Genomic DNA, 53,155 nt, shown 5'->3' with positions numbered 1-53,155 from the left:
TTGTTGATCATTGCAAGCACTACCATCTGACCAGAGGTAATGGTAGGTGTCCCCTAAGTGATATGGGTCATTTGTAGGGTGCCCATGCCTCTTTGTTTGTGGTTTGATCGTTCACAAGTTCCAAAAGTCAAGAAAACACAACTTTTCTGCATCTGGGCACTTTACGCGGCCCGCATGAGAGTTCCATGCCATTTTAACGCGGGTCGCCTAAAGTTCAAAAATCAGACGCGAAATAGAGGAGGCTCGCGGCCCGCCTCAACTTATGTTGAAACCTTACGCGGGTCGCCTAAGGTTATATTTTCTGAATTTTTAAATCTTTTTGTAATTATTACAGAATCTGGCCATTAATAACGAAATCTTTCGTAATGATTCGCCTGACCTTTCGGTTTTGAAGGGGTAACTTTGCGGTTTGGCCCTCGGTTATTTACCGATAGGGGCCTCGTGTTCATTACCCGCATTATTAAGTCCCCGGTTTATTTATTAATTATATTGGAAAGCCTTAACTTTCGCTGTTGACGCTTTTAACCCTTCTTCTACGAATTCGATCGTAACTTTCTCGTTTCATATCGAAACTCCGCGAAATTCATATATATTATTTTAGTGAGGGTATAATACCGTTACAAAGTCTTTGGAACGTTAAAGGGTCACTCAGAGGTATTATTAAACATGTTGACACAGTTAACCCCTGTAGTTTGTAATCTCTCACTTTCTTCCGCGTTTTATTTTTGTACGATCTATAATTTATTCGTTTGAAGGTTTAAGCATTATTTAGGGATACTATACAGTATATTTACCCTTGTTGACATTTATAACCCTCGAATTTATATATACTTTCAAGGTTTGTCAAAATTAGTCCTTTATTTATTATAGATGCCACGTGTAATCAAATGACACGTGTTAACACATCATTGGACACAAAATTTCGAAGTGTTACAGTTTCACTCCAAAATATTTGAAAACAGTAAAAGAGGGGACTATGTACTCACTTGATATCGATTAGAAATCTTGAAATAACAACCAAATAACGCTTGAAGGATCACGGAATCAATCGACACCTAATATAGGTAACTACGTTAATAAACCGGACCTAAATCGGAAGATCAGAAAGAATGAGGTTTCGTAAGCCAAATGAGTATTGGAACTCATATGACATGGTTTAACCAAGCCTACATTCTAAACCGGAACCTATCCTAAGTGCTTACGACCCGTTATGACCCGTTTAGGTAGCTTACGCTACTTTAACGCGTCATTTGCGTAAAAGCGCAAACGAGTAGCTTAACTAGTCCTATGACAAGTATTATATGCCCTAACATGTTTAATAATCAGTTTATGTGACAAAATTTAAGTTACATATGCTTAAAATGAAATTATGCGCAAAAGGGCATTTTGGTCATTTTCCTAAGGCATATAAACTACCTATCATACAACTAAGTAAACTAAGCGACCATAAGATATAACCTCGGAAGGTTATTCCCTATGCAACTATGGTCACAAAATATGTTTGGTCGGATCCTAATGATCGACCAAACGGGTCGGGTTCGAAAGTCTAAGCGGTTGTCAAGACCGCTTATCTTACGACCCTATACAAGCACTAGACTAAAAGTGACGAGTTAAACATAACATGTTTAACTAAGTTAGAAAACAAGTTTGATATCAAAACAAAGGGTTTTGATACTCGAAAATAGTTTCGTTGCAAAATATACATAAATACGTATTTTGACCGAAACTTTGACTCGTCACTATGCCTAATCAACGTGGTAATCAGTAGGCATAGTAACAAGGGACTATAACCATCGTGATTACGCTCACGTCGCAAAGTTCAAACAAACTTTGTGTTGACCAAAGACTGGTCAAAGCAGAAAGTCAAACAGTGTTTGACTTTCATGCTTGAAATGCATAAAAACCATGAAAGAAACTTACAAAAGGTCCAAGCTTTGAAGATTTGAACTCAAAATACTCAGGTATGAAGCTTCACAAGTGAGAGCTTCGACTTAGAGCAAAATTGAGAACAAATGAGCAAGTTGGAGAATGAAATTAGGTGGGTTTATATAGATTTTCAAGAACCGTTAGGATCGTTCCTCGTAATTTGAGCTTTGATCCTAGCCATCCAAGTGTTACCCACTGTTTTGAATACCATGGGAGCTCTAAAACAAGTTCATTGTATTGAAAAAGTTGCATAAAAGACCCTGAAATTCAAGCTGGTTGCTGAAAATGGAGTTTCTGTCAAAAGTAGGCCATCGCGTGCCGCCACGCCACCACCCTTATGCTGTGGCGCGACGCCACCACCTCCCAGATACAGAAACTTTCAAAAATTGGCAAACATGGTCCCTGTAGCATATTCAAGCCATTTTCGAAGCGTTTAAACCCCGTTAACCCATTTTCAAGGCTCAATAATGAATTTTAAGTATAGGGGACATGAAATATGCTTGAAAATATCTCGGATGTCTGTTCGTTTGGTCGCACGGCCTCGTTGTTCGGTTAATTACGACGAAACACGAACGGACGCGAAAAACGATCCAAATTACACGACGAATGGAATTTTAGCATGCCAATCACTAAGATAAAATATTCTAATGATTACAAAATTTTTTTGATGTCCAGATATGTTCAGAACGTAAGATATGCGCGTAAATGCAAACTTATGCACTTTTTGACGCTTTTAGTCCCTATTGATCAAATAAGCATATTTTCGCATAACGAACCCCTCAAAGCCTATTTCTAAGCTATGTAAAGGATATTTAGGGTATATTTAGCTTATGATAAAGTTCCGGAATGTTTGTTACTATACGAATCGGCAGACTTTCGCAGTTTGACACAAATAGTCCCTGCGATCGAATAAACTTGATTTCGGCACACCAAGCCCTCCAAAACTTATTTCTAAGTTATGTAAAGGTTATTTAAGGTATGTTAAGCCTATGTTGCTATTCCGGAGTGTTTGTTGCGTTAAACTGATTAAGTTTACGCATCAGTTCGCGTATAACTTTCCAGAAAGCGATTTAGAGCTCGAAATCGAACGAGAATTGATATGTGCAAAGGTCACATGTATTTGTACAAATTACAAGATTGAAACACAAGATTTCATTGGATTTGTACTTGTATGATGGTCGTAGAGGCACAGATGTCACATGGAGGAAAAGGAGGAGAGAACAGGAGTGAGTTATATGATAGAGACACATCACAGTACAAACGCTCTGCAAACATTAATGGAGCCCTCTTCTAATAACCCATATTTGAACTTTAAACTTCAAATGAAAAGGTTAATTTAATTTATGTATTTGTATTTTATATAACTGAGATAATTTTTTAAAAAATGAAAGTGATATTTATGATGAAGTAATGAAAGCTGAGTTGGCATAGCTCATTGCCCGTCACATAAGCTTTTGCGCCGTCAACGCTAAGTCTCCTTTAATAGTAAGTAAAGATACATACGGGTGGAGCCACGCTTTTTTTCTCTCAAAGGGGGTATAACTAGTAGAAAAATGAGAATGCATTTAAAATAAGCATTTTTTATTGTATTTATATGAGTGGAATAACTACAGTTAAGAAAATGTAGTTAACTAGCAACTTAGGCTATAGCCTAATGCTCAAGAGGAATTATCTCTTGTGGGGAGGTCGTGGTTCAATCCTTAGGAGGTATAAGTACTTAAGGGGAAAAAATTAGACGTTCAAAAAAAAAAAAAGAAATGCATTTAACTAGAATTTTATTAAATAAAGTATTAATGTGTCTTAAGTTTTGAGATAAATTACAATGGAGTCCTCCTCAAATGAACTTAGATTACCTTGTTGTTCATCCAATATGCATTATATATATATATATATATATATATATTGTATTTATATGAGTGCAATAACTATTGTTAAGAAAATGTATTTAATTAGAATTTTATTAAATAAAGTATTAATGTGTCGTTTTGAGATAAATTACAATGGTGTCCTCCTCAAATAAACTTAAATTAGCTTGTTGTTCATCCAATATGCATTATATATGTATATATAGGATTAGGATCAAGGGAAAACCCCTATGAGTTGTGAGAACATAGAGAACTTGGTCTTCCAATGCGAGTTTCGACCCAATTTTTTTTACACCCCTAGTTTAAGACGTTCCAAAGTCGACAGTAAAAAAAATTCGAAGTGTGTTTTTCAGCCCATTACAACAGCTGTATAAAACTGATGACATAGGCATGACATCACTTTTTTTACACAATTTACGATTGTTGTAAATTAAAAAATAACTTTTTTTGGGAAAGTTGATTTTTTAGGATTTTTGGTAAAAAAAAATTGAAAAAACCTTTCGTAAGACCGAGTTCTCTAATTTCTCACAACTCGTATGAGTTTTCATTATGCATTATAAATATAGATATAGAGAGAAAACTAGTTAAAATCAGAAAACCAAAAAACTAATTAAAAAAGTCTAAAAACCATACCAATTTTTTTTGAATTTATTTTAATAAAAATCGCTAATTTTTATGTATAAAAAACTTTTTTTCAAAAAGAAAAAATGTTGTACTGTAATGCGCAACTGTCGTGCTTATCTTTATATACGTTTTTGTGTAAATATGTTCAAATAACTTGCCTTTCATATACAAAGACACCACTTTTCCTTGACCTTCAAATATACCGTCATAACACAGTTTTTTATCGTCACGTAGAATGTCTCATCGCAATTTTCTTATCTCTATATATGTTTCAAACCCACCGGGAAGAGCATGTGGTAACCTACTGTTTAATATAGACAAAATGGATTTTAACAATCACACCATTTCTCAGTTGGCCAATAATTACAATCCCAACTGAGAATATTCTTACAATCGGTCCCTACTTTCAAACTATTATCTTATAATTGATTGTCGTTAACAAAATTAAGCTAGTTAATTTTTTGCTGACATGAACATAAGAGTTGGATGATATTGTTGACGTGGACATATGAATTGGACGATGATGCTGGAAATAAATAATTAAAAAAAGCAAAATACACACACACACACACTTTCTTTCTTTCTCTCTCTCTCCTATAACAACCAACCAGCAACAACCACCACCCACCCCCTCGATCTACGCTTTTCCAATCTCCTCACCATCACCACCCAAGCACCTGCTAAGATTCTGCCACAACCATTATCTCCGAAGTCCCAACCACCGTGACCACCAATTTGTTTCTATTAAGGAACCTTAACCGCTGCTCAACAACAAAAAAACCCCACATCAAAACCCTAACGTGTGTCTTCGTCGCTCAAGCTCTAGCCACTGCCGTTTACCATCGCTAGTACTCCCATCATTGTCCCCGATTATGTTGGAGTCGCTGAAACAAAGAGCTAACTAAAGGCCATTACTTTTTTCCTCCCTTTCTTAATTGTCGGTTTCTCTCTCCTCGTTTACTTTATTCTGTATGTGAGTGTGCGTGGTGGTGGAGATGGCGGTGACGCTGGTGGTGGTGAGTCAAGGTTTTTGGTTTTAGGGGAGATATGAAATGTCACACCCCAACCGATGGCAGAAAAATTGGAGTGAGACGAACACGATTGTTCAAAGAAAACATAACACTGTGATTGTGAAAATAATTTAACAATTCAATTTTATACCATCGTTAAAAGCTACATCGTCTTAAAAGGGAAAGTACAACATATTGGGAAATAACATAACATCATCAATTTCCTGCAATCATATATATACAATATTCGTCAACATAAAAAGGTTGGTGAGTATATAAGTTTGCTTTACATAGCATAGGTATAGAAAAATCTCAAATCCATATGGCAAATGTATACTAAGTTATATGAATCATATTAGCTTGCATGAACTATAAATCAAACCAAAGTGTCCACTAGCGTAATCTTATCATCGCAATGAAAAAGACCGTAAAGAATGATTACTTAGCAATGACCCACAATGGGTGGTTTGCTACTCCTATAGTGCTATACATGTTAAGGGAGACTTGCAAAGTTAATGATAGAGAACATGCATACGAGTGTCCTAGTATGTAAAAACAAGTAATATAAAAATAACATGTTTAAGGATTAAGTGATTGATTGTATAAGACTGATTGTATGTGTGATTGTGTATTTGTATCGATACATGTTGCAACCCAAATAGTGTTTTAATGTGTCAAGTATACTCACAATTTATGTATGCTTTCCACAAAGGTGAGTTGAATGATTTTGGAGGATAAAGCACCGAAGTTATCCTAAAAGGATGCATAAAGGTGTGTAACTTCTTAGGAGTCGATGATAAGAATGCATTTTGGGATTTTAAATACGAAAATACATAAAATATATCTTGTTTAAATACCCATTTTGACACATTTTTGTTAGTGTTCTTCATGAATGTTATACTCACTAGAAGTCCAAAATGAGGAAGCTAAAACTAAGATATGTTCCACCTTACCACAACATTCAACCATTATTTTGGTTGGTATCATTGTTTGGTTTTGGATTAGATAGTATACTTATATGTATATAGTTATATTTTGTGTCTAAGTCATAGATTGTCAAGTATGGTCATGCATGGGTTGGATGAATTCATTAACCCTATAATTCACCAATGCATAAATCATAACTTGGATGATTCGGATAGTCATGAATACAAGTATGTAAAGCATAATTAAATCATCTAATTCACCTAAACAACCAAGTGACTTGACTAGACGAGTGCATTCCAAAAATAGATAGTGTTTGGAGACTTGGTGTAGTATTCCTCACTTTGTTACTTGGAAGTTGTTTGGTGACTTAGAAGGTGAGCTAAAACATCTATTATTTCTGGAACAATCATCAATTCAACCTATCTAAACAATCGGATTTGTGGCAACTTGAAGATGTTCAAGAAATGAAGTAGGATGAACAGGGTTTTGAAAAGTTTGAGAAAAAACAGAATTTAAATTCAACTTTGGGCCTCAAAATGGTGATGTTCCAACTTATTTTACCATTGTAAACTTGTGGAAACACTCCTAGAGGTTATCCAAATAAGCTGAAGGCAAGAACAAGAAGAAATGGTGAAGAAGCAGGTCCAAAACTCACTGTTTCGCACTTCTGTATAATCTGCCAACACTTGGAAGTTTTGATGATTTGGGAGGATTTGAGAGTGACTAGAGAGTGTGGAAAAAGTTTAGGTGGTATTAGGGATGAGTTTTAAATGCAAGTAGTTGGGTGTTAGAGTGGAGGGAAAGGGTGTTTTGAACTCAAAAGCGCGAGCTGGTGGAAATTCTGCCCACAGACCTCCTTGCGGACCTTAAGGCTTTTGCCTTGCGGTCCGTAAGGCATCCTAGAAAATAATATATTTCATTTTTAGCCCTTTTGCTTGTCTATTTTGTCATTTTACGCTACAAGTTTATATGTTAAACATATTTTAGGATTTTTAAGAGGCATTCAAGCATGTTAGGTATGATGTATGTATGATCAAATTCCGAAGGATTATAAACTCAAGTATGGCTTGATTTTTCCTATAAAAATGTGTATTCGGTGATTGTTTGCGTATTGTGTATGCATGAATAAACAAGTATGATATAAAATGTACTCTCCATTATTATCAAGTCTCGGAATTACATTGATTGAAATCGACCTTCAAATCACAATAAATTAGATAAGAATACGGAAATACAAAACGTTGCATGAAGAGTGTGTACATCTATACATATAATAAAAGAAACCATTTTCGGGACACTTGTCATCATATTAGGCCATGTCTTATAGATAATTATTATTTAGTTTAACTAATCTCTTTTAATTATTTATAGATAACCATCCTATTAAATTATTTAATTTAATCTCTTATAGATAGTTATTATTTTTTAATTTTAATTTAATCTCTTCTAGAAAAAAATTCATAATTATTTATTAACGAAACATAATTTTTAATAAATTATCTAACCATAAATTTTAAAATTCGTTTGATGAAAAGGGAACACACTCAAATATCTTATTTATTTATTATGAGGATTTTAATTATTGTCTATTAGTTTATTTTAAGAAATTTATACATAGTTAGGTTCAATATTTGTTTTGTCATATTATTATTATTAAATTAAATATATAACTTGATTGTTCGTACTTAGGTCCTTAATCTGTTTGTCATATTATTATTATAACTAAATATATAACTTGATTGTTATTACTAACCACCTCTAGTGTTCGTTTATTTTTTAAAAATTAGAGATTAAATTCAAAATTTTGATAAATCATAGGGATCATCCATATACTTTACTCAACATATTATTTTCATAATTTATTACTATCTAACTTTAAATATATATATATATATATATATATATATATATATATATATATATATATATATATATATAACAAAATGTTGCAATACGTCGCTAAAATCAAGCTAAAAATCTAATAATTATGTAAATATTTTTTGGATTCAAATTATTTTCGGTAATGTGCGAATTATAATTGTAACTTTTTATTTCTCATTAAATATAATGTAATACGTAAATACAATAATAAGTATTATTATTATTTTTTTATTTTTATTTTTTTTACCAATCATAATGCCAATGTCATTCCACACGAAAAAGGACAATTACAAAGCAATGGCAGGTAGTCGGGCAACAAGTTGCGCCGCCACCCCCTTTTGAATAGAAAAACCAATTCTACTAAATACAAAGTTTGAAAGCTTTAGCGACGAAGAATTACTATTAACGACTTTTTGAACCCGATTCAAAAGTCGCACAACGTTAGGAGCGAGACCCCCAAAGGTATCAAACGCAAACGGGACAAACACATGTTGATTCTCCAGGCAGGCTTTCTCATGTTTTGCCACTTTGCTTGCCTCTGCCTTGAGCACCGCTTGCCCTACGACAAAGCCCTTGTCCTTGAGCCCGACAAGGGGAGAGACTCTAGTTAGATCTACACAAGCGTGTTTCCCCCTTCCCATCCAAACACAAGGATGTCCGCCGGGCGTAAAGTGGACCTCCCCTCTAAGGGGTCAGTCAGGAAATTTATTTACTGGAGCCTCCTTTTTGGCAGAGATCCCGGCCCGCTTAAGAACATCACATAACACATCTCTCACCCAATCATGCCGATATTTAAACCCCGGTAGCTCTTTACAGTGGATCGCGTGCTCGCCGAAAGAATCCAAACACCTTTGCGTCATACCGGACATGGCTCGTCAACTGGGAACATACATCATCTTTATATTAACTTATTTATGTCAATTTGGTATATAAACGTCTCCATCTTTGGTTTGCATTTACAAGAAATATTTATTATATAGTTTAGATTGTTCAACCCGGGTAACACACGGGGAACTAACCTAGTACGTATATATACGCACACATAATAGATAATTTAGTTATTATTATTATTATTATCTTATTTCTACTATAAAAAATATAAGTAAAATAAAGTGATAAAAAGTTTCATCTCATCATCACTAAAAACTAACTAGGTTAAAATATTCTAATGCTGAAAATATTTTCAGTTAAAAAAAATAAGTTTATTAAAAATCCAATATATATAATGAGGGGAATCATCCTAATTAAAAGTGCATTCGAGCCATGAAAAAGGAGGTAGCAATACAAATACAACCAAAACTGGCGTTCTCTCTTACATCACACCAACCCTAATTTCATACAACTATCTTCCCCCCTTTTCCTCCTCTCTCTCTCTCTCTCTAAAAAAACCCACCATTTTCACTACCCCTTTCTCTCTCTCTCTACAATCACCCTTACATGAACCCTAACCCCACAATCCAATCAACCTCATGGGAAAATACACAAGAAAGTCAAAATTAACCGGCGACGTTGTCGCCGTTATGGACATCTCACACTCCACTCTCGGCGTCCGTACACGCGCCACAACCCTAGCGTTACAGAAGCTTCAAGCTCTTAAAACCCCCGCCGCCACACCGCCGCCCGAGCTCCGTTGTGAGCTGTCGTATCTCCAGCTTCGTAGCCGCAAGCTGGAAAAGCCGCCGTTGCCGCAATCGACTTGCTGCTCGCAACGAAACCCTAACCCTAGCTCCGGTTGTTTGAAACTGGAAAAGTTGGAATTTCGGGCTTGTGGTTCGGGTTCTCATGAATTCGGGTCGGGTCATGGAGATGTTAGTGTTCAGGATTGTGATTTGGGTGCTGAAGAAGCTTCGTTTGGAGAAAATAATCTTGATTCTGAAGCAAAAGAGAGGTATTTTATCTTTTTTTGTTTAATTTGCGTTGTTAATTTAATATTTTTTGAGTAGAAATGCTCCTTTTGTTACTTAATTGTGTTTTTTAGTTGTTTTTTTTATTGTGTTCGGGGAAAAGGGGGTTAATTTCACTTTGACTATAACCTAATTTGCATAAAATGTTTTATGTTATCAATCATTTTGTTTTTTTAACTAGATGAAATGATGGAATATGCGTATTTTGATGTTAGATTCTTTTGCTTTATTTTATAATAATTCATAAAGGGCATTTTTTTAAATGTTTTTTTGATATTGGTTGATTGTGCTCTTTGGAGGGGGGCTTTCTTGTTCTCTTGTGTAAAAGTGATTTCATTTCTTTTTCATTGCATCATCATGTGGGGTCTCATCTTAAATGGAGTTATTAACTTTCAAAATTGGTCATTTTCTGTTGCTTCCAGACCATCAGATTACAAAAAGATAAAAACATTTCTTTTTTGAACACATTTGTTGTTTTTGTATTTACATGGTTATGCATATTGGATAAATCCTTGCAAAATGTAAGTTTTATCTTCATACTTTTCATGAAAAATGGTTATTTGCAACACAAAAACATGTTATAGTTTGAAAAGCTAGTAGCTTTATGCTGCATCTCATAACTTCTATATTTTCTTTATTTTCTTACATGCTTGTTCATTATGATTTTTGTGCCAAATAATTCATCTTTGGATAAATTACTTTTTGAGTCCCTCTGTTTAGTGGTTTTAACCACTTGAGTCCAAAATCAAAAAGTTTAACGCCCTGAGTCCCTAATCGCTCATTTTATAACGTTTTGAGTCCAATTTTGTTCATTTTATAACGTTTTGAGTCCAATTTTGTTAAAAAAAATTGGACTAAAAAGGTTAAAAGTTGGACTCAAAAAGTTATAAGAAAAGCGTATAGGGACTCAGGGCGTTACACATTTTGATTTTGGACTCAAATGGTTAAAACCACTAAAACACAAGGACTCAAAAAGTAATTTACTCTTATTTTATTAACCTGTTTGCATGGTGGGATGCTTCAGTTTTTAATGAGTTACTTTTTATTTTAGCTAACTGGCAAAACAATTTGTTAGAGCATCTACAATGCCATGGACAAAACCTTACAGTGCATTTGTCCATACATATAACTGAATCTCATTTTTTTTATAATAAAGATTACGTTTTGCTAGTAGAGGGGCCCGCCGGTGTACGTCGGTGTGTTTCTTTCACACAGGCAAAAGTCCATTCTTTTGTCCATGGAAGACCAGCTGCGACGCAACCTTTCATTGAGAAACTCCATGTCTGTCCTTTAATATTCATTCGCGGTGCAATGAGTTTGTTACTGTGGTTCATACCTTTGCTAGATTTCACTAAAACATGTGTCAGTGTGCTTGTTCAAAGTTCAAACAGTTGTTATAACTTAGGTTAAATGACTTTTCCTTTGCCGAAAGTCGAAACAATGTTTTTCGTTTTGTAAAGGATCATTGTGTTGCTGTCCATACTGAGTGACTAAATAAGCAGAATCTAAAACTCGTACATTTTTTGTCGACATGATAGATAGAGTATTGTACCTTTCAAGAAAAGTCACAGTGATTTGATTTCAACAGCAAAAAACGACATTGACCATAAACGCATCCAGTTGTTGTGTCGGATATTTTACCTATTTTTCTTTCTTACCACCACTTATGAGACACGGGTCGTGAGATGTTGCTATTGTTGAAACCAACATTGTTAATACTACTATACTAGCCACATGGTCTCATTTATTATCAATTGGCATCTTTATCATAACAAGACAACTTCTTTAAATAGGTAAATTGTTACGAGTCGAAATCTTGTAGCCTCTCTAGTTTTGAATATGGTGGTGAATTTTGTTACAACAAAGAAAAAAAAAAAAAAAACCAAATCTGTTTTTGTTTCCATCACATATTGACCATTGCCATTTTCTAGTATAGATTTCAATCAACAGTTTGAATATGAATAGCATGCATGGCAGAGGAAGAAAGGGGTCCCACTAGAGTTGTTTTTACCTTATGTCAGTGAACATTTCACAAACAATTGAGCAGAAAAATATGAAAAAGTTTCACTTCCACTATCATTAGTTTATAAAGTAAATCTTTTTTTTAGTATGGTATTGTTTGTTTTTATCCTGCTAACTGTATATACCACCCATTGATGCATCATGCATCTTTTTAGTGGGGCCCAGGTTTAGATAATTCGTTAACTTCACAATTTTTCTTTGTACCAAATGAAAGAATCTTGTTTCAAACATGGTGTAATAATTCATTTTTTTATTTTAATTATATCATTTGTAAGATGTTTCTTGTTTTGCTAACTTTTGTTATGTTTATCATTTAATTATAAAGGAGCACCAGGGAAAGCACACCTTGTAGCTTTATAAGGGACTCAAATGACAGTATTACCCCTGGTTCTAGTACAAGGCATGCGATTGTACCGAATTCAATTCAGATGATTATGCCTTCTGCACAAGAGATCGAGGAGTTCTTTGCCCGTCATGCACTGGAGCAACAACGACTCTTTTCCGAGAAGTACATTAATCTTAACCATAACCTTAACCTTCACTCTTATAAGCATTTTTACAATGTTTTTAGAACCGGACCGGATGTCGAACCAATCTCCTTACCGGTCCACTGACCGGATGTAAGAATCGGATGACATCCTAAATAATATAAAAATAAATACGGTAAAATGGGAAATTTTAATCAAAATCTGATTCGACCCCTCAAAATCCCGGTCTGACCTCTCGGTTCTTATCCAAGCAGTTCAATAGTCTGAACCAGGTCTGACCGGACGGTCCGGGTTTGAAAACATTGTATTTTTGTCTTATGTTGACTTTGTTGACCAAAGGTCAGATACTGATCAGGGGCAATATGTGCAGGTACAACTTTGATATTGTGAATGAAAAGCCGCTTCAAGGGCGTTATGAATGGGTGAAAGTGGATATATAACATTGCAGGATAGCATCGACATCATAATTTGAAGATAAGAAATTAGGAGTAGGTAATGAATGATCTCTAGTAGCAAACAAAAAAGTTGTGTAATCTAATGATCTTTAAAAGATAACAGAGCACACAAACATATTTAGGGTAGAATGGGAAGGAAAAAAATGTTGTTTTTTTTACCTTTCTTCAGGTTTGCAAGTCATAAATAATTGCTAGGGTTCATGTTCAGTTAGGTTTAGTTGGTGAAAAGTATGCTTGTTTTGGTACTTTTTGTTCCAATCTGATTGTTGTGTTTTAGTTAGCTTCTTCTAATGTTATATTTGATTGTTTTAAGAGTAAAAGTTTGTACCTTTTGAATAATTTGATTGTTAAAGACTTTATACAGTAAAATAAGTCAGTAAAGGTCAGAAATAATGCACATGTACTTAATACGTCAGTCTCAGTGCCCTTGAGAGTTTGATAGTTTTTACCCAGATTCCTTTTACCTTTATGCAGCATTCATTGTATCCAATAGAAAACATTGGCTTAAACACCATGGTCAGATCACTAGATCAGGTAACAGTAGGCTGTTGCAAATACACCCATATTGAGACTCATCACACTGCTAGAGTATGGGTTCGAGCTCGTTTATTGAATGAGTCTTCGTAAAATCTTGAACTTGGGCCAGAGTTCGTTTAAGTTCGGTTCGATTTGAGTTTTTAGCGAGCCGATTTTGAGTAGCTCACAAGTAGCTGGCTCGTTTATTTATGTAAAGAAGAATCATTGTTGACTTACTATCATCATGCCCTGTATGAAAAGGCTTAGTATTCTAAGTAAACTTTACTTGTATCACACATACATATTTTTATTTTCATAACCAAACTAAAGATGTACTAAACCAGTATATCTGTTATTTTTTGTTTGTATCAAATTTATCCTTATTTATCCCTCTCAAAAACCAACTCCATATATTCACCCAAATTGTGAGAACCTCCGTATAACAAGGTTGTCATCCGTACATTCTAATTAAATGCTTAGTTTATACAAAAATATACAAGTGTTACGAAAGATGCTACTTGCATCATGAATGGTTTTTCATACTCATGCATATTTAGTTGCAGAAAACATGCAAGGTTTTTACATATGGTAATGAGGAATTTTGATCTCGAATGTGTTAACAAGTATGAGACAGTACTAGTGTCATCGAAAGTCCCTTACAACAACATAACCGTTATCTAGGGAAAGTCGTGAGTAATATGAATAGTACTATTCGGGTTGACAACCGCTTCATGCTTAATCGCGTTAGCCTATTCGACAAGTCAAATACATTCAGTGTTTGTAACATGACACTGGTTTGGGGGCAAAAACACGTCAAGGTTTGGTTATACGACTAATGGCAACTATATCATTATTATTGTTCCTGGCCAGTGGCGGACCCAGGAATTTTTCTATGGGGGTGCGGAACATTTTTAAAAATTTTAGGCCCCTAGGTATATAAGTAAAAAAATCGGTTCGTATCGGGTCGGGTCAGGTCGGGTCGGGTCATGTAAAACAAACGAACATCAAACTAAATTTATATAATAATAAAAAACGTCGACGCCCTGCGGGTTTTCATTTTTTGAAATCTATTCAAAACATCATCTAAAGCTAATTTCTTAAGCAATTCTTTCTCTATTTAATTTTCAACTATTGAAGTCCTAGAAATCATAACGTAAGCTGTAATCACCCTAAAAATATATAAGCAACATAATCACCCTAAAAATCATCTAAACAACCATAAACAACGTCAAAACACACAAAATTTCAAACCCATTTAACAACTTTATTACCCTTTTTTCTCCTATAATATCAACCAAAATCATCAAAATAACAAAGAAACTTACCCGTGTTCGGATTCTGGTTAGATTTGGTGTCGAACGACGGTGGTATGGTGGCTGATTACGGTGGTCGCCGGCTGCTGGACTGTTGTCGCTGGGTGATGTTATTCGTTGGCAGTGCAGGGACGAAAGAGAGAGAGAGAGAGCGGGAGAGAATTTCTAAAGCTTTTGGGCTTTAATTATTTTATTATAGTTTGAAATATTGTTAGGTTTGGTTAATGGGCTAAGACTTAGTGGGCTAGCTAGTTATGAATTATAGGTTGGTAAAAGTATGAGTATTTGGGTTTAGTTAGTTAGGTATTAAAAGTTATATAATTTAGGTAGTATTATTTTTTTAAATAAGAGTTTACTAAAAAAATTAAAATATAAATTGATGACACTTTTTACCCAAGGGGTGCGGACGAAAAATTTCAAGGGGTGCGGTCGAAAAATTCCAATGGGTGCGGTCGAAAAATTCAAGGGGTGCGAACGAAATATTCCAAGGGGTGCGGACGGGATTTTCGACGGAACTTAGCACTAAATATTTTTTTCCCCGGGGGTGCGCCCGCCCACCCTGGGCTGACCTTGGGTCCGCCCCTGTTCCTGGCTAGAAAACAATAGATCACCCAGGACTTGTTTATCATGTGCATGACCTCTTAAAAACCAGTGGCCGTGGTTATCAACTTTTATTGGCAAGTATGACAAGTTTATAAGATATGCGTATTATATCTTTCATTGACAAGTATGTCAGGTTTTCAAGGATATGTTTATTTTTTATTGACAAATATGTTAAGTTCTCAAAGATATGTTTATCTTTCATTGACAAGTATGTCAGATTTTCAAATATATGTATATTATATCTAGAGAAAATCACGAGAATAGCCGTTGAATGGTCAAATTTGCAGAAATAGCCAATTGAAACGGCTCTACGAGCCTTTTCAATCTCCTGAAACGGCTTAAAAAAATTCTTTCGAGTCAATCCAATCCATGATTGCCACGTGTCCAACAGCCGTCATTCAGTTGAGATCTTTCAAAGACGGCTTGAGTTCTTTCAAAAACGGCTTGAGTTCTTTCAAAAACGGCTAGAGTACTTTCAAAGATGGCTTGAGTTCTTTCAAAGATGGCTTGAGATCTTTCAATGTAGTGGCTTGGCTTGGCTTATGATTTTTTCAACACGGCTTGAGAACTTTCAACATGGCTTGAGATCTTTCAACATAATTTAAATATAAACGAATAATTAAAAATATAAACGAATAATTAAAAAAATCTCAATTAAATGTGAGAACTTGAAAATCTCAATTAAAAAATCTGAAATTTATAATTTGAAAATAAAAATTAGTAGGTTAGAACCCTGTATATTACACGGGTTAAATAAATTTAATTTTTATTCTAAATAATAAAAAATATAACTTTAAAAATCTCGTTTATTACACGAGTTGAATAAATGTAATTTTATATTTTATGTAACAAAAAAGTTATATATTTAAGAATCTCGTGCATTGTACGACTTGAATAAATGTAGCTGTATATACCAAATAATTAAAAAAGTTATACCTTAAAAAACTCTGTGCATTACACGGGTTAAATAAATGTAATTTTGTATACTAAATAATAAAAATGTAATATCTTTAAAAAAATTGGTGTATTGTAAAAAAATAATATCTTTAAAAAATTCATGTATTGTACGGGTTGAATAAATCTAATTTTATATATCAAATTATAAAAAAAAGTTATATCTTAAATCTAAGATCCTTAAGCCAAGCCAAGGAAAGATCTTAAGCCAAGCAACTTGAAAATCTCAATTAAAAAATCTGAAATTTTTTAATTTGAAAATAAAAATTACTAGGTTAGAACCCTGTATATTACACGGGTTAAATAAATTTAATTTTTATTCTAAATAATAAAAAAATATAAATTTAAAAATCTCGTTTATTACACGAGTTGAATAAATGTAATTTTATATATTATGTAACAAAAAAGTTATGTATTTAAGAATCTCGTGCATTGTACGAGTTGAATAAATGTAGTTGTATATACCAAATAATTAAAAAAGTTATACCTTAAATAACTTTGTGCATTACACGGGTTAAATAAATGTAATTTTGTATACTAAATAATAAAAATGTAATATCTTTAAAAAATGGTGTATTGTAAAAAAAATAATATCTTTAAAAAACTCATGTATTGTACTGGTTGAATAAATCTAATTTTATATATCAAATTATAAAAAAGTTATATCTTAAATCTAAGATCCTTAAGCCAAGCCAAGGAAAGATCTTAAGCCAAGCCACTACACTGAAAGATCTCAAGTCGTTTTGAAAGTTCTCAAGCCATCTTTGAAAGATCTCAAGCCATCTTTGAAAGAACTCAAGCCGTTTTTGAAAGAACTCAAGCCATCTTTGAAAGAACTCAAGCCATTTTTGAAAGAACTCAAGCCATCTTTGAAAGTACTCTAGTCGTTTTTGAAAGAACTCAAGCCGTCTTTGAAAGAACTCAAGCCGTCTTTGAAAGATCTCAACTGAATGACGGTTGTCAGACACGTGGCAATCATGGATTGGCTGACTCGAAAGAATTTTTTTAAGCCGTTTCAGGAGATTGAAAAGGCTCGTAGAGCCGTTTTAATTGGCTATTTCTGCAAATTTGACCATTCAACGGCTATTCTCGTGATTTTCCCTTTTATCTATCATTGACAAGTATGTCAGGTTTTCAAATATATGTGTATTTTTATTTGGTTTAGCGGTGTATTCACATAGCATACGTAATTTTATATTATAAATTGACATAATGTGATAACACGATCGTCTAAAAACTGAAATACAAGGTTAATTATTGAAATAAAAAAATACGAAAAGGACTCGTTTGGTCAATGATTTTGTAATTAAAAATAGGGCTTAGGAGAAAATGTTCATGAGCTAATGTGCGGCAGTTTAGCATACTTAACAAAGTGGATTTCAACCGATTCGCCCTTTATAAGATTGTGTGTTGTGGTCAGGTTATATGGGGCAACGGCCAAGCTTCAGCGGGGCGCGAGCGGAGGGTGGTGGTTGGCGCTATTGTACATAAATGGGGGCGTTTTGGGGCACTATTGGTGAAGTTACCACAATAGGCTCAAGTGAGGGGAGTGCAAGTGGGCAAGGTGCAAGGGCGGACCTAAGCACATTTCAAGGTGGGCGGGCGCACCCCCGGGGAAAAAAAATTTTAGTGCTAAGTTCCGTCGAAAATCCCGTCCGCACCCCTTGAAATTTTTCGTCCGCACCCCATGGAATTTTTCGACCGCACAATTGAAATTTTTCATCCGCACCCCTTAGGTAAAAGTGTTATCAATTTATATTTTAATTTTTTTTAGTAAACTCTTATTTTTTTTAAAAAAAAATACTACCTTTAGTAAACTCTTATTTTTTTTTAAAAATACTACCTAAATTATATAACTTTTAATACCTAACTAAACCCAAATACCCATACCTTTACCCACTTATAATTCCTAGCTAGCTAGCCCACTAAGTCTTAACCCATTAACCAAACCCTACAATATTTCAAAGTTCAAACTATAATAAAATAATTAAAGCCCAAAACCTTTAGAAATTCTCTCCCGCTCTATCTCTCTCTCTCTCTCTTGCGTCCCTGCACTGCCAACGAACAACATCACCTAGCGACAACAGTCCAGCAGCCGGCGACCACCGTAATCAGCCACCATACCACCGTTGTTTGACACCAAATCTAACGGAATCCGAACACGGGTAAGTTTCTTTGTTATTTGATGATTTTGGTTGATATTATAGGAGAAAAAAGGGTAATAAAGTTGTTAAATAGGTTTGAAATTTTGTGTGTTTTGACGTTGTTTATGGTTGTTTAGATAATTTTTAGGGTGATTATGTTGTTTATATATTTTTAGGGTGATTACAACTTACGTTATGATTTCTAGGGCTTGAATATTTGAAAATTAAAATTAAAATTGAAACACTATGTTATGGAGTGATGAACTTATGTTATATAGAGAAAGAATTGCTTAAGAAATTAGCTTTAGATGATGTTTTGGATAGATTTCAAAAAATGAAAACTCGTTGGACGTCGACGTTTTAATTATGTTTGTAACAAGGTTTGACATGTTTTTGATGATTATATAAATTTAGTTTGATGTTCGTTTGTTTTACATGACCCGACCCGACCTGATACGAACCGATTTTTTTACTTATATACCTAGGGGCCTAAAAATTTTAAAAATGTTCCGCACCCCCATGGAAAAATTCCTGGGTCCGCCACTGGCAAGGTGATAAGTAGGCGTTTAGTCAGCACCATATGTCACAATATTAGAGAATGAATCCGGGTTCACATACTCTAATAGATGACTAGATGTTCTTGTTCAAACATGTATCCTTTTGAGTGTTCACTGTTTTCAAGCGTGTGATCTCACACTTTTCGTAAATACGTTTTATTTGTAGACCTCTATTTTCTCTAAACTATATTAGATTAAAAAAAAAAAAATCCAAACTATAGAGTAAAATCCAAACACCAACCTACAAGAATGATTCAATAGAAAAAGTTGAAAGTCTTAGGCCATGTGTAGTCATAACGCCCTTTTGGGGGCGTTATGCGACACGTGTCGTGCCACGTCAGCAAGGGGCTTTATGGGGCGTTATGCAATTTGAGGCCGTAGTCATAAAGCCCCTACCCATCATTACCTATTTAATAATTTTAAGTTTTATTAATTAATATAAAAAACTCTTCTATTTTTTGATTGGCCAAATGATTAACCAAACAAAAGGTAACGCCGCGAAAAATCTGGCGCCCTCCTCCAATTTTTGAAACATAGCGCCCAGGGGGGTGGTGTGCCCGGCGCCATAGCGGCGCTATGGTGGGCTATACCGCCCCACTACGTTCAACCTTACTCAAAATTTGTTTTCCAGGTGTTTGAAGTAAAGTGGGAGCATGGTCTGAAGAATCTAACACAAACCAAATCGGCTGGTTCAGTCTAGTGGAGCACAAAAAAACCCGAAAACGGGCTTTTAATACCTGGGAACCCGAACCCGACCCTGCCCGTAGGGTATGGATAGGGTATACATTTTTAGATCAATACTCGTACCCGAAACTGGACCCGATCCATACCCGAAAACCGGTTCCAGATCCATACCCCAAACCGGGTTTCTTCAATACTCGATATATAAATCTATTTTTTTATGTTTTTTTTATTTTTTTTTAAGTGTATAGATCTTAATATACATGCACTTTTATGTTATTTATTCATATTTTTTATGCAAAAAAAATGAAATCAGAACAAAAAAAGTGCAGCCTCATAAAAAACCCAATCTATACTAGAAAAATATCCGGAAATCCGGTTTTTTTTTATACCGGAAAATAGGCTACTTTGATACCCGGAACCAGTTACACCGGGTATGGTTTTTCAGGCCAATACCTGGACTTGGACCCGAACCCGAACACAACCCGGTTATTGCCAATACACAAAAAAAAACATACCTGGTCATACCATTACCCGTACCCGGGTTCATACCCGAACCCCTAAAAAAACCCGGTATTGTGCACCTCTAATTCAGTCGGTTTTGACCATTAAATGGTTTGGTCCAAGTTCAGTTTTGACGGTACTATGCATTTACTTGCATGTAATATATTAACAAACTGCCTTCATCATTTTAAAATTTTAATGCAAACGACTTCAAGAAAAAAAAAACGACTCAAAACCAAACCATTTTAACCTGTTCAACCAAGCCAATCACCCAGATCGGTTTGATTTGTAGTTTTCCATAACCCGTCTGACCCGCCCATTTGCCACCTCTAAAAAACGACATTCACAATACATGAATATCCGTATAGATCCCAAAAAAAAAACATCTAAAAAGGAAATCTAATAAGCATCTTAAAGTCACCATAACCAAACCATCATTTCATCCCTCAAATCAAACAGTTTCAAGATTCTTATATATAACACAAACAACTCATAACCTTAAACAACAGACTTAGAAGAAACGGATTCGAAACACCCAGATCATATGATCTTACAATGCTTTTGTATAGAACCGGATCCCAACCGCAACACCCAAAATCACCAGTGGAACTAAGAATTGCAGGATCTTGATGATGAACTCTGGAGTTTTGTCTTGGTTGTAATGAGCCTGGTTTGGAGCCTTGTACTCGACCTTTGACGGAATTGTTGATGCGTCGATATCCCCAACATAAAATTCATCCATCATAGATTTAGCAGTTGTGCTATGGCCCACATCTTCAAAATCATCGGTTGCATCCTTTCCTGCAAATGTTCATAAAAAAAATCCATCGTTGATTTAGCAGTCGAGTTCTTATACACTTTAATTTGACTTGTTATATGTTTCTAACTCATTTTTGTACTCAATAAAACCTCTAACTTAACATCTAACGGTTGATTTACGTCTCATACAGTCCTAAACAATTAAACAAACAACAGACGTACCCATTAGAAAGGTTGCTCCCAATGAGATCCCCAACGCAAGCCTTATACAGTCATACGTTAGTATAAATTTTTTTATTCAAATTACAAACTTTGGTTCGAAAAGGCAAGCCTGAGGCGCGAGAGGCACCGCATCAGGGGCAAAAAGGTGTGCCCCATGTAGCTCTTGGTCAAAGTGGTCAAAATTAAGGTTTGTATGAGGGTCATGTGTAAAAATAACCAAAGGGATGAAGAAATGATGAAAGATTTACTTGATAAATAGCTTATGCTTGTAAATAAAGCTTATTTGGTTCTACATAGACGTGTGCCTCACATACGTGATGCGCACGCCTTGCGCCTCGTCTTTTGGGACCAAAACGCCCCAGAGCTCCTCACGCTTTTGTAAACCAAGATTATAACTATGGTATTATAGATAGTAGCTAGCTTTGACTCTTTGAGTATTAGAAGGCGAACAATCGTAATGTACCTGATTTACCCTTGTTCTTTAGCTACAATTACAACCATCTTCTCATCAATACTAATTGTCAATTATCATTTATGCTCTTAACTTGCAAGATTTGAATATAAACACAAAAAAAGCGAAATACCTGTAGCAGACAACAAAACGTCATCGCCACCAGGATGATCCTCCAAGAACTTTGTCACATCATAGACCTGCACCAACACAACATTAATAAAATAAGAAAAACCAGCCAAAAAACAAACAAAACTTAACATTTTGTTGTTGTAATTCATATCAAATTTCTAATTCAAATCCACTTACTTTGACTGAAAAAGTCAACCTTTTCTCTTCATCAAAAAAAAAAAGAGTTAATTACAAAAATGAGTCCTGTGGTTTATACATAATTTCACCTTTGGGTATTAACTTATTTTTTTAACAGGTTTAGGTTCTATGGTTTCAATTTTGTAACACCTTTGGGTACTAACACCAAAATTAGTTAATTAATGACTAAAATACCCTTGCATTTTTTTAAGTTTATCAATGTAACACATTTGGGTACTAACACCTAATTTTATTTAAGTTTAAATCAATTTTACAAAATCTACTTATTTTTTTATTTTCATTATTTTATTATATCTTTTAATTAACATAAACTCTATTTATTTTTTTTATTTTCATATTTTTATTAAATTTCTTATTTAACATAAAATCTACTTGTTACACCAGTATTTTTTTAAATAGATTTTTTAAATAAAATCTACTAGCTATATAGTTTTATGTAAATTAAATTTTTGGTTTCAATTTTGAATTGAAATGATTGATAATAATAAATATCTTTCATGTAAAAAAATCTAAGCCTTTTTTTAACTCGTTTTTTTGTTCATTTACATTTTACTATTTTAGAAAGATATTTAATTTACATAAAACTATATAGCTAGGTATTTTAGATAAAACTATATAGCTAGGTATTTTAGATAAAACTAAAAAAATTTAAGCCTTTTTTTAACTCGTTTTTTTTTTTTGTAAAATATATTTTTAATTTACATAAAACTATATAGCTAGTAGATTTTACTGGTGCAACTAGTAGATTTTATGTAAATTAAATATCTTTCTAAAATAGTAAAATGTAAATGAACAAAAAACGAGTTAAAAATAGCTTAATTTTTTTACATGAAAGATTTATTATTATTATTATTATTATTATTATTATTATTATTATTATTATTATTATTATTATTATCAATCATATATATCCAAAATTCAAAACGAGTAAGATTTACATTATTTAAAACTAGTAAGAAATTTAATTTACATAAAACTATATAGCTAGTAGATTTTATTGAAAAAAAATACTTCTGTAACAAGTAGATTTTATGTTAAATAGGAAATTTAATAAAAATATGAAAATTAAAAAAAAAATAGACTTTATGTTAATTAAGAGATATAATAAAAAGATGAAAATAAAAAAAATAAATAGATTTTGTAAAATTGATTTAAACTTAAATAAAATTAGGTGTTAGTACCCAAATGTGTTACATTGAAAAACTTAAAAAAATGCAAGGGTATTTTAGTCATTAATTAACTAATTTTGGTGTTAGTACCCAAAGGTGTTACAAAATTGAAACCATAGAACCTAAACGTGTTAAAAAAATAAGTTAGTACCCAAAGGCGAAATTATACCCATTTGTGTAATTAACTCAAAAAAAAAAAAAAAAACCACCTTAAAAATATCATCATCATCAACAAATCTTAAATCACCATCAAAACAAGCAAATCCACATTAATCACTCATTCAATATGCAAAACTCAACAATACTTTAAACAAATTAGCAACTACCACAAAGAAAGTATAAAATAATCATGTCATCGATATATAATAATAATAATATTAAGTACCTTTCCATCGATTATGAGCCAGCAATCTTTAGGTGTGTTGTGATCAGCAACCTCCTTCAAAGTAAACACTTTACCCATATTACAGGTCTCTCAAAAAATGCACAACTATAGTAGATCTGATCAACAAGCGTTGTTATGAAGAGCAGAAGAAATAATGGTGGATTGGTGGGTGTGCCAAAGATTTAGGTGGAGGGGTATGGGGTTGGTGAGGGAAACAAAAAGTTATCTGAGTGTAGAGTTGAACATGTGGAGTTAAATGAGTGGTTGTATGTGTTATAAAGATGTGGTTGGTGTTTTATTATATCGAGTAAGGGAGTGAATTTCCGACACAATTTGAAAACATGATCCGAATATAACACGAAATTCAGGTTTTGGTTTAGTGTAAAGAGGTTTGGGTTAGTTTAGATTGAACCTGTAAACATGTTTAGCTACACGGTTTGAGTTGACAGGCTACCCCATTTAACTCATTTATTATTATATTATATGTTTTATGTCATAAGTTAAATTTGGTGTGTCTTTGATGCTATAATAATAATATAAAAAGAGAATTGACATAAGATTATATAATTTAAATGTAATTGTATCATTCATATTTGTGTGTTTTTTAGTAAATTTTAATTTTATACATAATTTAAAAAGAGAATTTAACATAAGATTTTATAATTTAAATGTAATTATATTATACACATTTGTGTTTTTTTAGTAAATTTTAATTTTATTATATGAATCTGTGGAAAAATAAAAATTAAAAAAAAATTGGGTTGAATGAGTTGTGTTCGAGTCAACCTACGAATATTCAGGTCATATTCGAGTTCGGGTCCGTATAAAATTTTCAGGGTCTAGTCGGGTTCAACCCATCAACCCGTGAACATGACCCGTTTAACACCCCTAAATATTGAGTTATCATGTGATATACACGTGTCGTGGTTGTGGTCGTTGTCGAAGCAGATACAAAGTGGAAAAGACGTTTGAAGTGGTATGGTGCGTTTAGAGAATGACACGCCTCTTTTTGTGGTGTGGGTTTTGTTCCCGATTTGTATTTTAGCAAGGATGTGATGTTTTTGTGATTTATCTAATAAATTTGTGTTACAGGTTGAAATCAGGATTGGCAAGTGAAGAAACACAGAACTAATTAGGCAACTAATCAGTTTGGTTTATGTTTCTACCATAGTGGTTAATCTTCTTATGGATTATCTGAGCTCCGACTTGATGTTTAATCCTGCAAAACAGAACACCGTCACTCGTCAAGAGGGGAATGTGGGGGTTTCCCTCTTAACCGGGCTCCGGCGTGAGAATAAGCAACTGTTTTGGGAGGATAATTAAGTGCTAAGAGTGAGAGTAGAGGGAATAGAATGTTTAACCTGTGGAGTGAGGTCTCTATTTATAGCCGGAGAGGTGTAAGAGGATATGGGCTGATGGGCCTTGGGCCGGTAATTGACAACATAATGGATATGCTCTTTGTCTCACTGGAGTCGACCGTTTAGTGGCTTCTAGAAACTCTTCGGCGCTGGCGCGCCTTGATTGGAGCCACATGTCATTGTTGTCGGCCCTGTCGTCCTTCTGCCATCAGCAGACAAGTGGAGATCGTGGGACAGATGTCTCCGTCCTCTGATTGGTGCCACGTAGGCGTCCTTGAGTACTTCTCGTCAGACGATCGTGGCGCACGATTGAACAGAACCTGCTGGATGTTCATTGGCTCTTTTTCTCTGCCACTTGTACCTTGTGTACTACCTGGAGCAGCTGCTCCCTTGTGTGGTTCTTGTTGAGCACGTAAGTGACTTGCGCGGGGTTTGGGGTGACTGTGTGCTCCTTCAGTATGCTAAGTGCTGTTATCGGAGCTTCTTGTTGGCTAACCCTCGCGCGTCGTAGAACAGGAGATGGTGTAACTCGCGCAAGGCTCATGGTAGGAAGTTTATTAAATAAGGAGTATGGTTCCTCGCGCAACCTTGACGGAGGTTTGCGCGGCGTTTTTGGGACCATACCCCTTGAAGTCCCCCCAGTCCAGTGCTGCACCATGCGCGAGGCAAGTGGTTGGAGCTCTGGACTTAGAAAATAAAAGTTGAAGAAAATGCTTCCTTGATTCTGGCGGACGTGGCGCGTGTAGGCTTTATTGGTTACAACGGCGCGACTGCCAGGCTTGGTTCTAGGTGGGTTATTGCTTTTCATGAATAGGCGCGAAGGGTTGTTAAGGCATTTCTACATATTAATTGTGTTACAAAAATATATGTATAAGACGCCTTACGGAATAATTAAACACTTTAACGAAACAGTATCCGACCGAACAACCGGACATTACCCGGGACGCCAAATATTTGTCAAACACATTATTTAATTATTTTTGGCTAGTCATGGTCCCCGTATGCCATAACACCCACCACAAATAAACTGACTAACAAGTGTAAGTTTATTACTTGGAATTTAACTACCTTGTTACATTTTAGTCACAATTTTTACACTAGACCCCCCCCCCACAACCGTAAATCAGCCCCCATGGACCCCACCCAAGATCTTAACCATACTTCACAATATCATTCCTAGATTTGATTTCAATTTTATAATAGATTGTTGCTTGTTGATTTGGCCAAAATATATGAAGACATTATATAAGTATGGTTCCATAGATTCAACATCACCTCACAAGATCACACCTCTCTCTCACTATCTTCTCTCCTCTCGGCCACCCACAACCGGCCACCATACACCACCCACACACCACCCATTTTCTTGCAACTTCAATACAATCCAAGGTGATAGCAAGGTGCTAGGAGGTGAAGTAGGAAGCCCGGTGTGCTTGGAACTCGAAGGACCTCTCTTGTGTGCTATTATCCTCCACATTTCCGACTTGTTTCTTCCCTAGCCTTGTGCTAGTAGTAAGACACTCTAACACTCTTGATCTACATATTTATGATGGTTAATAGATGATTAATGGTTAAAAACTTATTAAACTCTAAAAGAACTTACATTAGTCTTGGATAAAAGATGAATAAGATGAATAAAGGGAAGATAGGTGTGTAACTCATGTAGATCTTGTGTGATTATGATTATTGGTGGATTATTTGATGTTTTGCTGATTATTATTGATGTGTGATGTTGTTGTGGTCACTAAACATAATTAACGGGATCAACCGAACACAAACTAGTAAGCTAGAGACCAAAAACATCAATCTGTCCATACTTTACAGCCAACTTCAGTTGGCTGTAAACAGGTCATAAACGCTACGAAAAACTGATATTTTGACTCTAAAATGTGATATTAGGAAATACGGTTCTAATGGCACCGGAATCATAATTTTTGGACTCCGTTTACTATTTTTAAAATGTCATTTTGTAACAGCAGCTCAAGCTGCATTTTTGCTGCTGAAAATAAGTGTTATGTTTTTGGTCATAACTGGAAAAATATGATGAATCAGCTCATGGAATTCATACAGTAGATGAAAACTGATGTATCTGTAATTACCCCACTGGAATTTCGTAAATCGGACACTCGATGAATTTTTTAATAAATTGTTCCGTGGACTGTGGTCAGAAATACATAAATCTGAGTTCAGTCGGGAATATGAATTTTTATAAAATATTGGTAGTGAACCGGACCCCGATATTTTTACACAATAAAAATTGGAACGTTTAGGACATTCTGTAAAAATTTGGGAATTTTTGGAATAATTTAACTATTTTATTTAAATGTCCGAAAACAGCCGGTTTTGAATATTAATGCTGAATTGATATAAGTTGTGACTTGCGTGTCTAAATGTCGAGTATGCTATCTGTGAATGATCTAACATGTTATATGTGTTACGTGCACTATCGTATGTATGCTTATGAGTGGGGAATTGATGGGAAATATATATATACGGGCATAAACAATTAAAGTAATGCATGCTATGTGATAGATACGTGTAGGAACCTTGTGCTCTATTTGTAAGACACTAAATGACTAACTGTAAATCATACTAGGACGTGATTGACCGACCTTGACTGTTAGAGATATTTGAGAATCTAACCGAGCAAACCGAGGCGAGTTCACACTTTTCTACAAAGCATGGCAACTTCCCGGTGGGAATGGGAATGGGTACAGGAATAGGGATTTCTCGTCCTTTGGGACGCGTTCAGGAATGTGAATTCCTCGTCCTTGAGACGTGTTCAGGAATGTAAATTCCTCGTCCTATTGGGACGTGTTAGACTTACTGGACTAGAACTCTATCAGCGAAGTCCCTCCCTTTTTGTATCGACTTAATCGCCGAGGCTATGGCGAGCGGGTCATTAGTTAATAGCGCTATTAGGTTTAACAAACCTCACACCGTGCCAGTCGGACGGGCGTGTACTGATGGACTATGGCACGTCGGTGGTGATAGAACACCGACGCTAGGGCACAATTGATTTTTGTTAGTAGTCGATATGATAAACGAGTCTGGTAGTTTAAAATACTGGGGTAGCTCCCCACGGCCAAAGTGCCGGGCTGGATAGCCAGGGAAGGTGGACATGGGATGGTTAACTAATAAACGTTTTCGAACTATGGGGTAACTCCCACGACTGGATAGCCGAATGAGATTAAACTATGTTTTTGGAAACAACTCTAAAATGGACAACCAACCGTGAACTCACTCAACTTTGTTGTTGACTCGTTATTACATGTTTTGCAGGTCATTAGATGCTATGGAGCTTGCATATGGAGGTGGTCGTTGTGGGATGCGAACTGATATGTCCCGTATTTAACAAATAAACTTTATGAACTTATTAAACCTACGTTTTGGACTTTTAAACTTATGAACTGCGAACTTATGTTTTGAACTTTATGTTTTACGCTTCCGCTGTTAAACTAAAATCGGATTACTTCCTATTGGTCACCAATCGTATTGTGTTTGGTTTTATTTACTTGATTATGTTGTTCAATGTGATTGGTGGCTCGATCCTGGTCATGTCACGCCTCCAAGCGGTGATACTCCGCATGGTGGATTTTGGGGGTGTGACAAATTGGTATCAGAGCCATTGGTTATAGTGAACTTGGTTTAAAAAAAAAGGGAAAAGATTTTTGATAAAACCAGACTATAACCTGTACAGTGCTCAACGATCCACAACGACGCATCGCTCCACGTGCAAGACTCGACACCATAGGTGGTATGATATATGTTATACTTTCGGTTAGATAGTTCACACTGTACATTGGATAATGTGATAATTGCTATTTGAACCTTGTGTGCTTACTCTCTACTGTCGTCCCACACTTATGCACTTTCGCGACACTTCCTCACTTACGTTGCTTCATTGTGAAGATCATGAGTGGACGTTTGAACTTGACTCAAGCCCAGCTGGCGGCTCTATTCACGAACGAGTGGCTGAGGCACTCGCAGCTGTCCCTGCAGGAGGTATAACCTGCTGTTAGAACCTGAAGGTTTATTCATGTAGGTTAACAATAGGGATTGATCTTGTAACTAGTTTGTTTATGTTTTTGGGTTAAACACTTGTGGGTTGGGCTAGAGTAGGTGTCGCATGGGCCTTAGTATGTTTTCGGCCCTGATGTGTTTTGTATATAAACACCCCTAATCACTTGATTAGGGGTTGTTGGTTACGAGTAGAAGGAAAGGCGACACCAAGCAAGGAACCGAGTTCCATCGATCTTGTATCAGTCATCTTCTAAGTTGAATGCAAGTTTCGGTTTGATTGTTCTTTATTGTGTGTTTATTATTTGATCTTTATATTGTTTCTTGAATCACCTTGTGATTGGTTTCCGCACTCTCACAAGGTTAGATTGATATCATTGTGATCCTCACGGGTTTTACAATTGGTATCAGAGCCATTGAAGCCATTCAAGGGCTCGGTTTGATATCAATCGGATTCAAGAAGTTTCATATATTACTGATCCGGTTTGTTGAAGTGTGTTTGCAGATCTGTTCATCGACTGCTCTTAAAAAATTCATTGAAAAATCACTGATTTTGGTTCTGTTGATTTCAGCATTGGTGTTTGCTGGTTTTTCGGGATTTCGGTGCAACAGATTCAAAGATTACAATATCTTTGAATTTTGGAATTTGCTGAAAAGTCGGGATTGCGAGTAAACAGTTCTTATCACTTTTGTTTTGCAGGTTACGACTCGCAATCTCTTAGTTGCGGTTCATCACGTTTCAGTTACGACTCGCAACAGTTGCTGGTTTCGGTTCATCCTGCCCAGTTACGACTCGCAATCAGCCTTGGTTTCGGCTCATCCTGTTTTTGTTACGACTCGCAACCAGCTGTTTGATCTTCACTCGCAACTGTGGTTTCGGCTCATCCTGTTTTGTTACGACTCGCAACCACTTCGGTTACGACTCGCATCCACAGTTTGACTTGACTCGCAACCATCGTCATTACGACTCGCAATCAACAGAAGTTTTTGACTCGCAACCTCGTTTCGACTCGCAACGACACATTGTGACGGACATTTGGACTGTTGACTTTGGACTAAATTAAATTAATTAATTAATTAACTGATTAATTAACAATGTCAACCACCAACAGTGAATTGTCTACCCTAACTCAGCAACAAGAACTTGATTCGAAGCTTGGGACCACATCACGCATTCCTAGGCTAACTGATGCCAACGACTTTCCCGAGTGGAAGTGGCGCTTTGAACAGCATCTTAAGGTTAAAGATTACAAGCTATGGCGCAGCATCTTGAGGGGACCTAGGGAAATTATGATGGAAAGTCCTACAGAACCTGATGTTAAAGTTAAGAAGCCTCGAGAACAATACACTGAAGATGATTTGCTTATTGTTGAAGAAGATGATCGAGCTTTCTCTTACTTGACCATGGGTTTGGGTCCTAATATTGCCATGGGTTTTCGCACCTGCAAATCTGCCAAGGAACTGTGGGACTCTCTGGTAGAAGTGTATGAAGGTAACGAAGATATGAAAGAAAGTCGAAGGAACTTGCTGCAACAAAATTTCAACAATTTCAACCATATTTATGGTGAAACAGTAGATAATCAGATCCAAAGGTTTGTCAAGCTGGTGACTCAAATGCAGATGGAAGAAATTCATACCTCAAACGCCTCCACCAACAGACAACTTCTCAATGCTTTGCCCAAGAGTTGGGATCATCATGTTGCCATGATCAAGAAGACCAAAGATCTTGCAAGATGTACCCTGTCTGAGATGATCTCGCATATCAAAGCTTGTGAATTGGATGACAAGCAGAGAGAGACTAACTACAAGAACAGCATGCTGGCTGCCGGTTTTTCAATAGCTCCAACCACGTCTAGCGACAGCAACACAGCTCTTCTATCACAAGGAGGATTTCAAATGTTTCGCAACAATTCCTCTGTCTCTCAATCTGGATCCTCAAATCAAATCGTCTCTTCAGCTTCTCCAGCTTCAGTTCAAAATGCTGGAAAGGCTTCTGCTGCTGCCTCTGCTTCTGCTCACTCTACGAACAATGAGATGATGGCATTTTTCGCAAGTCAGTCAAAGGAAAAGCTAGCCATAGCAGCTTCTGTAATCAACTGTTTGAATGCTTTTCTTGCAGGGAAGCTTGATCCACCAAAGTGGAGTCAAGATGATTTGTCACAGATTCATCCAGATGATGTTGAAGAAATGGATATCACCTGGCAAATGGCAATGGCGGCATTCAGAGCTCAAAAGTTTGTGAAGAAAACGGGTAAAAACAGGTGGGGCAACGCTTGGAATGGAGCTTCTAAAGTGCCCTTCAATCTTCGCTGTTACAACTGTCATGAGGAAGGACACTATGCTAGGAACTGCCCGAAGCCACCCATGAACAGAGATCAGAATCCTACTATTCCTGCACAACCAGCTACTCCTAATCGAGAAAGGGCTCTTGTGTCTACTGCAAGTATAGCAGATGCAGCTGCCTCTGGAAGTCCACAGCCGCAGGGATTAGCACAAGCGCTGGTGGTGCAGCCAAATGTCAACTTTGACTGGTCCTCTGAGATTGAGCGTCTGAACATATCAGCTCCAGATAATCAAGCTGCAACTTCTAACATTGCTTTCATGACCTCAAACGAGCATGACCCTGAGCCACAGGAAGAGACTGCTGCTGACGATTTCGCTTTCATGACTCAAATCCTGTCAGCACCTGTCAAAGGTCTCACCAAAGAAGAGGTACTTTCAGTTTTCTGCACTCCTGAATGTAGGGAACGTGTTGAGGCTTATAGAATACACAACGCTGAGCTAATCGAAGATTACAATGAAATTAAAAGAAAAAATTTCACTTTAACAAAAAATGAAAAACTTTTCAAAGAAAAAATCGAAGCTCAGCGTAAGGACATCGTTCAACTAAAGGACGATGTCAGTGTAGCTAAAGGCCAACTAATGATAGTCAAAGAAAAATTATGTGAAGTAACTAAGGAACTGGAGAGTGTAAGAGACAAATACCAAATCAATCAATTAAACATCAAGAAATTTGATTCCTCCAGTAAGTTAATAAAAAATCTGTGTGATGAACAATTGGCTTACTCTAAGAAGAAAGGGTCGGGTTTGGGTTACAATCAGACTCCTCCTCCATACAATAACAATTACACTTATTTGCCAATGTCTGAGGAGGAGATCTTGAATGAAAGCAAAATGACATATGGCTCATCTAGCAAATCGTCTGTGCACAACAAAACTGTTGAGCCACAAAAGCCCTCGCCTTTAAAGTTTATTCCTAAAGGCACAATTGATCCTAACATCTCGTTGTCATGTGCAGATGATAGCTCAGAAGTAAGATGTGATGATGTTCATGGGAGTGAACCAGTTATTGTTTCAAACATTTCTGAACCTTATTTTGAATATTATTCTGAACCAACTGAGTCAGACATTGCTTTTACTAATTCTTTGTTTGCGTCGTTTTCTGCGTTTGTTTCGTCTTGTGAGCCTGCTGTTTTGGGTAAAACTGATAATGTTTGTGTGGATGATTTGAACAATGTTTGTGGTGATGATTGTTTTTCAGCTAATGTTTGTGATGATAACATATCAAATGTTTCAGCTTGTGATAATGTTACAGGTGCGGTCCCCAAGGATGCATTCAGTGAAACCACTGAAACTATTTCTCAAGAAAATCAAGTGTATCCTGATTCTTCTTCTGAACCTGTCTCAGTGGGTGTCCCTAATGTTGAATCTAGTGGGACCCCATTGGAAACCGAATTACCAAATGAATCAGAACCTGTGTCACAAAGTAAATGTTCTGAGGAAATGCATGTTGATGAAACTTCTTCAGGATCAGAAAGTGAACCTGAATCAGTTTCACTCGAGAAATGCATTAAGGAAGTGCAAGTTGATGAAACTTCTTCAGGATCAGAAAGTGAACCTGAATCAGTTTCACTCGAGAAATGCATTAAGGAAGAGCATACTGTTGAAACTTCTTCTTGTTCGGAAAGTGAACCTGAATCAGTTTCAGATGATAAATGTGTTGATAAAACACATTTGGATGAAGCTCATACATGTTCAAATTCGGAATCAAGAGTAAGTGAAAAGGAAAAGGGGGTTGGTAAAAGGGTGAAATCATCAGCAGAAAAGTTGATTAAAGAAAAACCACAAATCAAACATGGTCAGAAAACTAAACCGTTGAATCGCATGAAATCGAACAAGCAGAGACCTAATGTAAAAAATGTTCAAAATGTGAAGCGTCAAACTTGTTTTAACTGTGGCATTGCCGGCCACATTGCCAGAAATTGTGGTAAACTCCCAAGGACACCAGACAAGAAATCATCTGGGCGAAATCAGAAAGTTACGTCTAATCGATCTAAATGTTCGGAGTCTATGAAGTCTGCTCGGACTAAGACAATGAAGAGCAAAGATCTTCATAGGACTAGACCTTCTGATCAGGATTGGAATGCAGCCAAACGCCTTAATCAGAATCGACAAACAAATTTTCAGCGTAATCAGAGAAATTATTTTGGTAACGCTTTTGAAAGTTTAAATTCTAACTGGTCAAGCCAGTTTTGGAAACCTAAGGTCAATGGCATGCAATCCAATCCAATGAAGTCATATCATCAAAAGGCCGCACACAGAAATGTTTCAAAATTTCTAAACAAAGAGAATTTAGTGTGGCAAAGAGTAACGTATTTCGATGCTCAAGGGAAACCCAGATCCACTATGGGCTGGGTTCCTAAATCTAACTAATCCCGCTACTCGTGCAGGAACAGCTGTGGAGGACTACCGTGCGCCTCTGGTACATGGATAGTGGCTGTTCCAGGCACATGACAGGAGACTTATCCCAGCTTGTGAATGTCAAAGAATTTAATGGTGGATATGTCTCATTTGCGGGAGGTGAATCTGGCAGAATCACTTTGAAAGGAACTGTTCAAAACGGAGTTCTCAGCTTTGAAAATGTCAATTATGTTCCAGAACTGAAACACAATCTGTTGAGCATTTCGCAGATTTGTGATAGAGGGAATTCAGTTCATTTTACGAAGAAGGGATGTCATGTTCTGAAGCCTGGGATCGTTATCCCAGAAGACTGGTTCTTGATGACTGCTGAAAGAAAAGGAAACGCTTACGTCATTGATATGAACAAGAAGCCGTGTGAAGAGATCACCTGCTTATTCTCGAAAATTTCAGAGCATGATGGTTTATTGTGGCATCGTCGACTCGGGCACGTGAATATGAAAAATCTGAATCGTCTAGCTAAAGGTCAATTGGTGCGAGATCTTCCGATCAAGGATTTCATGTTGGTGGAGAAGTGTGTTGCTTGTGCAAAAGGGAAGGCTCATCGAAAACCTCACAAGTCTAAACCAGTACCCTCGACAAAAGCTGTACTCGAACTACTTCACATGGATCTTTTTGGTCCAGTGAATGTGCTGAGTATCGGGAAGAAAGCCTACTGTCTAGTAATCGTCGATGATTACTCTCGCTACACTTGGGTGTATTTTCTCAGTCACAAAAACGAAACTGCTGCACTGGTGAAACAGTTCATTACATTGGCTGAAAATCAAGCGAGTACTAAGGTGAAGGTTATTCGATCAGACAATGGGACAGAATTCAAGAATGTTACTTTGGATACGTTCTGCAGTGAAAAGGGAATTGATCGACAGTTCAGTGCGCCTCGCACTCCACAACAGAATGGAGTGGCTGAAAGAAGGAATCGTACTCTAATTGAGGCAGCACGTACCATGCTGGCTGATTCAAAGCTTCCTAGCTTCTTTTGGGCCGAAGCTGTTAGCACGGCTTGTTATATCCAGAATCATGCTTTAGTTAATAAACGTCACATGAAAACCCCTTATGAGATTCTGGAAGGACATAAACCTTCGGTTTCACACTTTCGTATTTTTGGTTGTCCATGTGTATTATTACTAATGGACTCAAATGGAAAGTTTGAAGTCAAAGGTGACGAATGTTACTTTGTTGGATATGCTAAAGGCTCTGCGTATAGGGTATACAACAAAGTAACTAGGAAAGTTGTTGAGTCGTGCAACATCGAATGGCTTGAAGAGAATGCTACGGACGCTAGAGTCGGTCCAGATTGGTTATATGATTATTCTGCTCTGTTTAAATCATTTAACATTTTGTCAAGTGATGTTTCAGTTGCAGGTGAATCAGTTCCAAAACAACCATTGTCGTTTGAAGATACAGAGGACGAAGTACAGATGGAAGAAATTGTGAAGCATCATACTGTTGATCCACCGGGAATGGTGTTCACGCAACATCCTACACCGACACCGGTGATCAATCAATCCCCTGAAGGTGCATCAACCAGTGACTCAGCAATGTTTCCTGATCCAATCCCTGAGGATTGTACAGTCACTTCTCCTGTTATTCACACTACAAGTGCACCTGATGAGGGGGAGTGTAGCAACACCACCACTGAAGAGGAGACGGTACCAGATTTGGCCATACCGACGAGCGTTCAACGCAATCACCCAATCGAAAATGTGATTGGTCCTGTAAATGCAGGAATTTTGACCAGGAGTCAATCAGGGACCATCAACACTTGCTTATATTCTAGTTATCTTTCTCAAATCGAACCTAAAACCATTGATATAGCTTTGCAGGAACCTGGCTGGGTAGATGCTATGCACGAAGAGCTGAACCAGTTTGAAAAACTTGGAGTATGGAAGCTTGTCAAGTTGCCAGCAGGAAAGCGTAAGCTTGGAACTAGATGGGTTTTTCGAAACAAGCAGGATTCTGCAGGAGTCATAGTTCGAAACAAAGCAAGACTGGTGGTTCAAGGTTTTAGGCAAATCGAAGGACTGGATTATGATGAAGTATATGCTCCGGTTGCACGACTTGAAGCCATCCGGATCTTTTTGGCGTACGCGTCATACATGGGATTCACTGTTTATCAGATGGATGTCAAGACCGCGTTTCTCTATGGAGATGTGAAGGAGGAAATTTTTGTCGAGCAACCGCCAGGATTCGTGCATCCAGATCATCCTGATTATGCCTACAAGTTAGACAAGGCACTGTATGGGTTACACCAGGCTCCTCGAGCTTGGTATGCCACCCTAACAGAACATCTGTTGGCTCATGGATATACACGTGGCACTATTGACCAGACTCTGTTCATCAAGAGAGTAGGCAGCGATCAAATCTTAGTTCAAATCTACGTTGATGACATTATTTTCGGATCAACAAGCGAGGATCTATGCAAGGAATTCGAGAAAGTTATGAAGAAAAAGTTTGAAATGAGTGCTCTGGGGGAGATGACTCTGTTTTTGGGCCTTCAAGTCAAGCAGAGTTCGCAAGGAATTCTGATTCATCAAGGGAAGTATGTGGATGATGTGCTGGCAAAGTTCAAGTTCACGGATGCAAAGTCTGCTGAGACACCTATGGCTGAGAGACCATTGTTGACTGAAGATGAAGAAGGAGAGTCTGTAAATCAACGTCAATATAGGTCAATGATCGGGTCATTGATGTATCTCACTGCTAGCCGTCCGGACATCATGTTTGCTGTTTGCAACTGTGCACGCTATCAGGCTAATCCTAAAACTTCTCATCTTATTGCTGTTAAACGGATCTTTCGGTATCTTAAAGGCCGACCTCGGTTTGGCCTGTGGTATCCGAGAGATTCCAATTTTGACTTGTTTGCTTTCTCTGACAGCAATTTTGGAGGTACTGACAGTGACAGGAAATCCACTTCTGCGGGATGTCAATTTTTGGGTGATCGGCTCATTTCTTGGCAGTGCAAGAAACAACAAACGGTGGCGATATCCACAGCTGAAGCTGAGTATGTTGCTGCTTCTGCTTCTTGCTCTCAAGTGGTGTGGATGCAACATCAATTGCAGGATTATGGTTTGACATATCTTAACACTACTATTTACTGCGATAATGATGCTGCAATACAAATTGTTAGAAATCCTGTTTTTCACTCCAAAACCAAGCACATTGATATTAAAGTTCATTTCATTCGAGACTGTTTTGACAGAGGTCTGATTACGCTTGAACAGATCGACACAGATGCAAATGCTGCCGATTTGTTCACTAAACCTGTCAGCAGCTCGAAATTCAGAGTGCTTGTGGATTTTCTAAAAATGATCCGTTTTACTGATTGAGCATATTTTTGTTTTGTTTTGTTTTTCGTAGGTAAATTTGTTCATAATGTTTTCTATTCTTAGGTAGTTTTTTATTTATGCACAAATTTAGGGGGAGAAAAATCGAAAAATACAAAAAAAAAAAAAAAAAATTGAAAAATTAAAAAAATACAAAAAGAGTTTCAAAAGGAAGTATGGCTGGACCGGGAAATGAAATGAATTTTCACTTTATGGTCAAGGGCTGACTCATGTAAGACCAGTATCGAAATTGTTTGACTCTAGTATGATGTGTTGGTAGGCTCTATCCTTAAGATTGGAAACAATGGCTGTTTCTGTTCAGAACTAAACCAGTATATGACCTCAGAAAAGAAAATCACTTGGAATTAGCTCATGTCTATTTGAATGTTTGTATGCTTTTCCCGATACACACAATTTCGGTCTGATTCTGAAATCTTATCTGAAAAAGTCGTGTACCTCCTCTGCTGCATCCAGATACATGCTGACCTGGAGGTGCTAGGCAACGTCAGCTTCTGCTGCATCCAGATACATGCTGACCTAGCTGTACGTTGTCGATCTGTAGATCAATTAAACACCCGAAAGAGGCCCTCTAGTGCCCAAAAGAAACCCAACAAACCTATATAAATTGAGAAAACTCATTTGATCTGTATATTATATCATCTCATTCTAAGATCTATTCTGTTCTTTTCTCAACCTATTCCCAGTTAAGATTTCAGAAATTTGGATTGGGCTTGTGAAATATGTGGTAGGGAAACTGCTTGCATGATAGAGTGAGCTGTGTATAATTCCGGGATTTGATTAGTATTTGTTTGGGTGCTCATTATTAAAATATCAAAACATGATAAAAAGAGATACAGGCAGTTATATGGAAAAGATCTAGGGAGATGAGTTTAAGAGGACAAATATACTGGCAATTGTCTAGATCATCCTCTAGTAGATCAGTGTTGATAAGTGAAGTCATGCCCGAGACCCTGTGATTTGATCCCTGAGCATCTATGCAAATTTCCTGTTTTTATTTTTGTAAATAATATTTTATTATTTATTTTTGTTTTAGGTTTTGTTTTGCAAAATAATGCTCAATGGGTTTGATGGGTTATTTGAAAATCAAATTATAATTGGGTTTGTTTAAATTACTGTTGAAAAACATTTATTAAGCCCAAAAAATTCTGAAAATATTTGCAAAGCCCAAGTCCATGAGGCCTAAGCCCAACAGACTTGGGCCCATGGGAAACAGTGGTCGTATAAAGGCTGATTACGAGTCACAACCTCATTATTCACTCGCAATCTACTCTGAATTCTCTCTCAACAATTCCGGCCGCAATCAGATTCCGACTCATATTCCGGTTGCGACTCGCAATCAAGTTAGATCATCAACAGGTAAATGTGACGTCATTCTTCAAGATTTTGCAGGTTTGTTGAAGATTCCGGCGAATCTATGAAGATTCCGATGAAGATTTGATGTTTCCGATGAATTTTCCGATGACATGTTGAAGTTTCCGATGAAGTTTCCAGTCGCAACCAAGAACAACAGGACTCGAAACCATTGATTACGACTCGCAACCTCGAGATTGCGACTCATAGTTGCGACTCATTTTGGCCTGTTGCGACTCATAGTTGCGACTCGCAATCTCATGGTTGCGACTCAGTTACCCTGGTTGCGACTCGTGGTTTCGACTCAAAACCTTGGGTTGCGACTCATGGTTACGAGTGAACAGTAACAGTGTTTGTTTTATTTTTAATTTTTATCACTGTGCTATTGGAAACTTATACATTTTGTGTGATGTGCAGAAAATGGACCTAAAGTTTATTGCTTCTCACAATCAAGTTGCGTATTTGGCACCTCCACCTGTAAAGCACAAGCAGTTGTACACGTCTTTGATTAAAGGCTTAAATACTTGTCGTATTGTTCACGCTCTTCGAGACAATCCGGTTGTGTATGAAAGTCTTATACGAGATTTCTGGAAGACTGCAAAGGTGGAAATTGTTGAAGGAAAGGGAGCGATAACTGCTGAGATCGACGGAACGAAGATTATCGTGACAGAGCAGATTATTAGGGAAGCGTTACAGTTTAATGATCAAGAAACGGATCCAATCGAGCTTGCTGCTGGAGCAATTGAAGCTATCTTGCCACGTCTAAGCTATGAAGGAAGATTTCCTCCTCTGGTCAAAAAGTTTGTTCATCCATACTGGCGTTTGTTATTGCATATGTTTCTATTGTGCATGACAGAGAACCGAGGGGGAATTGATCAACTAAACACAACGCAGACGGCTGCAGTGATTTGTGTAATTACCAATGAGCCGTTCAACTATTCACGATACGTTCTAGAGGCAATGAAAAGGAATGCTATTGGGCTACGAAAGGATAAGTTTTTGATGTATCCTAGGTTTGTGCAGATGATTCTGAATGCTCGTTATCCTGAATTGAGGAGATCGGGTAACACACTGGAGTTAAAGCCCATGGGTCCTTCCTGTTTTGGTACTCTTACAACAAAGAAAGGAACAGAAAAGAAGTTTGAGGGTTTAATTGAATTAGAGAAGTTCGGTCAGTTTGCAGAGACCGAAGATGTTGTTGAGAATCCAGTCAGGGCACAAGCCGTACCTGCACGTGCCATAGTTGCTGAAGAACATGACATTCAAAGGAGTATTGAAAATGAACCAGAGCCAGAGCGTATCACTATCAACTCTGACGATGAAGGTGTTGAGATTGCATGTGATTCTGATGATGATGACTTTGAACTTCCTCCTGAAGTTAATGCTGATGCTGTTTCTACTGTTAATCCGGTGATTTCTGCTGAGAATTTGGCTCTGTTGTTAAAGAAAGTGACTGATACGATGGGTAATCCTCCTACCAATCTGTCAGTGTTTACTGAAGAGCCTGAAGAAAGCCCAAGGGATTCTGATGATATTCCGCTAAAAAGGAAAAGACGGGATCCTAGACCCGGAATGTTTATCGAACGAACCAAAGATCAATCCGTAACTGTTGCTGATGATGCTGAAGGTTTATATAAGTTTGATTTCGAAACAAATGTTGATGATACCACCACTACTACAGATAGTTTCTTTGAGTCTGATGCTGGAATTCAAGGTGATGATACAGTTATGGCAAATGTTGAAGCTCAACATGAAGCTGTGCCTAATGTTGAAGTTCAAACTGAAGCTGTACCTAATGTTGAAGCTCACACTGAAGCTGGGCCTTCTGATACTGTTAGTGCTGGAACTTCTGGTACTATTCATGAGGAACCGGGCAGTTCAAGTGGTAAACGGCCTATTGAACCACTCAGAATGCCTTTCGACAGTGATTCCAGTGATGATGATGAATTTATAAGTATGAGAGATATGAAGAAACGCTTGGTTGTGCTCGAACAAGATTCTATCCATAAAGATGCGAAGATCATACAACTTGAAGACACCATTGTGAAGAAAGATCAACAGATTGAACAACTGCAGGGAGATGTTGGTCTATTGTTTAATATTGTTTATGATCTGCGAGGCAAGCTTGAAAAGAAATTTGGTCAAGAGTTTTCTGATCCCACTGATGTAGAGAACAGAAAGAAAGCTTTTGAGAAAGATAATGCTGAAAAGGCTGCTGCTATGGAAAAGTACTTTGAAAGGGTTACTGATCCAGAAGCAGAGAAAGCGAAAGCAGAGAGGTTGAAGAAGAAGAAGAGAGAGTTTGTAATTCTGAAGAACAAAAATGCAAATCCTGATGATGAAGATGCACGTGCTACACATCATTTGATGGATGTTGGTGAAACTCTCTACGACAAGAAAGGGAATCGATCTGGTGTTGTTAGCTGGGGTTATGATCATGACCGTAACAGGTGGTGGATTAAAAGAAAAGTTGGACCGGTCGAATGGTACAAGCGTTCAGGGCAATTTCAGTCATTCACTAAGGTAGATTTAACAGATTTGGTAAATAAACCTTATGTGGATGATAAGCTTAATGGACCTGGTCATATGTTCTTCGAGAGATTGAAAAGGGAAGTTGCAAAAGGCTTTCCCTCGATGCGTACAGCAGATACCACTGTTAAACCAGCAAAAGGGATCAGGGATCCATATACAAACAAGCGGATGAAGATAGTGCATTGGCCCGCTACTGACAAGGAAAAGACGATTCCGTTGGTGAGAAAGATTCCTAAAGGGGCGCTGAAGACTATGCACTTTTGGGCGTATAATGAACGTCTAGGTCAAGCTGTAATTGTTTGTGATGGAGATGAGAGTTACTGTTTGGTGGATCAGGTTGATTTATTAAATCTTGCTGTTGAAGATCTTGAAGTACTGGCAAGCAACCAAATTCGAGCTACAGAAAAGTATGAAGAAATTGCTAAGGGATGGACGTCTGCAGTAGCTTCTGTGATTCGTATTCATAAGGAAGGATTTGGAGGACGTAGTGACAGAGCAAGTGGTGGTCATCAAGGCAGCTGAAGACAGAAGAACCTGCATGCATAAACCTAGGGGGAGATTGTTAGAACCTGAAGGTTTATTCATGTAGGTTAACAATAGGGATTGATCTTGTAACTAGTTTGTTTATGTTTTTGGGTTAAACACTTGTGGGTTGGGCTAGAGTAGGTGTCGCATGGGCCTTAGTATGTTTTCGGCCCTGATGTGTTTTGTATATAAACACCCCTAATCACTTGATTAGGGGTTGTTGGTTACGAGTAGAAGGAAAGGCGACACCAAGCAAGGAACCGAGTTCCATCGATCTTGTATCAGTCATCTTCTAAGTTGAATGCAAGTTTCGGTTTGATTGTTCTTTATTGTGTGTTTATTATTTGATCTTTATATTGTTTCTTGAATCACCTTGTGATTGGTTTCCGCACTCTCACAAGGTTAGATTGATATCATTGTGATCCTCACGGGTTTTACACCTGCCATATCAACCCAACTTAGGACGCTTAGATCCTAACCTTCGCGAACCGAATCTTGTGCTTAAACTTGTCCTTTATCTTCGCGCCACAGGACAACATGTCCAACCTCCTATTCCTTCGATCCGCAACCGATATAACAAAACGCTAACAACCACACCACGATTTCTACCGATCACAAGATTACCCCCCCCTCATTACCTTGTTGGGTAGCTAATTGATATCTTATTTTGATCTACACCCTCGTATACCCAACTTAGCAAGCGGATGCCTCCTAATGATGGGATAGTCTTCGGGACATTCGAGGACGGCGATACGGATTATCAACCTACATACGGACACGACGAACTACACATTTACCTCACCCCTTTTCCCCCCTTACACTACAAGAGTCGCACTTTGATCCTACGATGGTTTATCGTACTTATGTGAAATCTTTTCGCTAGCCTTTGTACCGACCTATGCTTAATGCAATGCCTAATTTCTACTATTGACTTACACCGAACCATCATTCCTTTACCACAGTGACGCTATACACTAATGCGAACTCACTCTAGATTAGAGGGATTGGAAGGCTCGAATTTCTATCATTGGTGATCACTTATTGAAACCTTGAGCGTGATGATGTGATTATACTCTCTCGAATGCGTTTTCGCGTCCTTTCTTTGGAACCTCACGATTACTGATGTGGAAAAAGTAGCTCAACTAAATAAACTAAATTACCCTAAATTAAGACTCAAGTAATAAAAATCTAGACTCTTTAACCTGACTAAACTACTCACCGGCAAGTGTACCGGTCGACTCTAGCACAGAAAAGTAAGTCCGGATGTCGAACCCACAAAGACTCTAATGAATTACGTTGACGACTCTATTTAGACTGGACACTGACACGACTTAATAATTGTTGTGTTTTAAGGGGGGTTTTTACTAAAATCCTAAAATTGCACTTAAAATGAAATTAAACTAAAGTACGAACGAAGACTAGGGTTTTAATTCAGATGAGATTAAGGACTACCTAGACTTGAATCCAGTTTAACTGTGAATGGACTTCTAACGGTTTTATTGTTGTATGGAGCCGGGATCGTACAATACTAAACCTTAAGGTGTTTCAATGCTAAGACTTCCCGACCCTTCTCAGGAAGAAACCTAGGAAACCCTACAAGGCTGTTATGATTACCGACTGTTAGATTTCCTCTCAGTCCTCTAACGATTCTAAAAGTGCCCTAATATGACTATCTACCTCTCAGCGCGACAATCTAAGGCAATTCTAGGTTCTGATTTGGTTTACTAGACACAACTGCAATTAGGGAACTAATGTCGACTTCTCTCAAAATCTAAATTAGCTATATACTGCACCGCGACCTAATAACTACCTCGAGCCTCTCAACGACAAGTTAAGCAGAATATTTACTTCTAATTGTATTTTAATTACTGGTTCTAAGGCTATCGGCTGATTTACCCAAAGATCACCCGAACCCGCAAGGATACAAATAATCAACACAGATCTATTATGTGATAAAGACCGTCACTAAAATCTATGTGAATCAGTAAACAATCCACAATCAAAAGTAAATACGCACACGCACCAAATCAGAAAATCTAGAACACTTTACTTTCAGAAATCAATCCATAATCAAACAATAAAAACCGTTAAAAGATCCATAAGTAAATTAAACCATCATCAAATCTAGGTAGTATCTAAAGTCTAGCCAAGAAACATAATGTTCAAAACAAACAAAACAAGTTCAAAACAAGAATTCATCGTAAAGTATCGAAAACGCGAAAATAAAGAACACCGGGAGATAAAACCCGAAAGATCTTCACTCTCACGATCCAAGCTTCAACCGGATGATTCCCGTTCGGCAAAATACTCCAGAATGCTCAAAATCACCTCCGAAATTCGTCCTAGGGTTTCTTGATTCGTATTCAGAGTTGTGTCCGGTTTCTTTTTCTTCAATCCAACAAAAACCCTAATTTCCTCCAGATTTCACATCCCTCGCGTGACGCCTAGGGGGGGGGTCGCGTCACGCGGCGCCTCCATTGTATATTTTTTTTATTTTTTTTATTCTTATCAGCTTCCGGCTCTTCCCGACGCGCGTACGAATCCCGATTTTCTTCCAAACTGCTCGGTTTTGCTCGTTTTTCAACACTTTAAGCTACGGGACCTGAAATCAAAGCTTAACGTCAGCAGTATCGCAGTTCTAACCTAAACTAGACTCTAAACGACTGAAAATTGACCGAAATATACACTATAAACATATGTACTTTGCAGTACATCAAACATCCCCACACTTACTCTTTTTTCGTCCCCGAAAAAGAATTATGCAACGGAATCAGAGATAAATATTCACTTGGGTCGAAAATTATAGGTATAATTAATTAAAACCAAGGCTTGCGTTAGCTGCGATTGCGAATATACTTTATCCACTTTAAACCCGAATCCAATCCCAAACCCTTATCATGTGAATTTAATTTAAGTGCGGTCAATCCACCTAGGGTCTCACACTAGAATCAACAGTCCACCTACTCCCAACTCAAGCTTATAGGACTAAAAGAACGATCATTTGACCAATTCCCAACCGCTTTATACCAAGATAAAGAGAGTTTGAAATCAAATCTATATTTTTTTCATTTTTTTTTCTTTTCTAGCTTGCTTTTTTTTTTTCATTCGTGAGACTAGACGATGCTTTCCCTAACCCAGCGGTATTCCGACTGTAGAGTCACTATCCCCAATCACAAATTACATAGGTTTCGGTACTTTTATTCGGCAAGTCGATTTCACACATCCCAGAGGCATTCCGGCTGTAGAGTCGCTATCCCCAACTCGGATTACATAGGCCTGTGTTACTTTCATTTAGTTTCTAGCTCACTTTTATTCTATTTTTTTTTCTTTTTCAGCGAGATAAGATAAAAAACTCTAACTATCTTAGCTTATAACGGCATCCCTTATACTATTTTTGCCGGTTTTAGTTTCCCATATTTCCCAGGCGAGAACCCACTAGCAGACCGACAATTAAGGTATATTAACTCAAAGGGACTTAGAACCAAAACCCGAGCCTATCCACATATCCCAAACTAGACGCAAACTCGGTTTATTTAAATCTCATATTATTATTATTCAAACCCAAGCAAAAATTTTCTTTTCTATCATTTTCCGCTTTATTTTGCAAACTTCTTTTTATTTCGAAAGACATTTTCTGATTTTTCAATGTTTTTTTTCTTTTTCAAATTTTTAATTTTTTTTTTATAATTAAGACTCGATTATTTACATGTATTCCCATCCCCACACTTAGAGATTGCATTGTCTCTAATGCAAGAACGAAAACACGACTCGACACTACCTAAAACTACGAAATAAATAACGAACTAACTGACTAAACTAGACGATGAAATAAAAATAAAACTAAAAATACAACAACAAGAAGAAGGAAAACGTCTTAACTCAGTATGTGAGACTGTCAAAGTGCCAGTCGTTTCCACATAGGCCCTCCACTACCGAACGTGCTCAGCAAACAATACCAAACTCTCTCTCACACGAACGGAAAGCGGCTCCAAATTATCAACCTAAAACCAACATAGCATACCAAACCAACTACTACAAACGTTCAACGTTCCAACATCCCAAGTTCAAACGGAAAATAAAAATAAAAATATGTCTGCTAATACAACCATATCGAATCTACCAAAACAGCATAAATAAAAAATAAAGATATCAAAGGATATATGCTGCTTCAGTCCATCCGCTCCATCACTCCTCATCATCCCCAGAATCCTCCTCCATCTGATGAGTACCTGAACCGCCGGCCTGCTGCCAACCGAACTGACCACTGTAGGCATACCCACTCTGACCTCCCCACTGGTCATACCCCGGGTACTGACCATACACATACGGGGTCTGCTGGTCGCCTCCATAAACTGGTGGAGGTAATAGTCCGGCAAAAGGCTGTGGTATCGGTGCATTAAGTGCCATACCTGACATCATGTATCGGAGCATATCATCCTGCCTGTGGTGGCTCTGCATCATCCACTGCTGGTCCACCCGCATCCTGCTGTCCATCTGATCCAACCTCTCCTGTGTGTAGTCAAAAGCAGCTTCAGGAGTGAACGGGTTGGGTCTCGGCGGTCTAACCGGCCGTGGTGGAGGGACCGCACGCCTCTCTCGAGGTGCCGGCTGTCGTGGTGGGGGAGCTCCAACCTCATGGTTCCACTCTGGTGGATCCGATTGGGTAAGAATACCTGCCAACTGAAGATCCAAAACACCCCAACGAACTGTAGGCATACCCTCATTCATCTCAGTAAGTTTGTACTTTGTGAGGGCCCGAATGTTCCTTGCCAACCTAGTTATGTAAGGGCCCATATCCAAAGCAGCCCTTTTACCTCCCCGACGAGGCCTATTGAATGACCACGCGAAAAAACTAGCCAAGTTCTAGTTCCGCTTCTCCACCATGCACATCAAGGCGAAAATATCTAGCCAATTTGCCTTGTTTTCCCCTGACTTTCTCGCCACCACGGTCGTCGCTAACATCTTTAAAACATACCTGTAAATCGGATCACGAACCGATGAGATAAGGTTCGTGAGCGAGAACAATTGTGTCGAGATCGAATCCCAAAATTCACCCAATTCTGCCGGGCCCAAACTCTTCGGCCTAGCATGAGTAAACACACCCCTTAAGCCATTAACGAACTCTTCCGTCGCCACTTCTTCCGGCGTATACAAACCCAATGCCACTCCAAATTTAGGTATAGACATCTCATACAAATTTCTCCCCAACGAAAATGATACCGCATTAGCTTCAGAAAATGCACCCTCTTTGTGACGGAAGGTGCAATGAAACTCTATAGTAAGCTCGGTATATTGCGTCTCTTCACACGCATCCATAGCCATTCGCAACCTCGGTCCTAGCAACTCATTGACCCGCTCACTCGCCCCCATACTCTCCAACCATTCCCAATCTATGATCCGATGTTCCAAAGTTTGGGTTACCACATACTTTTTCATCTTAACCCTTTCTTCAGTATCTTCTTCAAAATCTAACATCGGATGATCACTCAACTTGTCAATCTTGGCGTACACTCTCCTATCGTTCCCACGATACTTGATTCATCTCTTCCTTGGGTTTGACGAGGACCCTGCACCTGACATGATCTGCAAAACAAGAAATATTTGACAAGAAAACAATGCAGATTATTAGTACCACGAGCTATTTTTGGTATTTTTAATTTTTTTTTTAATTTTTTTAAAAGACAAAGAAAAACAATAAAGAAATAGCCGTATAGCATTTCGTTCGCGGCTAATTTCGAAAAAATGGGTTACCGTTTACAAAGGCGTAAGTTACACATCATTCCGCCCGAATGGAGATTGAGTACGGGCAAAAAGTTGTGAACTTGTACATGCATAAGTAAACCCGACACTAGACTCAAACTACTATCCTAAAAATACTTCTAGACTCACGACTCGAACGACCTACGACTCAATGTACACTATCTCCTCCCGGCACTTTAATTGTCCTCAATTAAGCTTAAGTGCCAAAATATCCCCACACTTGAGGCGAAAACACGTGAGAGTTGGACATTTTAAACCTTGACATAACATTGGTAGCAACAAAATCTGTTAAGAAAACTAATTTGATTTGCAAAAATCAGTTCAAAAACTTATTTTTTTTAGCAAAAATCCACAGTTATACCCAAACAAACCCACAAAGCTTAAACATGATGCCTAGTGGTCCAAACATACCCCATAAGTGTCCAACAATCTCAAGCAAACCAACCCGAACCATCCGCAGACCCGATTTGTATGTAAAAATCCAAACATTAGCACCCACATACCACTAACATGACAAAAAGGAGCAAAAATTCTAACTTTAAGACCCTACACAAACCCTAACACCAAGACAAGACTGACCCGACACTAAAACAAGGCAATAAAGCTACCTACTAGTGAGAAATTACAAGAAACATACCTTGGAATCGGATTGAACAAGAAAAATGAAGTCTTGAACTTTTTTGCACACGAATTTTCCCAAAATCGTGAAAATGGGGTGAGAAATCGGGTGAAATAGATGGCTAAGATTGTGGGAAACTTGATTGTGGTGATTTAGGAAGAAAAATGGAGTGATTTGGTGAAGAAACGAGTGAGTTATGGTGATTTAGGTAAAATTCGCGTTTTAGGGTTTGGAAAGGGGAAAGAATGAGATCTGCAGCGAACAGGGTCATTTGTAACGTTTTGAAAAGGTTCACATAGGCGTCGCGTGACGCGTAGGGGGTGCCCTAGGGCCTCACGTAACGCGGCGGTCCACTTTTTAATTGTTTTTGACCCTTTACCCCTCGCGTGATGCGAAGGGGCTAGGCGTCGCGCGAGGGTCCGTTTTTGGCAGAATGTTTCGTGCAAATTCAAGTTCCATGCCTTAGAAAATTTTCAGAACTTTTCCCAACCCAACCAAAAACCTCAAAAATGTTTCTAAGTGTCTAAAACACTTACCTGGGACCTCTTTTCTCGTGCCTTCTCCGTTCCGTAGCGATGATGAAACCTGCAAAATTCTCAACGACACAAAACACAAACCGAAAAACTACGAAAAACTACGAAAAACTACGAAAAACACGAAAAATTAAGAAATTTACAAACGGTACATACTCTACACGCGAAGCTTTTCGCGCTCACTGTTCGGCAAAGGTAGGTGGGTCCTCTAGAGGAATTTCTTCCTCTTCAGTAGTATCAATAGGACCTCCCAAGTAATGTTTCAGTCTATGGCCGTTTACCTTCCACACACCTTTGTCGACCTCATCGTATAGCTCAAACGTGCCGTATGGAAACACTTCTTTCACCACATACGGGCCACTCCACCTCGATTTCAATTTCCTGCTATCAATTTCAACCGTGAATTGAACAAAAGTACTTTGTCACCTACCTTAAAATCTTTCAAACCTCTCAACCGCCTATCATGCAATGCCTTAGTTTTCTCCTTGATACTCCATGATCTTTCATAAGCGGCATCCCTCAATGCTTCCAACTCATGAATCTGGAAGAATCTCCTCCTTGCGGCTTCGGTAAGGTCAAGGTTTATGGTTTTTAATGCCCACAACGCCCTATGCTCTAATTCTACCGGAAGATGGCAAGCTTTGCCATACACGATCATAAAGGGTGTTGTGCCTAACGGTGTCTTATAGGCGGTACGGAATGCCCACAAAGCGTCGTCGAGCTTTTCCGACCAATCGTTTCTACTTTTTCCTACCGTTTTCTCTAAGATTCTCTTCAACCCTCGGTTAGCATTCTCTACTTGGCCACTAGTTTGCGGGTGGTACGCGGTAGAAAGACGATGAGTGACACCGTAGCGTGCAAGTGCCTTTTCCATGGCGGAATTGCAAAAATGCGTGCCACGGTCACTTATGATAGCTTTAGGGACTCCGAAACGCGTAAACAACTTCTTAAGGAATCTCACCACCACTCGGGCATCATTGGTGGGCAAAGGTTGAGCTTCGACCCACTTCGAAACGTAGTCAATGGCCACGAGGATGTACCTATTCCCACTAGAGGATGGGAAAGGTCCCATGAAGTCAATGCCCCATACGTCAAAGATTTCCAAGACTTGGATGGGATTTTGAGGCATTTCATCCTTGGATGAGATGTTGCCGGTACGTTGGCAACGGTCACAAGTCCTAACAAACTCTACGGCATCCTTAACTACCGTTGGCCAATAAAACCCACTATCAAATACCTTTTGTGCCGTCACATTCGCCCCGTGATGGCCTCCCGTTAAACCCTCGTGCACATGTCTAAGGATGTCTAAACCATCCTCCTTTGAAACGCATCTCCTAAGCACTCTATCTCCACCTATCCTAAAGAGGTAAGGGTCGTCCCAAATATACTTCCTAGCCTCCCTAAGAAGCTTTTTCTTTTGTTGGTAGGACATACCCCTCACAAGATCTCCGGTTGCCAAATAGTTTGCCAAATCCGAAAACCATGGCAAACCCTCTACCTCGGCACGAACAAAATCTATGGTTTCGTGGGGAAAGGTATCTCCTATGGAATCCTCACGAACCTCCTCTCTCTTTGGATCCTCTAATCGTGACAAGTGGTCGACGGCCACGTTTTCCGCTCCCTTTTTTATCCTTAATTTCTATGTCAAATTCGGAGAGCAAAAGGATCCATCTAATAAGACGTGGCTTTGCATCTATCTTTTGGAAAAGAAAGCGCAAAGCGGAATGGTCAGTGAACACGGTGGTTTTAGAAAGCACGAGATATGAGCGAAACTTATCAAACGCAAACACTACGGCTAAGAGTTCCTTTTCCGTCGTGGTATAGTTCTCTTGAGCATCGTTGAGAGTTTTGCTCGCGTAGTAGATCGGATGAAAATGTTTATCGACTCTTTGACCTAGGACCGCACCTACAGCATAATCGCTTGCGTCACATATGAGCTCGAAAGGGAAACTCCAATTGGGCGAAACAAGTATCGGGGCACTAACAAGTTTTTCTTTCAAGAAGTCGAACGCCTTGATGCACTCCTCGTCGAAGACAAAAGGTACATCCTTCTCTAAAAGCCTAGTCATCGGGCGTGTGATTTTGGAAAAATCCTTTATAAAACGCCTATAAAAGCCCGCATGACCCAAAAAGCTCCTAACGGACTTAACACTAGTAGGTGGAGGCAATCTACTTATGGTATCTATCTTGGCCCTATCCACCTCTATGCCCTCTCTCGACACCTTGTGTCCTAACACTATCCCCTCCGTCACCATAAAGTGACACTTCTCCCAATTCAACATAAGATTTGTCTCTATGCACCTCTTAAGCATCCTATCAAGATTAGAAAGACATTGGTCGAAAGTGGTGCCATAAACCGAGAAGTCATCCATGAAAACCTCCATGGAAGTCTCAAGCATGTCTTGGAATATGGCAACCATGCATCTTTGGAAAGTTGCCGGAGCGTTGCATAACCCGAAAGGCATGCGGCGATACGCATAAGTGCCATAAGGGCATGTGAATGTCGTTTTATCTTGATCCTCCGGGGCGATGGGGATCTGAAAATAACCCGAAAATCCATCGAGAAAACAATAGAATTGTTGACCCGCTAGACGCTCCAACATTTGGTCAATGAATGGTAAGGGGAAGTGGTCTTTCCGGGTGGCGTCGTTTAACTTTCGATAGTCTATGCATACACGCCAACCGGTAACGGTACGGGAAGGGATTAACTCGTTCTTATCATTCATGATCACCGTCATCCCACCTTTTTTTGGGACGACTTGGGTCGGGCTAACCCATGGTGAATCGGAAATGGGGTAAATTACCCCGGCATCTAACAACTTAAGAACCTCTTTCTTAACAACCTCTTGCATGTTCGGATTAAGGCGCCTTTGAGGTTGCACCACCGGCTTATAGTCATCTTCCATGAGTATCCGGTAGGTACAATAGGCGGGGCTTATGCCCTTAATATCCGAAAGACGCCATGCAATGGCTTCCCTAGTCACTCTCAACACCTCTAATAACCTACCCTTCTCTCCCTCCTCTAACTTAGACGAAATAATGACGGGATACTCGGAACCCTCACCTAAGAAGGCATACTCTAAGTGGGATGGGAGGACTTTGAGTTCTAAAGGGGCGGGTTTCTCTATAGGAGTACTTTCACTCTCACTCTTAATTTCACTCAATTCTAGCACTTCGGGGACCCACTCGTCCTCGTCTACCTCTTTACTCTCACTAACAATCTCCTCTACCTTCTCAACTACCTCCTCTATCCTACTCTCGACTAGGTCGGCTCCACTAATATAGTCAAAGCAATGGTCAACACAAGATAAGAAAGACTCTATGAAATAGACCGAATGACAAGGACTACTAAGATCGTCGGAACCACTAGGGTGTTCCATGGAGCGTGGTATCTCGAAAGTCACCCTCTCCTCGCCGACTTGAAGTGTGATTTTTCCGTCGAAGACATCGATGATGGCCTTGGCGGTACACAAGAATAGGCGTCCTAGAATGATGGGAACCTTTTCGTCGGCTTCCATATCAAGAACGACAAAGTCTACGGGGAAGACGAACTTATCCACTTTGACTAGAAGGTTTTCAATAATGCCTTGTGGATACTTAACGGACCTATCGGCTAGCGACAAAGACATGCGTGTAGGTGACAACTCTCCTAGACCTAACCTCTCATACAAAGAATATGGCATTAGGTTTATACTCGCTCCTAGGTCGGCTAGGGCCCTACACTCGGTATCACTCCCAAACAAGCACGGGATGGTAAAAAGGCCCGGATCCGTCAATTTTTCCGGAACCTTGTTCAACACTACAGCGGAACATCCTCCACTAAGGGGGATGTTAGAAACCTCTCCTAACATATCCTTGCGTTTTAGAAGGTCTTTTAAGAATTTTGCATATTTGGGCATGGATTGGAGAGCTTCTATGAACGGAAGGTTGATCCTAAGCTGCTTAAAGATCTCTAAAAATTTCCCGTACTCTTTGGAATAGGTTTGATTTTTAAGGCGGGAAGGAAACGGAGCACGGGAAATATCAACATTCGGTGAAGGAACGACTTGAACGGGTTTCTTTCCTACACTCTTCTCACTCGAAGGCGCCCCGGTGTGTGCAGTACTTGCTGGGATTAACCTAGGTTGCACTTTACCGGGCGCCTCCATTTCAATCTCTTCATCTACGGGTTCTTCCTCTTCTATCTCAACACTCTCGGGTCTCACTATCTCTCCTAAGGTCCTACCACTACGGGTCGAAATTGCCTTCAAAGAGCCAGATGGGTTGGGCCTTGTATTGCCCGAAAATTGACCGGGAGGTCGTTCTTGCAACTGGCGTGCAATATCCCCAACTTGCCTTTGAAGGTCTAAGAAGCTTGAATGATTATTCTTTAGGAGCGTAGCATGGTCCTCTAAGGTACGTTGGGTAGCCTGATCCTTAACCAATAATTGGGAAAGAAGGTCCTCTATCCTAGACAAACTACCACCCGACCCCTCACTCTTAGGTTGAACCTCTTGGTTTGACCCCTCACCTCTGAACTGCCCCCCTGAACCTGAACTAGCAAATTGACCTGTTTGACCCGACCCCCCACTAGAATAAAAACCTGGCCCCCTACTTTGGTATTGACCTGACGGAAAACCAGGGGGGTTACCTGAGGAGCGATAATTATTAGCACGCCAATTAGAGTTAC

At 38.1% G+C, this 53,155-nt stretch overlaps 2 protein-coding genes across 2 annotated transcripts; one reads left to right on the top strand and one right to left on the bottom strand.

Annotated features, from left to right (window-relative positions):
• Window positions 1–9,504: 9,504 nt before the first annotated feature.
• LOC110864932 (cyclin-dependent kinase inhibitor 4) lies at window positions 9,505–13,441 on the top strand. The gene is made up of 3 exons (XM_022114100.2): window positions 9,505–10,121; window positions 12,485–12,667; window positions 13,018–13,441. The coding sequence occupies exons 1-3, from the start codon at window positions 9,703–9,705 to the stop codon at window positions 13,085–13,087; spliced, it is 672 nt and encodes a 223-aa protein (XP_021969792.1). The 5' UTR covers window positions 9,505–9,702; the 3' UTR covers window positions 13,088–13,441.
• Window positions 13,442–20,761: 7,320 nt separating this feature from the next.
• Window positions 20,762–23,975, bottom strand: LOC110864933 (cytochrome b5). Its single transcript, XM_022114101.2, has 3 exons — window positions 23,691–23,975; window positions 21,940–22,006; window positions 20,762–21,175 (listed from the first exon to the last, which is right to left on the bottom strand). Exons 1-3 carry the CDS (start codon window positions 23,766–23,768, stop codon window positions 20,925–20,927), a joined length of 396 nt encoding a protein of 131 aa, XP_021969793.1. The 5' UTR covers window positions 23,769–23,975; the 3' UTR covers window positions 20,762–20,924.
• Window positions 23,976–53,155: the final 29,180 nt, after the last annotated feature.

Source organism: Helianthus annuus, chromosome 6 (genome assembly GCF_002127325.2).
Source record: "Helianthus annuus cultivar XRQ/B chromosome 6, HanXRQr2.0-SUNRISE, whole genome shotgun sequence".
Taxonomy (NCBI): Eukaryota; Viridiplantae; Streptophyta; class Magnoliopsida; order Asterales; family Asteraceae; genus Helianthus; species Helianthus annuus.
This window is presented reverse-complemented; position numbering and strand designations above follow the sequence as displayed.

Coding starts and splice junctions, on each gene's coding strand:
- LOC110864932 (XM_022114100.2), top strand. CDS start 9,703: ATGGGAAAATACACAAGAAAGTCAAAATTAACCGGCGACGTTGTCGCC. Junction 10,122..12,484: donor GATTCTGAAGCAAAAGAGAG/GTATTTTATCTT, acceptor TTAATTATAAAG/GAGCACCAGGGAAAGCACAC. Junction 12,668..13,017: donor CAACGACTCTTTTCCGAGAA/GTACATTAATCT, acceptor CAATATGTGCAG/GTACAACTTTGATATTGTGA.
- LOC110864933 (XM_022114101.2), bottom strand. CDS start 23,768: ATGGGTAAAGTGTTTACTTTGAAGGAGGTTGCTGATCACAACACACCT. Junction 22,007..23,690: donor GGCTCATAATCGATGGAAAG/GTACTTAATATT, acceptor GTGTTGGTGCAG/GTCTATGATGTGACAAAGTT. Junction 21,176..21,939: donor CGTTTTGTTGTCTGCTACAG/GTATTTCGCTTT, acceptor GAACATTTGCAG/GAAAGGATGCAACCGATGAT.